General features: G+C 37.4%; 1 protein-coding gene across 1 annotated transcript; it reads right to left on the bottom strand.

The window, feature by feature from the left end:
• Positions 1-32,681: 32,681 nt before the first annotated feature.
• LOC127128003 (phosphoglucan phosphatase LSF1, chloroplastic) lies at positions 32,682-40,434 on the bottom strand. The gene is made up of 10 exons (XM_051057259.1): positions 39,890-40,434; positions 39,692-39,798; positions 37,836-38,298; positions 37,635-37,706; positions 36,969-37,090; positions 36,402-36,617; positions 34,325-34,430; positions 33,615-33,727; positions 33,188-33,332; positions 32,682-33,065 (listed from the first exon to the last, which is right to left on the bottom strand). The coding sequence occupies exons 1-10, from the start codon at positions 40,172-40,174 to the stop codon at positions 32,946-32,948; spliced, it is 1,749 nt and encodes a 582-aa protein (XP_050913216.1). The 5' UTR covers positions 40,175-40,434; the 3' UTR covers positions 32,682-32,945.
• Between the last annotated feature and the right edge of the window lie 31,655 nt (positions 40,435-72,089).

The raw sequence follows: 72,089 nt of genomic DNA, 5'->3' as shown, positions 1-72,089 counted from the left end.
AATCTCTTTTATTCATAAAATTTGGAAGGATTACACTAAGTACAATTTCAGAAACCAAATTATAAATACAAGAGAAAAGGAAACTAATCATCCTAAGGATCCCCTAACAATAGTGTCAGATGATCTGGCTTCAGGTGCGTACTTCCTTCAGATGCGTCGAATCTCGGACTCAAAAGATATCTTCATCTTACCATTCTCAAAGACAAGTTAATCAACAATCTTCTTCCAAGCACCGGAATACTGAGGCATACTAGAGGAAGATGGACCCTCTGGATATCTCTGTCTCTTCACTGCTCGGTCTTCAAGAAGTTCAATAAGCGCGTCTTTGTCCTTAGACTCAAGCTGCAACTCCTCATGCTTTCGGCTCAAAGCATGGAACCGCTCTTCCCATATATCTTTCTCTTTCTTCATCTTGGCAAGGGCGTCTTCCAACTCCTATACATCTTGGTTAGGGAGAGTTGATGGATCAACCACAACCATAGACATAGGTCTCTCACAAGCATATGACATCTTTAACTCCAAAGCTCTCTTCTTCACCCAAGTAGTGTAAGCTTTCAAAGCTACACATTTGCATGAACCAAGCTCGGATCTTCTTTTCCTATGCACATTATGCCAATCATGTATCATCTTCTGCTTCAAATGTTGGGGATCTTTACCCTCTTGATAGAAAATACCTTCTAACTGAGTGTTATTAGGTTTGTCTCTCAAGGGGAACCCAAGTTGACGACGAGCCAAAACAGGGTTGTAGTTGAATCCTCCTTGTGTACCAATGAGAGGCACATTAGAGAATTCACTACAACTATCAATAATATACAAGCTACTCATTGCAGAGTCATACCAAACAATATCATCATTAGTGAGGGACATAAGTCTCTGAGACCGCCGTAGACATTGTTTGTTCTCTACAAAAACAGGCGTTTGAGGCAAGTGTGAAATAAACCACTTGTACAGAAGAGGAACACATCACACAATAGTTCCACCACCTTTATAATTCCTTAAATGTAAAGAGAAGTACATATCACCCAACAGAGTAGGCACAGGATTCCCAACCAAGAAGATTCTAATGGCGTTAACATCAACAAAACCGTCAATGTTAGGGAACAAAGCCAAACCATAGATGAGTAACACAAAAATGGCTTCAAAAGCATCCACACTACCAGCTTGAGCAAAGACAGTAGCTTTCCCTACGAGAAACTCAAAAGTCAACCCAAACATTCCTCCTTTCTTCACCCAATAAGCCTCAATCTTAGACTTTTTCAGATGAAGAACTTCAGCTATAAGATGAGATCTGGGAATCTCCTTCAATCCACTAAAAGGCACCTTGTCAAAAACAGGTATTCCCAAGAGATGGGCATACTCCTCCAACGTAGGCATAAGCTGGTAATCGGGAAAAGTGAAGCAACGGTAGAGCGGGTCATAAAACTGAACCAACACACTCAAGAGTCCTTCAACTACATAAGTAGATAACACAGATGATAACTTCCTTAACTCTTTCAAATCGGGACATATGAAACTGTACTTCTTAGTGTTCCTTCGGCCATAATCCATGGTCTGAAAATATTTGCAAATAAAACCTCAATTCCTTGAAGTTATTTTCGTGTGATGAATGTTATGATGCGCATGATAGCATGAATGCAACAATCACAAATAAGGAATCAAGTCATTGTCAAGATCAATCATCCATTTTGGTGGATTATGGTTTTCATCTTATCAACACCTAAGTTCCATTGATATTGACAAGACTTGATTGGATCAACCAAGAATCAAAGGGTTTATTGTGAGTCACGAGCATGGAGTCAGGTTAAGAACCATTCCAAAGGAGTGTACTAAGGATAAAAACCTGTAGATCATGTTCTAAAAAGTTCCCAGAGTCTTAATTCCATCCATCGGATATTATAGGTTAGGATGAATGACTCATCAACCCATAATATTCTCAAGAGGAACTCGTCTAAGTGTAGTATTGTGTAACAACTGTTATCAAGTCTACACCTGAGCAGTCTCCACACTACGTCCTAAATAGGCCAAGTTGGGTTAAATGCTCTACGGTCCTCAGTTTCTCGGACCCCAAATCAGAGAAAGTAATGCCTAACCACAAATAACTTGTGTGACATCGATATCTCCAAAAGGGTCTCCACTAAGTAGATGGGTCTCAAGCTAACTTCTTAAGGGCTACTCCAAACAAGTCGAACATGACTATACCATCCTCCTATCTTAATTTCACTCAAGTTCGGGTTAGAACTTATCTCACCACTCAGAGATCACCAAGCACAACAAGCAGATTATATCACACAAGAAAAATATACAAACATCAAATATACAATTATATACATATAAAAGAGTAGGCTAAACCCAGTGAGGACTACTCCCCACCAGAGTCGCCACTTAATTTCTATAGCGGTAAATTCATAACCATTAAGCTATGGATAAACATAACATCAATAAAACCAGAGTCGCCACCGCACTTTTATTGTTTCCAAAGGAAAAGGAAAAAGTACGAACAAAACCCAAAGATAAGAAGTTTTCAAATCAAAACTAATAAAATGCTAGAGATTACAGGTAAGGGGGTTGGTTACACAGAGGGAAGGTGTTAGCACCCAAAGTGTCATAGGTACTCCTGGGGAGCCCTTTTTTATGTGTGTATGTGTTATGGTATAAAATATGTTTGCAATAAATAGAGTGTGGGGATGAGAAAATAATTCATTAATTATATTTTTGTGTTTGACAAGTCCTTCGGACTTGTGCCTATGTGCCAACATAAAAATGAGGGATCAAGACCTCATAGTTCGTGGTATCAATTTCAGAATGAGTGGATTGCTTTTAATAAAAAATTAAATTTAAAAGAGGAACAAATGGGCCTAAAGTTTGAATGAGTGTTAGTTATTTTTGTCTTTTGAAATGTTAAGTCAATATAGTTAAGTTCATTTACAAGTTTGATTAAGAAAAGAGTTTAAAAATGCAATGACATAAGGCCAAAGTTTCTAATTTGCAATAAAGTCTAAGTTTGAAGATTACAAGCAAAGAGGATTTTTAAAAAGAGGGAGAGATTTTGAAATTTAAGAAGTGAGAGGAGATGAAGAGACTAATCCTAAGCATAAAATTAAAAGTTAAGAGTTGAAAAGACCTGACCAATGGGATGCAATCCAACAGACAAGAATGTCATATAGAAAATCAACTTTCCTTTTGGACTTTGAATCAAGAAATATCAACAAGAAATTAGCAATCTAGATAGCAAGGAATAAAATAAAGATGGCCACATCCAAGCAAGCAACTTCACAGCTAACATTTTTCTAGGTCTTCTCATGTATCAGATGACATACTCCTTGATTAGCTCAGAATAAGGCATTAGACACGGCTTCAAAGTAACAGTTGCATCACCATGTAGTAGATGAATTCATGTGGATCCCAATACTTGCATCAGATGAAAGCTCAAATCATAATATCTTGATCTCAGAAATGTTGGCATAGGCCAAGTCCTTTTGCATAGGGAATGTTGCCTAATTCTAAGTCCAAAAGCTCATATCAAATCCAATAGTCCACACAAATATTTTTTAGGTTTTTTGTTGTTTATTAAGTATTTTAAGATCCTAATACCACAAACACAAACAAATATATACAATCACAATTTATGGCTCAAATGAGTAAAGTGAAAATGACATAAACATAAACAAGTTAAATGGTATGTAAATGACAAATGAAATGGTAAATGACTTGAATTTAAATTGCATAAAGTAAATGACTTGAAAATAAAAGCAAGAATAATAAAAGTTAGTCAAATTCATGTTAGAGATATGGTATAATGGACCATACTCCTAAAACATAGCACACACAAAAAGAAAAAAGATCAAAGGATGGACATATCTCATCCATACTTGTATTGGTTCATCTAACACAAAGTTATTGATGAACCAATTAGCCTTAGGATATTGAGACTTCATTGGTCAATGAAAATGATGGGAGAAAATGGGATTGAAGATGAAGAGAGATGGGAGATGAGAGAAACACAAATTGGTCATGGGAGGAATTTTATCAAATTAAAATCATTCATTCATTTTGGGAGATGAAATGTGCATTTCATCAATCCCCTAAATCCAATGATTTTAACTTAACAAAAGTCAAATCAACCTTGACCAAGGCCCAAACAAGTAGTTAAACATCACAAGTCAATAAAAATGGCTCAACATAATTTCTACACAATTAATCAATTAAACATCAAATTAAAAATGCATTTAAATTAAATTTAGTTTGGTCAAAACCTAAAACCTCTTCAAAACACCAAAATAATGGCCAAGAGATATATCCTAGGTTAATAAAGTTCAAAGGATCTTAGACAAAAAAATTCACAATTTTTGAAAAGTCAGAAGTATTTTTAAATAATTAAAAATATACACAAAGACAATTAATTCATGAAAAATATCAAAATTAATCCAAAAAATTATTTTAATTCATAAAATGAAAGAGGAAAATATTTAAATATTTTTTGGTGAAAGTCACATATTTTTTGGATTAAAAATGAAATTGATATAAATTAATTAAAATAAATGGATTAAACATAAAAAACTAAAAAACAAGGGACATCAGATCTCCCTCATTAATTGAGGTGGCAAATCTGATGGCCAAGAGTGTGCTTCCACCAAACTCTACAATCAATGCGTGCACACGCATGGTAATCACTTTGGGCGCGTGAGATTAGAACATGAGAACCAGATCAAATGGTCTGGATTGATCCATCGCATTACTGGAGCTCTAGCTCCGGTCATCTTCTCTGGTAATCACCATTCGTCTTGATCAAGCTCAACTCCATGAAAAATGAAAAGTGAATACCCTAATTTGAAGGAAAAATGCTCAGGAGCACAAATCTGGCCTCAGTTTTCCCCAATTCCATGTATATAAAAAGATACAGGGATTTGAATTTTGAGGATCATGAACTGAGTTGCTTCGATTTAACCTCAAAGTAACTCAATCTTCTTGCCTACATTGATAGGACTTCAGATAACCAAAAACTACAAAGAATGGTGAAGAATTGAGGGAGAATCGAAGAGATGAAGTTTCTGAAAATTCACCTTCAATGGAGCTTCAAACTTGCTTGATCTTGATTCTAATTGTGCTTGGTTTTGCTTCAGAAGCTTGTTGGAAGTGATTAGGATCAAGAAATGGCCTGGACTCTTGGAGTTTCAATCTCAAAATAGATGGAGATTTGAAACTCGATTTTCAAAAGAAAACCTTCATTATCCTTTAATGGAGAGGGTTTGGCTTGCAGATTCAAAGCTTGGGCATGAGGTCCTTAATTTTGAGCAATGGGAGTTGTATTTATAGCCAAAGAGGTTCATTTCCACACACTTCCAAAAATGGAAAATTTTGAGTAGTTCTCTTTGCATGCTTGCATGGGCGTGTGATAGGCCCATCAAGTGATGTATTCAGGTCCAAAAATGAGTGAGAATCATGTTGAAATCATGTCATATGGCCATGCATTCTTGTATGAAATGTGGAAGTGAAAATCATCCAAATGGTATCTCATATTGCACCCATGCGCAAGTCCTTCATTCTTTAGCCAAATGAGGTGATCTTGGACTTTTTTGGAAAGGTGATATCAAGGGGAACAACTTTCATGTTTAACACGTTTTCATTTGAAACTTGGATCATGATGAATTTTGAGGTGGAAGTTTGGGAAATCAAACATATTTAAAAAAATTCTAAGTCCCAAGTCAAATGTTCATTTTTTCCATCTTAAATAACTTTTTCTATGGACTTCAAATGAGAAACGTTCCTTAATCAAAGTTATATATCTTTCAAACCTATTCAATTTGGTCACAAATTTCCCCTCATTTGGATTTGTCATGAAGGAGTTATGCATTTTAAAAGTTGAGGAAAATCATTTGTTCAATGGTATTGGCCCAAAATAACCTATAATGTTTCCTCTTGGCACATGGATTTACAAGTTGAATTGGAACTTCCTCAAAAAACAAAAGTTGAAATAGACATCTTGAATTTGATCATATAATTTTAATGGATTTTGTAAGACCCCAATTTTGTCCCTAAGATCCCTTATGGCATCATAACAATGCACTTGCATTGCCTCAAGGATCATTAGCATCTTGGTTCCCTTTGCCTTTGGGTGGGACCTTTTATGAATGGTTTGAGATCACCAAGTATGCTTGAATTGTATATCATTGCTTTTTTTACTAACCAAAAGCACAAGAATATGTCACTAACATCTTTTATTTGTAGCTTAAGCAATCACCAGGTCAAGAGCTTCAAGGAGATCATTGGTACAAAGACATGGTCAAGAAGAGATGATAGCAAGCATGGTAATGGTTCCCAAAGCTCTCATCCATAAAATATGCCTCCCTAGCATCTCAATTCATCATTTTGATCAAAGCAAGTCAAAGGGTTTGAGGATTGTGCCCCAAGGAAATCCTAATTCATCTGTGCACCACAATGCCTTGCTCTTGAAGCAACCGCAGCCCATGATCAAATGAAATCAAGGGAAGTTATTTAATTCATAATTTCATGCATATTTGAACTTATTTGATTATCCTCAATCATCAATTCATCAAGGTATGAGTCATGGACTTGAGAAGTTGATCAGTCAATTCATCTGACTATTTTGAAATGCACTGAGACCTAACGTTTTATGTGTTGGTCAAATGGAGATAGTTCCAAAAGCAAAAATGTTCTTAAGGACAATATGAACAACTTTCATGTTCATCAAAAATTGATTTGAATCTTGGAAGGCCATCTCCCATTCCAATATATTATAGGTCATTTTGACTAAAACCCTAATTTTAGGGCAACTTCCCAAGGACATAACTCATTCATTTTTTATGATTTTGAGGTGGGATCAAATGCATTGGAAATCTTAAGATGTCTATTTCAAATGTTATGTTGAACAAAATTTCAAAATCTCAAAGGAAATACATGTGATAATGCAAGACATTATAGGTCCTTTTGGGCCAAATGCATTAAAAGGCAAAAAAGTCCAACTTCAAGTGCCCATAACTCTCTCATCAAAAATTCAAATGATGAAACATTTTAGTCCATTTTGATTGTCTTGAAAAGATATACAACTTTGATTTTAGAGATTTGTTCATTTGAGACTTGCACCTTCAAAACAGAAGGGCTTGAATATTGACCAAATATAGAAACTTTGCCTTGACATGTTTTGCACATTACACTTTAAACTCAAAATTCACTAATTTCCACACCTCAATTGGATTTTTGCCCAACATAACAATTGTTCCTTACATCAAAACCTTTCCAACCATTACTCACATGATCATGTTTGGACTTGGCAAGTGGTATTTTCGAAGAGGAAAAGCTTTTGGTTCAATTATGCATAACACTTCAAAATTCCATGCACAAGCATTTGCCATTCAAATTACACGTCCGTTTCACCTTGGTTTGATTTCAGATTGCATTTGGCTTTGGTTTTGGGCCTTGTGCATGATCATGTAAGCCCATGCAAGGATTGTCCAAATTCATGCACACGGCTTTGATCACATTCTCCTTGCCATTTCTTCTATAAATAGAGACCCTATTCCATTCAAAATACACACCTGATTCAACCTGAATTGCTGCAGAAATCAAAACCCAACCTCTCACCAAAGAAGCAATTTCATTTTCTTCAAATTTTTCAGATCCAAAATTCAACTACATCTGGTTGAATCTTTGGATCTAAAGCTTCTAGACCTCCATCATTTAGCTCATTGATCTTCTGTTTTGGCAAAGCAAGCAAGGAATCGAGCCTAAATCTCCAGAATTCAAGTTTGTTCACCAACTGGTATTTTCTTCGAAACTCATCATATATTGATCTATTTGCCTGGCCAAAGTGTTTTTTGAAGTCCTCACTTGAGAGGCAAGCTAGTGGTAGCTTCAATTTTGTTTTTCTTTGATCTGCATTTTCCATACCTGAATCTTCCACCTCAGATTTCTCAATTTATAGGAATCTTGAGTGTGATTCAAGGTTACAGGGGTGATCTACATCACCCCAACTTCATTTTGGTATAAGGATCGTGCAAATTGGTGGAGGTTTGAAAACTTGTAAATCTGACCGGAATTTGGAAGCTCACCGGAGAAGAAGGTGGCTCCGGTGGCCGCCAATTGCCAGTTTGAATCTGGACCGTTGGATCTCATTTCGAGATTCAATCTCAGCCTTTGTTTGTTATGATTTTTTTTAATTCTTTGTGTGACGCGGTTGACTAAGGTTCACCATGAGCGCGCGCTTCAGGACCGTGTGATGTGCCAGCTCAATTAATGAGCCATCATCCAACGCTTCTCATTTTTTCCAATTTTTAATTTCTGATTTTATTTTCTTTAATTCCCTATTATTTCAAAAATCAATATCTTCTTTATTTTTAATCCAAAAATTATGGGACCAATTGCATTAGTCTCCAAATAATTTCTAGTTTCTAGTTCTGATTTTTAATATTTTTTATTTCATCATTTGATATTTTTTGTGAATTTTCTCTTTTTTGGTTATTTTTAATTCATTTTAAATAGTTTTTGATATTCAAAAAATACAAAAAATATTTTCCTAACCTATTTGAATGATGATGGATCTATGAAAAATATTCTCATCAATTTTTTAATTGATTTGAGATTTATTTGAGATTTTAGTTCAATTAGGTTATTTTTATTCATTATTAATTGATTAAAAATAGTTTCTGACTTTTAAAAATGCTGAAATTTTTTGTCAAACTTTGTTTGACCTTGTTGAACTTGGGATAAATTACTTGGACCTTTCAAGGTTGATTTGAAGTGATTTTGAAGTTTGACCTTTCCATTATTTTTAATTCAGGTTTATTTTAATATTGAAAATGCCAAAAATATTTTGCTTATTGTTTGATCTCCATTCTCCATCTCCTTCTTATTCTTCTTCTTTCTTTTTTATCAATGAGTTGAAGGTTGATAAGTTAGCATTGATTAAGGAGACTTAATCTTCCTTGATTCAAATCTAATTCATCTTGATCAATTGATCAAGTGAATGGTTTTGCATTAAGGATAGGTTGTTTTCTAAATCATGCAAAAGGCTTAAACCAATACAAGATCAATTCTCTTTTTCCTTTTTGGCATGGCAAGTTGTTGGAACTTGGTTCACTAATCAAGACTTCTAACTTGTGTTGTTGCCTACATTATTATTGATCGGCCTCAGATAGTTGTGACTTCTACATAAGTCCAATTACGATTGCTTAACATAGCGCTAAATTTGCCTTATGGCACACTAACTACTAACACTAACTATTGACTATTAACATTTACTTCTTGCTCTTTAATTTTATGCAATTTACTATTCTTGCACATATTATCCATTTGCTTTTCCCTTTGCTCACTTGAGCACATGTTTATGTTAATGCCATTTGCCTTTTGCTCACTTGAGAACATAATTGTGTATATATTATTATGCTTGTGTTTTGTCTTGATTGTTGTGACTCAAATGCAAAGAAATGGACTTAGTTTCTAGGACTTTACCTATGCAAAGAATGGAGAATTGGACTTAGATTCTAGGACCTTCCTTATGCAAATTTGGAGTAAATGGACCTTAATGATGAAGATGGATTAGAAGGACCAAATCTCTAAACTTTCTCTTGTCCATTCTTGATTTACTTCATGGAGCTTTTGATGTGTTTGCTTTTGTGCTAGGGAATTCTATGAGAGCTCAAATTGGAATACCATTGCGATGCTCATCCAAAGTGAAAGACACAAGATACATTGAGGATCTCTTAGAAGACTTGTTTGATTGCTTATGCTTTGTGTGTTTGCTTATTCCAAAGGATGGGAGCTACTTGGATCATCAATATGATCTCAAGAGAGGGACTCCATTGTGGTTTTGTTTCCTTATCCCTCACCTTTTTGTTTTACTTAGGACTTAGCCCTTCTTCTTCTTCTCTCCACTCTAACCCAAGCCAAAACTCTTTGTGCAAACATTTAACCATTGTTTTCAAACATTAGAAACCTAAGCCTCATGCTTTTGATTTTCAAAACTTTCTTTTCATAACACTTATTTATAATTGAATCTTTAAGTCAACTTTGACCCTTTTTTGTATATACTTCTAATTGGTAAATATAACCCATTCAAATGTCTTTTTTGTGGTTCCAATGGCCACTCTCTTAATCAAATTTTACATAACCTTTAGCTATTAGGTTTGAGTTATCCTTGTGTTAGATGTAATACTCACCTATATCCTTAGTGATGGACAATGAGTCTTCCATGCTTATTATAGGGTTAACCCCTCACTAGCATGTTGAAGCTATCCTCACATGGTGGATTTGTGGTTTGGTTGAGTTTTCTCCCTTTGATAACAAAAGACCTTAAGGCTTTTGGACCAATGAATTCACCAACTTGTTTTGAGATTTTTACCCCGAACTACGAGGTTTTGATCCTAATCTTTCTATAAGATGGTACGTAGGCAATGGGTTTATCCATCCAAACACAAAATGTAAATAAACTTGTATATTCTCTTCTCATCTCTTCAATCATGTTTGCACAAACAAATTTTTCACAAAAAAAACAACAACATTTACAACAAGTGTGAAAAGGGCTCCCTAGGAGTACCTAGGATGTTTTGGGTGCCTAACACCTTCCCATTACATAACCAACCCCCTTACCCAGATCTCTGTATCTTTTACTAGTTTTTGTTAAAACTATTAGGTTCTTGTTCGCTTTCTAACCATTCCTTTGGATAAATAGAAGTGCGGTGGCGACTCGACTTGTATGATTTACCTTGGATTTAATCAATATCTCTAATGGCGTAGTCTTGTTGACTTGTGTGGAGTTATTCCTTAGCAAGTTGACTTGCAAGTCCATTCACTTGGTGGAGGTCATGTTGGGATCAATAATGTCACACAAGTAAGTTGTGGTTAGACATTACTCTTTCCAATATAGACCTTAGAAGCCAAGGACCTTAGTTTACCAAGCCCATCTTGGCCTATTCTTAGGATGTAGTGCGAAATTCGTACAAATGTAAGATTTGATACGATTGTTATGCGATACTACACTCATAAGAGTCTCTCTTGAGAATATTTTTGGAATACGAGTAGTCGTTTCTCCGATAATATCCTAAAGATGGGACGATGACTATGGGAACCTCTTGTAGAACATGTTTGACAGGTTTAAACCCTATTACACTCCCTTTGGTTGGTTCTTAGCCGAGACTCCATGCTCGTGACTCGCAACAAACCCTTGATTCATGGTTGATCCGTTCATGTATCCTTAATATCAATGGAACTTGGGTGTAGATAAGGTGAAAACCATAATCCACCAAAATGGATGATTGATATTAAGGATAATATGATCCATCCCATGACCTTTGTTTGGTGTGCTTTGCTTGATCCTTGAGTGTAATTGTTGCATTCATGCATTCATGCATTCATTTGCATCCATATCATCAATAATGAAGAAAATTTTCAAGGAACTTAAGGGGTTTATTTGCAAAATTTTCAGACATGGAAATACAAAGAAGTACAGTTTCAGACAACCAGATTTGAAAGAGTTAAGGAATCTGACATCTTATGTACTAGATCCCTTGGGATTCAAGGCTCGTTTTGGGAAGCTTCTTCCTCTTCTGACTACTCAGGTGGATGAAGGGTTGATGAGTGTATTGGTGCAGTTTTATGATCCCTTGTACCGTTGCTTCACTTTTTCGGATTTCCAGCTTTTGCCCACGCTTGAAGAGTATGCCTACTTTGTGGGTATACCTATTCTAGACCAGTTGTCGTTCAGTGGCTTGGAGAGTATTCCTACTTCTCAAGAGATAGCTGACATGTTGCACATAGATGAATCTCTGATTGGTGCTCATATGACTACCAAAGGTGGAGTTCAAGGTCTCCCTTCCGAGTTCCTCATTACTCAAGCTACTGTGTATGGGAAGGCCATGAGTGAGGACGCGTTTGAAGCCATATTTGTACTTCTCATCTATGGGTTAGTGTTGTTCCCCAACATCGACAAGTTTGTGGATGTGAACGCTATTAGGATTTTCTCTACTCTTAATCCCGTTCCGACTTTGTTGGGTGATACCTATTGCTCTTTGCATATGAGGAATGCAAAGGGTGGTGGTGCCATTGTGTGATGTTTTCCTCTGTTGTATAAGTGGTTTATTTCTAACTTACCGCAGACGGTCGCCTTCAAGGAGAACAAGGGATGTCTACGGTGGTCCACGAGACTCATGTCTCTCACCAATGATGATATCTCTTGGTACAACCGTGTGTATGATGGTGTGCAGATCATCGACTCCTGTAGTGAATTCTCCAATGTACCTCTTCTTGGTACATGTGGTGGGATTAACTACAACTCGGTTTTAGCACGTCGTCAGCTTGGGTTCCCCCTAAAGGATAAACCTAATAACATTCTGTTAGAGGGAGGAGGGTAAAGATCCCCAAAACTTGAAAGGTAGAACGGTCCGTGCTTGGCGCAAGATTCATAGGAAAGGAAGGAAAGAGTTGGGTCCTAAGAATTGTGTTGTTATGGAGCCTTACACTGCTTGGGTTAGGAAGAGAGCGTCTGAGTATCTCATGCCTTACGAGTATCCAAGACCTATACCTTTGGTTATGGCTGGGCCTTCAACCCTCCCTAATCAAGGAGTAGAGGAGTTGAGAGACGAAGACCGATCACGTGCTTGGATCCGTGAAAGGGAGGAGTTACTTCAGCGGATCAAGGAGAAGGATGCTTTGATAGAGTTCCTCGAACATAAGGTTATTGATGATCCTAATGATGCATGGACTTCTCTGCTTCCTCAGTCTTCCAAGTTTTGGAAGAGGAAGTACGACCGACTCGCCAAGGAGAAGGCGGATATGGAGGCAGCCTACGAGTGGGAGGTGAAAAGGCCTCGCGCATCCTATCTTCCTGTGTCCCGAGCTTTAGATGATTGTTTCTAGGGATCCATAGGATGATTATTTTCCTTTTTATCTTGTATATGATTGACAATGTTGTACTTCTTTTCCCAGATACTATTTGATGAGATATTTCCATATGTGATAAATGTTTAATATTTCCAAAATTTGCGAATAAAACCCTAAGAGTTCCTTTGAAATAAAAAACAAATCATATGCATGAGCATTGCATGCATCATGTGCATAAGCAGTTTTTGTTCCCGGCTTCTTGTCCTGTGGTCTAACTTTGTGTTCTTCATTTATTTTGAAGACAAGCTGACTCACTGGTACTACACCAGAGCCAACATTTTAAGACTGATGGGTCATCTGGAACAAGAGAACCGCGAGCTGAAAGAGGAAGTGGCCAGATTAAGTGCCCTGATAGAATCATTCATGGCTGCTCAAAGCCAGTCTTCTCCGCCACCTTCAACTCCTCCCCAGAGGACAGTCATCTCTGAGATTGTCTCCTCGACTGTGCCTGCAGCCAGTGCACATTTTGCTCCAACGGCCATGCCAGCCGGATTTCCATGGGGGATGCCTCCTAATTTCATGCCTGGGGGTCCTGCTCCCACCTTTGCTTCTATGTCGGCATCTAGCCCGGTCCTTGTTGTTCCTCCTCCTGTCGTGCACACTATGCCTAGGGTAGATGACACCATCTATCATTCTGAGCCATCTGAAGGCCCAGATGTCTACGAGAAGATGGATGCTATGAACGATCAATTTCTTGAGCTTCGCAAGGAATTGAAAACTCTTAGAGGAAAGGATTTTTTCGGCAAGTCTGCTGCCGAACTTTGCTTGGTCCTCAATGTGGAGATCCCTGTAAAATTCAAGGTCCCTGACTTTGAAAAATACAAGGGAAATACTTGTCCTCTCAGCCACCTGGTCATGTATGCCAGGAAGATGTCGACTCAGACCGACAATGACCAATTGCTCATCCACTACTTTCAGGACAGTCTGTCCGGTGCCGCTCTGCATTGGTACATGGGTTTAAACAGTGCGAACATCCGATCCTTCAACGACCTTGGCAAGGCCTTCGTCAAGCAGTACAAGTATAATATGGATATGGCTCCCGATAGGGATCGATTGAGGGCCATGTCCCAAAAGGACAAGGAAACATTTAAAGAGTACGCCCAGAGGTGGCGAGAGTTAGCAGCACAGATCGTGCCTCCGCTAGAAGAGAAAGAGATGACTAAGATCTTTTTGAAGACCTTGAGTTCTTTTTATTATGAGCGGATGATTGCTAGCGCTCCTTCTGACTTCACCGAGATGGTGAATATGGGGATGCGTCTAGAAGAAGGGGTTAGAGAAGGACGTCTAACCAAAGAAGAAGGTTCTTCTGCCAAACTTTATGGGTCGTTTGCGAAGAAGAAAGATGGAGAGGCACATGCTGTGACCTCCCATATGAAACCAAGAAGACCCTCTGTGAGGAGGAAGACCACGCGTCCCGCCGGTAACCAGCACCAGGTGGCTCACATAGCACCTGTCTTTAGAGACAATCAACAGTACCAGCAATATAACAATAATCAGCAACCACATCCGCAATATTAACATCAACAGCACTGTCCGCAACAGCAGGCCTACCAGCCTCGAAACAGTAATCAAACCAGCACGAGTTATGAGAGGAAAAGGGTCACCTTCGATCCTATTCCAATGACGTATGCAGAGTTATATCCCTCTTTGATAGAGAGGAAGTTGATTACTCCGAGAGACCCACCGGCTATACCTGCTAACCTCCAGTGGTAGTATAAGCCCGAATTACACTGTGTTTACCATTCTGGTGCTCCCGGCCACGACGTGGAGAATTGTTACCCTTTGAAGACCAAGGTTCAAGACCTTATGAGGTGTGGCATTCTATGTTTCAAGGACGTAGGTCCTAATGTAAAGAAGAATCCACTGCCCGAGCATGGGAAATCTGTCAACATGGTCCAGGGCTGCCCTGGCAAATACAAAGTCAAGTATGTCAGTCATATTCGACAATCGCTGGTCGAGATGCATCGTTTGCTATGTGATTATAGTCATTATGAGCATGACCACGATAGATGTCGAGTTTGTTCTGTCAATCAAAGAGGTTGTCGCCAGGTGCGCAAAGATGTTCAAGAAATGCTCGATGAAGGAGTTATTGAGATCCTTCAAAACAGAAATGTTGACGAAGATGCTGACGAGGTCAACGTAATTTCTCCAGTGTTTCGGATCCCCGAGCCCGTTATTATCAAGTATGATAGTAGCAAGCAGAAGGTTTCTCCTGCATTGACCATCAAGCCAGCCGAACCAGTACCATATTCTTCCGAAAAAGCAATTCCCTATCGCTATAACGTTGTCGCTGTAGAAAATGGGAAAGAGGTGTCCTTGCCATCTTCCTCTGTTGTTAACATTGCGGATGTTAGCGGTCTGACACGTAGCGGTCGTGTATTTTCAGCATCCTCAAAGCCCCAAGCTACTGCTGATTCTGTTGAACGCCCGATTGGGAATGCGGAGAGCACCCCGAATCCGGCACCTGTTGTTAAGCCCTCCTCCACATTGATAACTCCTGCTTCTGTTGGCCCAAGCGGCAATATGAAAGAAGACTGTGATGAGATGTTGAGGCTCATCAAAAGGAGCGAGTACAATGTTGTAGACCAGCTTCTACAAACGCCATCCAAAATATCGGTATTATCATTGCTTTTGAATTCAGAACCACACCGAGAGGCTCTGCAGAAGGTTTTGGATGTGATATGTAGATCATGATATCACAATAGAACAATTCGATAGTATTGTTGCAAACATTACTGCTTGTAACAACTTGAGTTTTTGTGACTCTGATCTCCCCGAGGAGGGAAGAGACCACAACTTGGCATTACACATATCTATGGGTTGCAAAGACGACGCCATGTCCAATGTGTTGGTGGACACTGGGTCATCACTAAACGTATTGCCAAAAACCACTCTCTCAAAACTGTCATATCAAGGGCCTCCCATGAGGCAGAGTGGAGTAGTTGTGAAGGCTTTCGATGGGTCTCGCAAAACTGTGATTGGGGAAGTTGATCTCCCAGTCAAGATCGGACCAAGTGATTTCCAGATTACCTTCCAGGTTATGGATATTCGCCCATCGTATAGTTGTCTCTTAGGCAGACCATGGATTCACGAGGCAGGCGTCGTGACATCCACCCTACACCAGAAACTGAAATTTGTAAAGAACAAGAAGCTGGTAGTGGTAGGGGGAGAAAAGGCTCTCCTGGTTAGCCATTTGTCTTCCTTCTCATATATAGATGCTGAGGATGAAGTTGGAACTCCTTTCCAAGCTTTATCTATTGCTGAGCCTGTCGAGAAGAGAACTCCTTCATTTGCTTCCTATAAAGATGCAAAGTTGGCCATTGAGTGTGGTGCAACTGCTGGTTTAGGGAAAATGATTGAGCTAGAAGACAACAAGTCTCAGGCTGGCATAGGTTTTTCGTTTGGGGTTTTCAACACACAAGGGTTATTCAAGAGTGGAGGGTTCATCCACACCAGTCAAGGCGAGGAGGCTGTTGCCATTTTGGAAGAAGATACAGAGGATTCTGGCAACTTCGTCATCCCTGGGGGAATCTGCAATAATTGGGTCGCTGTGGATATTCCAACAGTCATCCATAAGTTGAAGTAATGTTCATTGTGTTTAAAAACCCTCCTCCCATGCCAAAAGGAGGAGTGATGACATTGTTGGCGCATAAATACAATGATATTTTCATTCAATAAATTCATGTTAAATGTTTGTTTTTCCAATTATTTTCCCTTTTTGCTTTTTGCATGAAATTGGTGATCACATAAAACCTAAAAAAAAATATAGAATAAAATCAATTTTTTCATCTGCATAATGATTGCCTTGTTTGAATTCTAAAGCTTTTCATATCCAAAATCCTTATGCAGGTTAATCAAACCCATTGAACATAATGACCCAACACCATCTCTCAACTTTGAATTCCCTGTATTTGAGGCAGAAGAAGATGATGTTGAAGAGATTCCTGACGAGATTACCCGTCTACTTGAGCATGAAAAGAAGATCATTCAGCCGCATCTCGAGAATCTAGAAACAGTCAACTTAGGGTCTGAGGATTGTGTGCGAGAAGTGAAGATTGGGGCACTCTTGGAAGAATCTGTTAAGAAGGGGTTGATTGAATTGCTACGAGAATATGTTGACATCTTTGCATGGTCATATGAAGACATGCCAGGTCTAGATACTGATATTGTGCAACATTTATTACCCTTGAAGCCTGAGTGCGTGCGTATGAAGCAGAAGCTCAGAAGAACTCATCCTGATATGGCAGTGAAGATCAAAGAGGAGGTTCAGAAGCAAATTGATGCAGGGTTTCTGGTGACTTCTACATATCCTCAATGGGTGGCCAATATTATGCCCGTGCCTAAGAAAGACGGAAAAGTCCGGATGTGTGTCGACTATAGAGACTTGAATAAGGCTAGTCCGAAAGATGATTTCCCTCTACCACATATTGATATGTTGGTAGATAATACAGCTAAATTCAATGTCTTCTCATTTATGGACGAATTTTCCGGATATAATCAGATTAAGATGGCACCCGAGGATATGGAGAAGACAACATTCATCACACCTTGGGGAACATTCTGTTATCGAGTGATGCCCTTCGGTTTGAAGAACGTCGGAGCCACGTATCAACGCGATATGACCACCTTGTTTCATGATATGATGCATAAGGAGATCGAAGTATATGTTGATGATATGATCGCCAAGTCAAGAACGGAAGTTGAACATGTAGAGCACCTGTTGAAGCTTTTTCAGCGTTTGAGGAAGTATAAGCTTCGTCTGAATCCCAACAAGTGTACATTTGGAGTCCGTTCCGGCAAGTTATTGGGCTTTATTGCTAGTGAAAGGGGTATTGAGGTTGATCCTGCAAAGGTCAAAGCAATACAAGAGATGCCTGCGCCCAAAACTGAGAAGCAAGTCCGAGGTTTTCTTGGCCGCTTGAATTATATTTCCAGATTCATATCCCACATGACTGCCACATGTGCACCGATATTCAAGCTCCTCCGGAAAGATCAGTCCCATGATTGGACCGAGGATTTCCAGAAAGCTTTTGACAGTATTAAAGAATATTTGTCCGAGCCTCCGATCCTGTCTCCGCCCGTGGAAGGAAGACCTTTGATCATGTATCTGACTGTTCTTGAAGACTCAATGGATTGTGTCCTTGGTCGGCAGGACGAATCAGGGAAGAAGGAGTGTGATATCTACTACTTGAGCAAGAAGTTCACTGATTGTGAGTCTCGTTACTCGATGCTTGAGAAGACGTGTTGTGCTTTGGCTTGGGCTGCTAAGCGCTTACGCCAGTATATGATAAATCATACGACTTGGTTAATATCCATAATGGATCCAATCAAGTATATCTTCGAGAAGCCCTCTTTAACAGGGAGGATTGCCCGTTGGTAGATGTTGTTGTCTGAGTATGATATTGAATATCGAGCTCAGAAGGTTATTAAAGGTAGTATTTTGGCTGACCACTTGGCACATCAGCCGATCGAGGATTATCAGTCAGTTCAGTATGACTTCCCAGATGAGGAGATTCTGTATTTGAAGATGAAAGATTGCGACAAACCTACACTTGACGAAGGGCCAGAGCCTGGTTCCCGTTGGAGTATGGTGTTTGATGGCGCTGTAAATCAGTATGGAAATGGTATTGGGGCAGTGATTATTACTCCTCAGGGCACACATATTCCTTTTACATCAAGGCTAACTTTCAAATGCCAGAATAATATCGCTGAGTATGAGGCATGTGTTATGGGATTGGAGGAATGCATTGATCTAAGGATCAAGCATCTTGATGTATATGGTGATTCGGCCCTCGTTGTCAATCAGATTAAGGGTGAATGGGAAACGAATCAGCCTGGTCTTATTCCATATAGGGATTATGCGAGGAGGATTTCAATGTTCTTTACTGAGGTTGACTTCCATCATATTCCTCGAGATGAGAATCGGATGGCAGACGCTCTTGCTACACTTGCTTCGATGATTGTGGTTAAACTTTGGAATGAAGTTCCCAATATCACTGTGATGCGCTTGGACAGGCCAGCTCATGTATTTGCAGTAGAAGAAGCGAAAGATGATAAGCCATGGTATTATGACATCAAGTGTTTCCTTCAGAACCAGGTTTACCCGCCTGGGGCATCTGTGAAAGATAGGAAGACTTTGAGGAGATTATCAGGAAGTTTCTACCTCAATGGCAACGTGCTTTATAAGAGAAATTTTGACATGGTTCTGCTCAGATGTGTGGATAGACACGAAGCAGACCTGTTGATGATTGAGGTCCATGAAGGTTCATTTGGGACTCATTCCAATGGACATGCCATGGCTAGAAAGATGTTGAGAGCAGGCTACTATTGGTTGACAATGGAGTCTGACTGCTGCAAATATGTGAAGAAATGCCATAAGTGTCAGATTTATGCGGATAAGATCCATATTCCCCCGACACTTTTGAATGTGATCTCATCACCTTGGCCTTTCTCCATGTGGAGAATTGACATGATTGGCATGATAGAGCCGAAAGCGTCTAACGGACACAGATTTATTCTCGTAGCAATTGATTACTTCACCAAGTGGGTTGAAGAGGCATCGTATGCAAACGTGACCAGGCAGGTGGTCGTGAAGTTTATCAAGAATCAACTCATATGCCGTTATGGTGTTCCAGATAAGATCATTACTGATAATGGATCTAACTTGAACAACAAAATGATGAAAGAGCTGTGTAGTGAGTTCAAGATCACGCATCATAATTCTTCTCCTTATAGACCCAAGATGAATGGGGTTGTTGAAGCTGCTAATAAGAATATCAAGAAGATTATCCAGAAGATGGTTGTCACGTATAAGGATTGGCATGAGATGTTGCCATTTGCTTTACATGGATATCGTACGTCTGTCCGCACTTCAACAGGGGCAACCCCTTTCTCTCTTGTTTATGGCATGGAGGTTGTACTCCCAGTAGAGGTGGAGATCCCATCAATGAGAGTCTTGATGGAGACCAAGTTGACTGACGCTGAATGGGTTCAGAGTCGTTATGACCAGCTGAGTTTGATAGAAGAGAAGAGATTGACTGCCATGTGCCATGGTCAGTTATATCAACAAAGGATGAAGAAAGCTTTTGATAAGAAGGTCAAGCCTCGTGTGTTCCGATAAGGTGACCTTGTGCTCAAGAAAGTCTTGTCTTTCGCACCCGATTCCAGGGGCAAGTGGACTCCAAACTATGAAGGTCCATATGTTGTTAAGAGAGCCTTTTCAGGTGGTGCTTTGATACTAACAACTATGGATGGGGAGGATTTCACTCGTCCTGTGAATTCAGATGCAGTCAAGAAATACTTCGCCTAGAAATAAAAATAGAATAGCTCGCTAAGTTGAAAACCCGAAAGGGCGGTCCAGGCAAAAGATAGAGACATAAAAAAAAATGAATATAGGTATCCCGCTAGATTGAGTACCCTACCCTGGGGCAATCTAGGCAAAAAATAGGGATTTGGCAAGTAACTGCATCCTGACAAGATTTTGTCCTACAACTCTCACCCGTCGGAGATTCTTGCTCATTCGCCATCAACCGAAGCTTCAAATACATCGAATTCAGAATTGGTGAAGCAATGGTCATTATGTTCAATGTAGCCCTTTTCCAATATATATCACCAATTTCAAACTTGTAAGATCTATGGAATCTTGCCATTTGCAGATTACCATTCCATCAACTAAATTTGAGCCTTTTATCCAATTATTTGCACTCTTATTTATTTCTGTCCAACAAAGGTTTTACATGTTTTCATTGAAAAAGTATCATTGTTTTAAATAATCGAATTTTTCATAAATTTGTTTTTAAACAAAATGAACATTCACAATGACATAAGGATACTTAAGAGATCTTCAGTGCTCTCCCAAGGATCGTATGATCCCCAACAGGGTAAGACATTTGTTCATATTCCTGGCATGTTTGTATCCTCTTCCTACCGGAGCCTCTTGTGGTTTTTTTTCCGCCAAGCAGAGTGTGTGATAAGATATTCATCCATATTTCCTCCTCAGCAGATGTGACCTTTGGTAGTACGGTATTTGGTGGTTGTTCCCCAGATTTCCTTCACCTCCTCGGATTGGTTCCCCAATAGAGTTGCTTATGCGGCAGATTTTATCTATGCAAAAACTCCTTTCCCCAGCGGGAATGACTGATGATCATTCCCCTGCAGAGGTCTTTGTTTCCAGGTACCTCTGATCCCCGACAGATTGGATACTCTCCGGTGAACCTGGCTTTCTCTCTTGAGATGTAGTACCAGATGTTTGTGTGCTTATTCTTTGGAGCCGTTTGTGTTAGAAATGTCTGTTTGTCAGCATTCATCATACATAAATCATGCATGTGTGCATATGATTTTCAAACATTCGGATATTCACATTACATTCTTTGCCACATATCTATGTTTGTTATCCTCTGCTAGTTGGTAATACATTTCCCAAGCAGATGTCGGTGTCTGATCCCTCAATATAGAGTCAGCCCATTAAGCAGAAAGTGTTTATCTTTCTTTCCACATTCCCCACTGAGTTATATCCTCGTGGACGACGGTTGTTTTCGCTTCCTCCCAACACATATATTGGGATGGGTTCCCCTATTGAGTTATATCCTCACTAGGACGAGTCTTGATTCAGTGTGCCTCTTTGGTTTGATTCTAAATTGGCCTCTTGAGAACTGTTTCCTTTGATTCCCTGTGGTATAAATGAATAATTGCTCAGTAATCAGTAATCATTCATCTTATCCCCGGCGGAGTCTGTGGTTTTCTACCCTTATACCGGTAGTTGTAAACCATATTTTCTCCCCTTTGCAAAGTTAATCTTTTTGTTCATCCTAGTTGATGACGGTTACTCTTCCGTGGGTTTCTACCCAGTATCCGGTAGATGTAATCCCCTCCTTGACGGTTAATTATCCAATATTCGGTGTTGATTTTCCCCTTTTCTCTTGGATAATTGCTCTGATTAGGCAGTTTATCCCCGGCAAGTCATCTTTCATGTACCGGTTGCCGGTAACGTTTGTTGCTCTCCTTGATTGGTCATCATTTTATACCTAGTTTTGGTATCCCGATGCCTTTCTTTCTCGGTTGATCTATCCTTTATTAACCCAGTAGCCGGTTATGGATAATCTCTCATGCGAGTATATTATCTACGTTCTGACGGTAATAGATAATATATCTCATGCACTCTTTGGTCGAAGCCTTTTGTTCTTCCCCAGTTGAGTAAGATTCGTATCCCTGTTTTGGAATCGAATGTCCATCCCATAATCGAGTTTGCTTTTTGCCCTCTTTTCGGATGATGAGTGTTTTGGGAAGATTCCCCAATTCACGCTTTGGTTGGTCACCTATTATATGCCCAGTAACCGGCATCCCTGGTGTTCCTTCCTTTTGCTCCCTATTATGACTTTTTGTCCCCTGTGGAGTCAGATTTTCCTGAGTTGAGATATACCTTTTAGGTCTTCCTCAGATGATTTGGTCGATTGATATGTCTCACCCTTATACCGGTCTTAGATATTCATTCTTCCGGGGCATGTTGTTCTCTCACCCTCATACCGGTGTTCAGATCACACGTCTCTTTGAGCTTATTACCCAGTAAACGGTAATACCTCATCTCGTTGCTTCCCCAAGAGTTCTGTTGGGATCTTCCTCAGTTGAGTCCTTTGCGGACATCCCCACCCATTTCCGGATTTTTATCCGAAGTATCCGTTACGGATAATTTTTGCTGTGTTGGCATATTCCCCAACACATGCACTTTCGAGTCAGCTCGAGTCCTTCCATTGATTTATTTCATGGATTCTCTCTGTGTCTCTCAGCAAGTCTCAAGTTGTGACCTGCTCACGCATTTTCATCCCTTTATTCCCCAGTAGAGTCTCTGTCCCATAGAATGACTTACTCATATGGATTGTCGGTTTCTTCGGTTTTCTTTTCTTCTTTGTGGAAACATATCCCCACGGAGTATTACCATCTGCATACATCTGCATCATGAGGTCTCTTAGGGACCAAAATTCGTCTCTTTGTTATTATTTAAGCCCATTCTACCCCGTCGAGACGAAGACTTTAACCTTCACTTCTCCGGCTAGAATGACCTTAAATAGGGGCATCTGTAAGACCCCAATTTTGTCCCTAAGATCCCTCATGGCATCATAACATTGCACTTGCATTGCCTCAAGGATCATTAGCATCTTGGTTCCCTTTGCCTTTGGGTGGGACCTTTTGTGAGTGGTTTGAGATCACCAAGTATGCTTGAATTGTATTATCATTGCTTTTTTTTACTAACCAAAAGCAAAAGAATATGTCACTAACATCTTTTATTTGTAGCTTAAGCAATCACCAGGTCAAGAGCTTCAAGGAGATCATTGGTATAAAGACATGGTCAAGAAGAGATGATAGAAAGCATGGTAATGGTTCCCAAAGCTATCATCCATCAAATATGCCTCCCTAGCATCTCAATTCATCATTTTGATCAAAGCAAGTCAAAGGGTTTGAGGGGTGTGCCCCAAGGAAACCCTAATTCATCTGTGCACCATAATGCCTTGCTCTTGAAGCAACCTCAGCCCATGATCAAATGCAATCAAGGGAAGTTCTTTAATTCATCATTTCATGCATATTTGAACTTATTTGAGTATCCTCAATCATCAATTCATCAAGGTATGAGTCATGGACTTGAGAAGTTGATCAGTCAATTCATCTGACTATTTTAAAATGCACTGAGACCTAACGTTTTATGTGTTGGTCAAATGGAGATAGTTCCAAATGAAAAACTGTCCTTAAGGACAATATGAACAACTTTAATGTTCATCAAAAATTGATTTGAAGCTTGGAAGGCCATCTCCCATTCCAATATATTATAGGTCATTTTGACTGAAACCCTAATTTTAGGGCAACTTCCCAAGGACATAACTCATTCATTTTTTATGATTTTGAGGTGGGATCAAATGCATTGGAAAGCTTAAGATGTCTATTTAAAATGTTATGTTGAACAAAATTTCAAAATCTCAAAGGAAATACATGTGATAATGCAAGACATTATAGGTCCTTTTGGGCCAAATGCATTAAAAGGCAAAAAAGTCCAACTTCAAGTGTCCATAACTCTCTCATCAAAAATTCAAATGATGAAAAATTTAAGTCCATTTTGATTTTCTTGAAAAGATCTACAACTTTGATGTTGGAGATGTTTTCATTTGAGACTTGCACCATCAAAACAGAAGGGTTTGAACATTGGCCAAATTTAGAAACTTTGCCTTGACATGTTTTGCATATTACACTTTAAACTCAAAATTCACGAATTTCCACACCTCAATTGGATTTTTTCCCAACATAACAATTGTTCCTTACATCAAAACCTTTCCAATCATTACTCACATGATCATGTTTGGACTTGGTAAGTGGTATTTTCGAAGAGGAAAAGCTTTTGGTTCAATTATGCATAACACTTCAAAATTCCATGCACAAGCATTTGCCATTCAAATTACACGTCCATTTCACCTTGGTTTGATTTCAGATTGCATTTGGCTTTGGTTTTGGGCCTTGTGCATGATCATGCAAGCCCATGCAAGGATTGTCCAAATTCATGCACACGGCTTTGATCACATTCTCCTTGCCATTTCCTCTATAAATAGAGACCCTATTCCATTCAAAATACACATCTGATTCAACCTGAATTGCTGCAGAAATCAAAACCCAACCTCTCACCAAAGAAGCAATTTCATTTTCTTCAAATTTTTCAGATCCAAAATTCAACTACTTCTGGTTGAATCTTTGGATCTAAAGCTTCTAGACCTCCATCATTTAGCTCAATGATCTTCTGTTTTGGCAAAGCAAGCAAGGAATCGAGCCTAAATCTCCAGAATTCAAGTTTGTTCACCAACTGGTATTTTCTTCGAAACTCATCATATATTGATCTATTTGCTTGGCCAAAGTGTTTTTTGAAGTCCTCACTTGAGAGGCAAGCTAGTGGTAGCTTCAATTTTGTTTTTCTTTGATCTGCATTTCCCATACCTGAATCTTCCACCTCAGATTTCTCAATTTATAGGAATCTTGAGTGTGATTCAAGGTTACAGGGGTGATGAACATCACCCCAGCTTCATTTTGGTATAAGGATCGTGCAAATTGGTGGAGGTTTGAAAACCTGCAAATCTGACCGGAATTTGGAAGCTCACCGGAGAAGAAGGTGGCTCCGGTGGCCGCCAATTGCCAGTTTAAATCTGGACCGTTGGATCTCATTTCGAGATTCAATCTCAGCCTTTGTTTGTTATGATTTTTTTTAATTCTTTGTGTGACGCGGTTGACTAAGGTTCACCATGAGCGCGCGCTTCAGGACTGTGTGATGTGTCAGCTCAATTAATGAGGCATCATCCAACGCTTCTCCTTTTTTCCTATTTTTAATTTCTAATTTTATTTTCTTTAATTCCCTTTTATTTCAAAAATCAATATCTTCTTTATTTTTAATCCAAAAAATATGGGACCAATTGCATTAGTCTTCAAATAACTTCTAGTTTCTAGTTCTGATTTTTAATATTTTTTATTTCATCATTTGATATTTTTTGTGAATTTTCTCTTTTCTGGTTATTTTTAATTCATTTTAAATAGTTTTTGATATTCAAAAAATACAAAAAATATTTTCCTAACCTATTTGAATGATGATGGATCTATGAAAAATATTCTCATCAATTTTTTAATTGATTTGAGATTTATTTGAGATTTTAGTTCAATTAGGTTATTTTTATTCATTATTAATTGATTAAAAAAAAATTCTGACTTTTAAAAATGCTGAAATTTTTTGTCAAACTTTGTTTGACCTTGTTGAACTTGGGATAAATTACTGGGACCTTTCAAGGTTTATTTGAAGTGATTTTGAAGTTTGACCTTTTCATTATTTTTAATTCAGGTTTATTTAATATTGAAAATGCCAAAAATATTTTGCTTATTGTTTGATCTCCATTCTCCATCTCCTTCTTATTCTTCTTCTTTCTTTTTTATCAATGAGTTGAAGGTTGATAAGTTAGCATTGATTAAGGAGACTTAATCTTCCTTGATTCAAATCTAATTCATCTTGATCAATTGATCAAGTGAATGGTTTTGCATTAAGGATAGGTTGTTTTCTAAATCATGCAAAAGGCTTAAACCAATACAAGATCAATTCTCTTTTTCCTTTTTGGCATGGCAAGTTGTTGGAACTTGGTTCACTAATCAAGACTTCTAACTTGTGTTGTTGCCTACATTATTATTGACCGGCCTCAGATAGTTGTGACTTCTACATAAGTCCAATTACGATTGCTTAACATAGCGCTAAATTTGCCTTATGGCACACTAACTACTAACACTAACTATTGACTATTAACATTTACTTCTTGCTCTTTAATTTTATGCAATTTACTATTCTTGCACATATTATCCATTTGCTTTTCCCTTTGCTCACTTGAGCACATGTTTATGTTAATGCCATTTGCCTTTTGCTCACTTGAGCACATAATTGTGTATATATTATTATGCTTGTGTTTTGTCTTGATTGTTGTGAACCAAATGCAAAGAAATGGACTTAGTTTCTAGGACTTTCCCTATGCAAAGAATGGAGAATTGGACTTAGATTCTAGGACCTTCCTTATGCAAATTTGGAGTAAATGGACCTTAATGATGAAGATGGATTAGAAGGACCAAATCTCTAAACTCACTCTTGTCCATTCTTGATTTACTTCATGGAGCTTTTGATGTTTTTGCTTTTGTGCTAGGGAATTCTATGAGAGCTCAAATTGGAATACCATTGCCATGCTCATTCAAAGTGAAAGACACAAGATACATTGAGGATCTCTTAGAAGACTTGTTTGATTGCTTATGCTTTGTGTGTTTGCTTATTCCAAAGGATGGGAGCTACTTGGATCATCAATATGATCTCAAGAGAGGGACTCCATTGTGGTTTTGTTTCCTTATCCCTCACCTTTTTGTTTTACTTAGGACTTAGCCCTTCTTCTTCTTCTCTCCACTCTAACCCAAGCCAAAACTCTTTGTGCAAACATTTAACCATTATTTTCAAACATTAGAAACCTAAGCCTCATGCATTTGATTTTCAAAACTTTCTTTTCATAACACTTATTTAGAATTGAATCTTTAAGTCAACTTTGACCATTTTTTGTATATACTTCTAATTGGTAAATATAACCCATTCAAATGTCTTTTTTGTGGTTCCAATGGCCACTCTCTTAATCAAATTTTACATAACCTTTAGCTATTAGGTTTGAGTTATCCTTGTGGTAGATGTAATACTCACCTATATCCTTAGTGATGGACAATGAGTCTTCCATGCTTATTATAGGGTTAACCCCTCACTAGCATGTTGAAGCTATCCTCACATGGTGGATTTGTGGTTTGGTTGAGTTTTCTCCCTTTGATAACAAAAGACCTTAAGGCTTTTGGACCAATCAATTCACCAACTTGTTTTGAGATTTTTACCCCGAACTACGAGGTTTTGATCCTAATCTTTCTATAAGATGGTACGTAGGCAATGGGTTTATCCATCCAAACACAAAATGTAAATAAACTTGTATATTCTCTTCTCATCTCTTCAATCATGTTTGCACAAACAAATTTTTCACAAAAAAAATAACAACCTTTACAACAAGTGTGAAAAGGGCTCCCTGGGAGTACCTAGGATGTTTTGGGTGCCTAACACATTCCCATTACATAACCAACCCCCTTACCCAGATCTCTGTTTCTTTTACTAGTTTTTGTTAAAACTATTAGGTTCTTGTTCGCTTTCTAACCATTCCTTTGGATAAATAGAAGTGAGGTGGCGACTCGACTTGTATGATTTACCTTGGATTTAGTCAATATCTCTAATGGTAACGAATACCCCGCTACAGATTTCATATCATAAAAATTGAGCAAGTTATGGTCTTGGGAAGTTGACCTCCAAACTATGGTTCAAACAAAATGACGTATAATCTTTCATCATAAAAAATGACTTTCCAAGAAAAATAGCTCTTGACTTCAACATTAAAGTTGTTTGGAATGTCATTTTGAGTAACGTTTCTCTTGGAATCATTTTCATATGACAAATAATGTAAGAGATAGGGTCTAGGGAATCCTAGTTTTGACCAGTTGACTTTCTCTGGTCAACCTCCATGAACCATCTTGTTAGCTTGACATTCTCTTGACATTTGGGACTAATGGAGGATCATATATGTGTAGGATTGTGAAATATGAAGTATCCCTTTAAATATTTGATCAATTGTTGAAGGAACTTATTGAAGAAGTCACACAAGATACGCAGATGAATTAGGGTTTCCAAGTCAAACAAGCTTCAAAGTCTTGATGATTTATTGATAAAAATGATATGTGAAGATCATGGGGATCAATATATGATGCCTATAACCAATGTGAACCATTTCTTGATTGCACTCCTTGCATTGCGGGTCTTAAACCTTAGATATGAGCTTGATAGAGCATAGGTGAGCATGCACACTTCCTACAAAAGCAACAAAGTATACATTGACATATTTTTGGTATCTTGGTTAGTAAATAATGAAAAACAAAATATGATACAATCAAAATGTGCTTGGTGATCTCTCCCAATGCAAACCCAATGAAAGAGGGGTAAGGATGATGCCAAGGTGTGAACCCAATGCTAATGCATATGATGAGATAGCATGAGGGATCTTAGGTTCAAAATTGGGGTCTTACAATTAAGACTTTGGGATTAAAATTCTAAGTTAAATTCTATTCCTAAAGGAGCATGTGGTAATATGAGTAAAAATGTCCAAAATTACCCCTAAAGGGTAAAATGGTCTTTTGACAATTTTTATCGAATCTAAAATTCTAATTATGAAAATTTTAGTTGAACTCCTAATTGATCTAATCAACCTAAATTCTAATAATCAAAATTAATCAAAAACTTCTTTTGTATTTTTTTTCTTTTTGCGTTAATGCAAAAATGCAATATTCCCCTTTAAATTTAAATTTTGAAATATGATGGAGTAAAACTTTATAACTATGTAATGTAAAAAAAAATATTTTTCAAAAAAGTATATATTTGATAAATCATAAAAACTCAATCCATAAATGGGGCGCATGAATGCAAAGGCACTAGATAAAAATGTCATAAAACCTAAACTAAATTCAAAACCATGTTCATATGCAAATCCTATTAAAAGAGAAAAAAAAAAGTTAAAGGTAGTTAGTTTTAGAGAGCTTCATGACACACCTTGTATGTTTCTTACTGCACTATGCAAATTTTCAAAAATACTCCCTGTTTCTGGAGATACATCTTCATAAGCACTCCAACACACACTCAAGTGAGACCATTCAGAGTGACACCCTATTATTTTGTTTATTTTATTCCGGAGATGCATCTCCGAAACATTTTAAGAAATACCTTATATATTTACCAGTTCAGTAGAAATTTTGGAGATGCATCTCCAGAAATATCTCGTAGTTACATTTCCGTAAGCTAGAGAGATCAGTACCAGATCCGAAAACAATAAAAAAATTCAAATTGAAATTAAGATTCATAAAAGAAAATTAGGATTAGATAGATGAGTTCAACATAAAATGCAACATTACACTTCAATATACAGGTGGACGTTTGCACGTCTTCAGAATATCTTCGACCGATCTTAAAATCATCGCTTCCAACTCGAGCAAAACTTTTATCTTGAAATAGAAAAACGTATTCCACATAGCCCTTACATCCGCTTGCGTCTTGAGCTCAAATTTTCTAAATTCAATCTTCCCTCTGTTGTCAATCGACAGTGAAAGATACTCGAGTTTCACAATCTTCCGATTGTCTCCGTAAGGTAGGAGATAATGAATTTCGTCTTTGATATCATCGAGGGAGGTGAATTCGTTGAGCTTGAACGTGCGTCTGGGAGCTCCGTTGTAGAATGAGACATTTGCGACATACCAGTTAATATTTAGTGACGATATTTGAGACATTTTTAGTTTGTGTGTAATATAACATAAGAGCACCTTAATTTATAGAAGACATAGATCAATATGGACCACTCAATGAGTGACATGTTGATTCTGAAGATATATCTCTAGAACCTATTTTTTCATTTACAAAAAGTTCAAATGTTGTTATAGGGAAGATCAAAAACGCATTAAGACAAAATATGAACAAAGGGTAAATATATAACACTTCATTTATATTGCGACACAATTACATACACATATTTGTTCAATAAAACAAGAAATTAAAATGGATCGAAACATATGTCACCGGCTAAATCTATTGGTGGTACCCCCTTGGACTTTTGTGCGTTTGATTCTCTTTCAATGTTGCTCAATTTCTCGAACTCCTGCATCCTTTCTATAAAATGATGCGGTCAAGTCTCGACTTTTGTTGTTGAATTAGTCGTCCACTCCGATAAAGTAAGTGGTATAAGGCATTCTGTTTCAAGTAAACTTGAACAAAATGATTTGCCAACATCTACCGCCTTCACCACAACACCTTGAACATTTGGAGAAACAACCATACCTTGTACATTCGGAGAAACAACTTGTTTTGAGAAAACATCAAGGTGCACCATATCTAATGAAAACAACTAAAACCATAATAGAACATAAGCACTACTACTACTGCAGAATGACTTCAAAAATGAACACAAACAAAGTCCGAAGATGTATCCCAGACAAGTTCATATACGTTACGGAGATACATTTTCGGACATGACGTAATCTTTTTCAGTAAAAATGGAAGATTAATGTGAGCAATGCAGGTGGAAAAGAAGAATCTTTACCTGAAATTCTATCTTCTTTTGCTCCTATGATGTGATGAACCAAAAGGATGGAGATTTGAAGTGAAAATGGATTGAGAATGAAGGATTTTTAAGATGAAGGAGTTTGGTTGAAAATCAACTATGTCAACAATGACTGTGTGATCATGCAGTTGGTTCTTTTATCATATATTTTCGGAGATGCGGCTCCGAAATATCTGACATGTAAAGGTGATGTAAATTTCAAAATGTCGCCCATAATTTCGGAGATGCATCTCCGGAATATCCACTGAACTGTTAAATAATTAAGGTTTTTCTTAAAATATTCCAGAGATGTATCTCCGGAATAAAAATTACCCAACATATATGGCTCCTCTCACAAAGACCTTACTTGAGTGTGCAAGAGGTGCGTTCAGAGATGCATAATTAGAAATGGGGAGCATTTATGAAAATTGGCATGGTGTAGTAGTAGATCTAGGGTGCTTTAAAAAATTCTCTAATTTTATGCATGGTCATGGCCCTGGACCAAATGGCTTAATCTAGATGGAAATATGAATGCATATGAGATTTCTATAAATTATCAAGCAATGTAATGTGTAAATTATGTTAAAAGTAATTAGATGATATGACAAAATTGGGGTATGACATTAACAATAGAGCTTGATGTTCAATGAAGCTTAATGACCAAATTAAATTGATGTATGATGTAATTTTATGTTGGATCGAATGAAAACCAAAATTTGACGGAAAAGTTGTGGCATTAGATATCATAATTAACAATTTTGTTAGCAAGTAAATTTGCATTTTTAGATTACAAGTAAACAAGTTTGACTAAATGATTTTGCAAGTCTGTTACAAAATAAACAAGTTTGACGGAACACTTTTGCATCACTAGTTTGATAGAACAATTTTTCATCACGAGCAAGATAAACATCAAGTTACATAAAGTGCATGACAACCACATAAAACTTGACAGATTTGTTCCAATTTTAGCAAGTATGTTCCAATTTTAAAGTGACTGATAAATAAGTAAAGGCACTGATAAATAATTTTAGGTCTATTCCAATTTTAGCAGGTCCGTTCCAATTTTAGCAGGTCTGTTCCAATTTTAAAGTGTCTGATAAGCAAGTTTAACATATGTATTTACCTTAAAGTTTAAAATGACCGATAATATGCACAATACGTATCAATATTTCACTACAATAAATTCCAAAATATGCAGACATCATGCATTACAATAAGAGGTAAAATAATCACCATTGTGCATTACATAGCAAACATTAATGAAATTCTTAAATAAACACACATTGTGCATTACATTGCAAACATGAATGAAATTCTTAAATAAACACACATCGTGCATTACATTATATATATATTAATGAACTTCCAAAATAAGCATACACCGAGAAACTGCATTACAAAATTATTTGATAAGTGCATACATTAGTTAAGCAATTTGACAATGCATTACATTACAGACTTTAGTGAAGTTCCAAAATTGTACATTAACAGAATGTGTTACAAAATTATTTGATAAGTGCATTACATAACATTCCATACAAGTGAAGTTCCAATATGGTTTAGGTCAAATATAAGGTATACATAATACACTATCTTTTCAAAATTACACTTTACTCGTTTTGAATTTTGTAACGTTGATGCACTAATCTTGTAATTGAACGTTGATGCGTTAATCTTATAAGTCCACCCCGTATCAAAGATCCATACCGCCGCATCGAGAGTTCATCATCACAAATCAATCATATTTCTGACTTAAGCCCATAACAACATACATAGATAATCATTCAAAAGTAATAATTTAACTTACATAAAATTACCCCAGAATTTCTTTAAATTATGTGGAATAGATTAGTCCTTTAAAAAAATTCTATAATAACTTAGTCATTTGGGTTGATTTCTACTATCTTTTCCCCACATTTTTAACATTTAGAAATTTTAAAAAATTGTGACAGTTATATTTTTGTTACACTTCATCATTTTCATAACTTAAAAGACCAAATTATTAAAAAAAACTTTAAAAACCTCAAATTTAATTTTACCTTTAACTTATTAAAAGAAACATATATTAATATAAATTACATATTGTAATACAATAATAAATCATATTCAAAATTTATTACTAAAGAAGTATACTGTAGCAATATGTTTATTTATAGTACAATTATTTGCAAATAAAGTCAATGTAGTAATGTATATTATAACACATTATTACATAGATAAGTTTAACACTAGAGTTAATTAATAATACATATCATGATAACTCTTTGCCACATTCCTCTTCATAACTGAACAAATTGTGCAGCCTCAACTTTCTGTATACAACACGAATACTGTACATTATATTACGTGCAACTATTTGGGAGCTAATCTGAGAGGGCAGATAGAGAAAGCAATACAACGAGCAGCTTTTGCCAACATAAACCGCTCTTTCTCATTCAAAGGCCTTTCCATCACCTTTACAACGTTGGCATCCTGGAACAAAAATAATCAAACAATTAAGTGAATTGGCATTAAACATGCTGTAAGAAAAAAGAAACAGATATATTGAACTATAGGTAAAAATATCAAAATGCAAATACTGATAATGAACATACTTTTTGCTGGTGCTGAACAGAAGGACGAACACTGGCAGTTTCACCGATTATAATTATATTGTTAACATTTCCGCTTTCATCCCTTTCAGCCGGTGAAGATGTTGAATGCTTCCATTGTCCATTAACAATAAACTTGTAGTAATACCTGAAGGCAAAGGGTGATGTCACATTCATGTGATGCAAAAATCTTGAACAAGATGAAGAAATGAAGGTATTTTGTTGTTTGGATTTTTCTCAACAGAGTCAACTATATGCTTCTGACACAAGTAAAATAGAAAGGAAAAAAAAACATAAATAAATGACTGTTAAGCATAAGAATTGGCTCAATAACTTTTAGCCAGATTAGGTCCTCAAGCTGAGATCTGAGATGAAAATATAATAGACTTTCAATTCATATAAAGAATTATGGCAAAAGTAGCACGCATACTTTCCTTGTGGAAGTTTAACTTCTACTTCATGTCTTGATCCACCCCGATGCTTTGCCTTAAGGGGTTCTTTCCAATTTACGGTAAAGTCTCCAACCAAATTTACATCCTCTCCCTGAAACAATACAAGTTTTTATCTTAGTACCATATACATATAAAAGATCAAAAGTAGAAGACGGGACAAAATTAAAGACGTATTCATGATTAATAATCGAAATTTTTACAGGAGCTTCCCAACAGTGAGCACTACTAAAAAACACAGTGCAACAGCCCGCTGTTGACTACAGGTATCGTACTTGTATATATTGAAGATATTGCTATCTTAGCTAATAAAAAAATACTACATGAAAGATAAGAAACTAAATTGAGGTGAAAGGCCTTCGAAGGTGGATTTGTTTTTAAATAGGAAGGTGGAATTTAGCTGTCTAGATATAAAAGACAAATGCAGTTTCCTGCGAGTTACATTATGGACAAAAATGTATCAGACTACCTTAAAATTAAGTATGAAACTATTCAAAGCTGTTTTATACTAAAATTAATCGTTAGAATTGTTCATTGATACAACATAACAAGACAAAACATATTAAAATAGATGAACATTTCTGAGATATGGATGATGGACTGCCTACCATACAAGTGTTCCTAATCCTCTTGAGAATTATTTTTGAAAAGCCAGAAACTGCAACGGAACTATAATTGACTGGTTTGTTACCTCATGACCATTCCACACAAATGTGACAGCGTGTGTGGGAGGACCATTATGTTCGCCCCTTTCAACCATAGCTATAAGATCCCATGTTGCCCATGCAATTGCCGGCCTGCATTACATGTTTATGAAGTGCTTTTTTATGTAAAGAAAAAATTAAGAATGTAAAGACGACACCTAAATAGATATGACAGGAGGTAACAAAGGAAAGACATGAGCAATACTTTAGATGACATAATAATTTTGATGGAATTGTGGGTTAAGTCATAATAAGCACAAATTAGATGACACTCTTGATTGATTCAATGCAGGACAAATGACAAAAGGATACACTCAAACTATGGCGCCGATAATGAGGAAAGATGAACATTGTCTTTATTGTACTCTCTCTTGCAGCCCACTATGGATGAAAACTATATCAGTTTGATGTCAAAACTGTTTTCTTGCAGGTGTAGATGGATTTTTCCCGATGACTTGGTCCCACATGTGAGTGTAAATTGACGAAGATTTTATATTGGTTAAAGCTTACAACAGTCACCTAGAGCATGGCTTGGAAGATTCACAAAAGCAATGGTGTGTCTCAGCTACAAGCAAAGCCAAGAATATCAAACACATTTTTTCAAACTTTCACTGGAAGGAAAACTAACATTACTTTTTGTTTATCATGATATTACAAAAGATAATTTGGTTGAGGGACAATTGCTCAAGGAAGAATTATCTGCAAGATTTCAGAGAATGAACCTTGGGAAACAAAGCATTTTCATTTCTTAAAGGAAGTATCTGCTTGATCTTGTGCAGGAAACAAGAAAACAGGAATGTAAATTTGGAGGTGCTTCCATTAAGCAAAATCATAGAATGATCGCAAAGGGGGGCAGATCATGTTCTACAATGTCTCAAACTACTCTAAAAAGATTCTTGTTCAAAAGAGGTGAAAGATTGATTATGGAGACTTATATTGATGCAGATTATACAGGCTCGGTGAGTGATAAAAGATCCACTTGAGGCTATTGCATTTTCCTGTGTGGAAACCTTGTTACTTGGAGGAGTAAGAAGCAAAGTCTATTAGCTCGATCAAGTACTGAGTCAGAATTTAGAGTTATGGCACAGAGAATGTGTGAGCTATTATGGATGAAGTTATGTTTGACAACTTAAGATAAAGTATGAAGGCCCTATGAAGTTATTATGATGATAGATCAGCTCTAAGTATTGCCCAAACTTTTTAAGTTGGGCAAGACAGCACGTTGAAATAGACTGACACTTCATCAAGGAAAAATTGACTCGCAGATAGGAAACATGTAACAACCACCCACATCCTTGTAAGGGCATCAACTGCATTTTCATTTCTTAAAGGAAGTATCTGCTTGATCTTTTGCAGGAAACAAGAAAACATGAATGTAAATTTGGAGGTGCTTCCATTAAGCAAAATCATAGAATGATCGCAAAGGGGGGCAGATCATGTTCTACAATGTCTCAAACTACTCTAAAAAGATTCTTGTTCAAAAGAGGTGAAAGATTGATTATGGAGACTTATATTGATGCAGATTATACAGGCTCGGTGAGTGATAAAAGATCCACTTGAGGCTATTGCATTTTCCTGTGTGGAAACCTTGTTACTTGGAGGAGTAAGAAGCAAAGTCTATTAGCTCGATCAAGTACTGAGTCAGAATTTAGAGCTATGGCACAGAGAATGTGTGAGCTATTATGGATGAAGTTGTGTTTGACAACTTAAGATAAAGTATGAAGGCCCTATGAAGTTATTATGATGATAGATCAGCTCTAAGTATTGCCCAAACTTTTTCAGTTGGGCAAGACAGCCCGTTGAAATAGACCGACACTTCATCAAGGAAAAATTGACTCGCAGATAGGAAACATGTAACAACCACCCACATCCTTGTAAGGGCATCAACTGCACACACTCACCTCGAAAGAAAAAGAGCTTGTATAGATCCTATATTTTCAAACAGCATGGGAAAGTGAATCAATATACAGGACTATATAGCGCGCTCTCATGCCATTTTGACCAGAAAATTTAACTTTCAGTCAACATGTGGTACAAAAGTGTTTACAGTTTCGCAATAATAACCTGTCAGGCCTGCAGGTGTGCATCCCAGTGACCCAAGTATAGGCTGCATGAAGGGAAACGTCTGTCATCCAATGTAGGTATGCAATCACACAAGCAGGAGACCGGTCAAATCCAGAAGTGCAGGTAACAAAAACACGAAGATTCTTTCTTAGCAACCGTAATAAAAGCCCGACACAAAATGGGAGTTTTTTTCTCATGTCATAAGAATCTCCGTCCCTGAAAATATAAGAAAGGAAAACTGAAATCAAAGTTTAAGAGGAAGCAAAATCAGGACAGTCAGAAGTTCTGATGCCAACTTCTACAAGGCAGTGTTTATTTTCACTTCAAAAAAGACCACCAAATAAAAGTGTTGAATCATAATCAAGACATATTCAACATTAGGAAATTTATCACATAAAGTGAATCAAAAAAACACTTATCAGACTAGCATTAGCACAGAAAAGGTTGAAAATTCAGAAGAAGAAAAATATCAGATGAACATATCGCAAAAGTAAACAAAATATCTTAATGGATTCTTCTTTTTAAATAAAAAATCAGAAAACTGACATGCTTCAAACCCTAGATTACCGTATAGGATAGTTGATAATGAGAATATTATTCCTTTGACAAGAGTCATTGATTGATTTTACATTGATTCCCCAATTTTCAGCTTCAGTTCCACTTTGAAAGTTCAGAACAGCAGTAACTCCCTGTACCATAAATTTCCAACTATAACAGAAAGGTGTGATTCTTAAAACGCTTTATATAGAAAGAAAAACATCATAAAAATTACCGTAGTTAAAAAGAAACCAATTTTTGTGGAATTTAGGGACAATACTGACACTGTTCCCTTAGGACTGTTCCTTTAGGAGCTATACATATATCTGCTCACTAACCACTAAAAGATGTGATACATTTCAGATTAAAAAATCTTCATGTTACAGCATGATGCATGACAGCTTTGACTTTAAAACACCTTGGCTAAATGCTGTGTATTTCAACAATGTGATGGACTTTAAAAGTATAGATGTCAACTAAAGTTAGTTTCCTAGTGCACTGCTGGCATAAACTAAATAGCAATTAGTGACTACAGTATTATTGATTCAACAACTGAGAAGAAACAAATATATGTTTGTCCTCTGAAACATTCAAGTTTTGTAACTGAAGCTGGTATTAAGTTATTCATTTGCAATAGTCACTGTCAATGCATAAAACTGCTATTTGGCTTGATTGGAATGAAGTCAACACGGTTACCTCAACTTTTGACAAGGCTTCCACATCATCGTCTGTTTGTATGCAGGATCCCACATATATTTGCTCAGTAATCTAAGAATTTACAAGATAGCAATATTTTATTAAAATTGCAGAAATATTCTAATCAACAGAACAAACCGTACAGAAAAAGTAACAAACAAATTGAGTGTATCACATTATAAAATACAATAAACTGCATACCTTACTATATCGCATACCGAGACAGTGATTATAGTACATCTCATCCTTGGAACGGTCTAGAGCCTTAATATATTCCTCGAGTGGAAAACTTCCGTGAGCCCAATCTCCATCTCCACATGCTTCTTCAGTGAAAACACAAGCAAGTTGTATTGTTTGTTCAGTAAAGGAGTTTCTTTCACCGTGGGTGATAGCATGTTGATTTTGATTGCCCAATAACTTGCTTCCACTTGAATTAAGAAACTTTGAGTTGAACATCGAAAATCCAGAACTCCCACAGCTCTCACCAGATGGTTGTAAATTTGATGCTAATAGTGTCTTGTTCCATGTGACAATAGGAACTCGACCTCTATTATACACTATTTCAAGATCATTCGTCTTATTATGCAGTAGTTGAATGGGAAATGTAGATGCTGGCCTCTCAAGAACCAAGCTGAAAGAACTTGTTTGCTCATTTAGCACTTTCCTGAGGAAACCAAAAGACTGAAAAAAATGAAGAAAAAAAACTGATGAACAGAATAGATTATGATGATGATGGGATAGTAACTGTGCATCTTTCTAAATTATCTTACAACTAAGGGCCTATTTGTAGTATACAACAAAAGGTAGAGAAGCTGCTGCAAACCAAAAACGCTGCAAACAATCACAAGAAAAATGTAGACAGGAAGAAGATAGAAAAGGGATGAATATCATTGATAATGAAAAAGTTTTAAAAAAATGAAGAGGGATAAATATTATTGTGAAGGAGAAAGGAAACAAACACCAAATTCTGGGCAAAATGACAACGGGTAGAAAGTCGAAGTATGGTGATGAAAAGACCAGTTCTTGGTCGCTTGGGATTACAACTCGTTGTTGGAATCGTTGAATCAGGAATTGCACGCGACAGCAACAAGGATACAAGTCACATGAAGTTCACCATACTCCCATAGACATAAAAACAGTGATTCCTCTAGACAACACACCACAATCATAATTACTAGTCGCATATGAAGCCCATATACTTCAAAAATGGAGAAGTATCAATTTTGGACATGTATCCAATAGTATTGATAGGCGTCTAATACTTTGTGATACATACTTATAAAGTATTCAATAATTTTTTAATTCATTTTGGAAATATTTTCAATACTTCTCAGATACATCTTTTATACTTCTCAGATACATCTTCTATCCTTCTTACCAACTAAAGACACATTTTCACAGTTGTCTTCCGGATACCAGACATTTTCCATATATCGTGCTAACTATACACACAAAATTGCATGTTTTTTGTGACACATTCAAAGTAGAAATAACACATACTACTAATATAGGTGGAAATACATGTAGCTATGTCTATGCATTGACTACCAATATGTTTATGTATTTATGAGCAATTAGTTCTACAACCTTTGTAAGCATTATGGATTATATCTTCAGTTTAAATAATTCTTAATAATCTGAAAAAAACACTCTTTATATTGTCATTGTAAGAACATTTTGCATACACATCTTCAATGAAAATAATTTTCACACTTTCAAGTAATCATAACCGTCCACTTATAAAAACTACAAATCAATGATTCAGCAAGTACAAATTAACGGCTTATATATGTTTTAACCCCTATAATTAATTATCTCAAATTTTGTCTTTAGTGTCCTATACAAAATTGCATGATTTCTTTTCTAAGCTGACAATAACCACCCGAAACACACGACAATAACCACTAGAAACACACACAACCGTGAGAGTCAGGGTTCGAACTCTGATGTTGGCCTTCAATCAATGAGCTAGGATTTGCATACCAAATTGCATGATTTAAGTCCCTAATTAATAATTTAAAAACACATTCAACTCAAAATTAAATCAGAACACATACTGTGCATCTCCAACGTCTTTAATCTCGACAAGACTATTCTGAGAGGAATCACCAGCTTTCTTCAAAGTATCACCCACCATAATTATTCTAGACTTCTCCGCATTACCCTACAATAACAACAACACAAATCACAAACCCTAAAATAAAAATTGTTATTGATTAAGCACTTCAAGCAATGAGGTTACTTTACTTAATTACCCCTTTAGCAAGAGAGTGAACGATTATTTTTCCATTGGAGGTAAGACCGAATCGGATACCTAACGGCTTGTCAAGAGTGACGAGATACTCATTGAGGTTCATTTTGAATGTGGAGTTACTAGACATTGCGAAAACCCTATGGTTTTTTAGGGTTTTGAGATTGAAGCGAAGAAGGTGGTGGTGGTTGTAGAAGATGGAGAGGGAAGTGGGAGAGAAGGAAGAAATGTTGGTGGTGAGTAGTGGAGATGGAGGAAGTGGATGGGGGTTGAATTGGAGAGAAGACATGGTTGTGGTGGAGTTGTGGAAGAGAAGAGAATGGTGAATTTTGCTGTTTATGGTTATGATTAGGCTTGTTTTGGGTTTGGAGGAAGTGAAGGATGTGAGGTTAGTAGGGGTGGGGTATGTTATGATTTTGGAGAATCTAGAAGTTTTGAGGAAGAGAAGGCACGGGGTTGGAGAAAGAGATTGGAGTCAACATCGTAAGGTTTCTTTTTTTGTCGACAGATTTCCATGTGATTTCTACTTTCTACAGTACTTTCTAAGAGTATAACAGATCTCTTATTGTATTGATAATTGATTAAATACGTCCAACAAATGCATATCTCCTTAAAATTGTTGGTGTTATCATCTATGAAACTAAGCTTAGAACATTCATACACTCTCCCTAATTTGAATTTTTTTTTTACTGTCTTGTGTCCTATTTCTGAAATTATATTTTCAATCTACCCCATTTTAAAAATAAATTTTTAGAGTGTTTTATCTTTTAGTATTTATTCGTTCAATTGATGGACGAGTTCGTGAAAGATGTTTATCTTTTAGTATTTATTCGTCCAATGGATGGACGAGTTCGTGAAAGATGTTTCTGGGTAGTAGAGACTCGGCCAATGGATAATAATATTATTTTTCTTTTTAGAGATTGTTTTTCCGTGTGTGGACTCGGCCAATGGATGACCGAGTTGATGAAATCTTTTTTTTATTATTTTAATAGATTTAATTAATTAATATTGCTTTTAAATAATATTGATATCACTCATGACATTCATTGACCGAGGAAATGTTTTGTGATTGTAGAGTCTCGATCAATGAATGGTCGAGTATTCACGTCTTAATTTTCTATAAATAGCTTGAATTGCATAAATGTAATTCAGGTCACATAGCAGATTGTTTTGGTAAGAATGTTTGTTTGGTGTCATGTGTTTTATGGACAAGACAAAAAAATATGTGTTTGTCTAGATCTGTAATGGAATTTCAGAACACTGATTGCAGCCATCCACATTGGTTTTCGACAATTGGATGGGCGTCGTATGAAGGTGGGAAAAGTAGAGTATCGTTGTCCATACATAACGTTGACTAATGCAAGCCCCGAGGGTACGTACATGTATTACCTGGATCGTATAGAAAATGATGTAGATGTTCAGTGTATGTTTTCAGCACATAGTGGTGAAGTTAACAGAGGAGTTGAAGGTCCACTTGTGTTGGTTGTTGTTGATTAGTTAGTTAATAAGCTCTATGAATTTAAGTTGTTGTGATTGTACTTTGTAACCGGAAGCCTTTAATATTAAATGTATTCCATAATGTTTGTTTCTAAAAGACATTATAAATACACAAGGGTTGATAACATAAGACGTGCATAATAGTTGATAATAAAAAAACAGCATAATCATCTAGAGGGTCCTGCAATATTTGGACATTTCCTACGCATGTGTCCTATTTCACGGCAAATCTCACGCCTTCTCTTTTCCTTTTCAACATTGTCCATTTCGGTTCTAATCTCGGTGCTGGTTGGGCGCCCTTTCTTCCTCCTTCTCATAGAGTCGTCGTAGCAAAGAGTAAATCCTTCATATCATGGTCAATTCTCCTCATGGGGAAGTCCTAGGAAACTCTCCCTGTAGACCTTGAAGACGTTAAGAATTTTGAACACGTCTGGTATGTGAATGGAGTAGTCCTGGCGTATACTCGAACATGCTGCGATTACATGGGAGCAAGAAGTGAAATGCCTAAAATTTCCACAATCGCAATGATGTTTCCTGATATCAACGTTGAAAGTATCGGTTAGTCGACCATCATTCTAATTAATCTTTTCATGGACCATGAAATAGAATCTCTCGCGATCAAATTGCATGACGTTATGTGTGTTAGCTTTACTGACTTCTTCAACCATTCCCTTGTTGCAATTATCAGTGAAAACTTGGCTAGAGGCCAACATTTTTGTCCATTTATGACCTCTTTTACCAAAGAGTGATCCTAATCGATAGTACGTAGACTTGACCAATGCAGTGATTGGAAGGTTTCAGGTTTCTTTGAGTACCAAGTTCATTACTTCTTCCAGATTAGTTGTCTCAGTGTTGCCCTCCGTCATATCCCCTTGGCCACTTCTCCCGAGGGATGTTGTCTATCCATGATAAAGCGTCATTGTTTGTTCTTCGGATTTCCCCGCGATAATAGTTAAATGTCGCCTCTGTCCAAGCATAACCCATGTTAACAACTTTTTTGTGCAGTTCCTTGTCTTTAATCTCACGCATGATGTTTTGTGCAATGTGTCTAATGCAATAGACGTGTGAGAGATGGAAGATCTTGCCATCCATTTTCAAGATTGTTATATGCACTCTTTATTTATTCATGTATGTCTGATATAAGACACAAATTTGCTTGTGGAGTAACGTGTATTCTCAAATTCCTAAGAAAGAAACTCCAAGCATACTTTGTCTCACCTTTAACTAATGCGAAAGCTATTGGGAAAATGTTCTTGTTCCCATCTTGTGCCACAGCCATCAACATAGTGTCGCATCACGCGAAAAACCGGCGGGAAAAGAAGAAACAACAGAGCCGCCACCGTGCGTTATTTATCCCAAAAGAGGGAAAGGAAACGCTCAGAGTAAACCTAGGAAAGAACATGGTCTCGCGACCAAAGAGGATGGGTTCGGGAGTCGGTTATGCGAAGGGAAGGTATTAGCACCCCTACGCATCCGTAGTACTCTACGGGATCCACGCACAAAAGGAAGGAAAATGGTTGCTGAAAACACTGCTCACACACACACACTGGCTGAAAGAGACAAAAGAAACTGACTGAAACTGACTCGGCAGGATATCGCATCCTGGGCCTACTTAGTCTATCAGGCATAGACATCAGAGTCGAAGTAGTTCGGATCGAGGAAAACAACACATGCTCGCTAGGATATCGCATCCTATGCATACGTATCTTCTCGGACGAGAGAAGAATCAGAGCATTCGTAGCTCGGCTGACACGCACACAAACGAACAAACACAGGCAAACGTGGAGCCCGACCGCCAATCACTGGACTTATATCGGCATCCGAACCAAAACACACACACACTGGAACCCAAATGCCACTCGATGGACTTACATCAGCTTCCAAGCACACAACAACACAACAAGTTAATAGGGAGTCGGGGACTCGAGCCTATAACTGTCAAACAACACACACAAAAGAAAAGAAAAGGCGCCCGGAGAGATCAGCTCAATCTCCTGCCTACATACTTCATCTGGTATGAAGATCAGGGCGATGTAGTTCCCCTACGCAGGGAAAAAGGACTAGCCTAACCAGATAACAGAGGGAGACACAACACTAGGGAGACTACGACTCGAGCCTAGATGTTGTCATGCAAAGTCGACCCTAAGTTAAGGTTTCTAGCTAACTGGCACACGGGCCAACCTATCCTAGACATGACTTACACAGGAAGCAAGCCACACACACACCAAACTTGCACAGGAAGCAAGGGGGGTCTCGATTGCAACTAGGGCAAGAGAAAGGGGAGGTCTCAATCGCAACGCGGGCGAGAGAAAAGAATTAGTGTTAGTGGTTAGTCAAACTCGACAAGACATCGCATCTCGTGCCTACGTATCTCATCTGAACATGAGAATCAGAGTTGCCGTAGTTCGGCTACGGAGGGACAAAGGTCTCGATTGCAACTAGGGCAAGAGAAAGGGAAAGTCTCGATCGCAACGAGGGCGAGAGAAAGGAAAAGGCTCGATCGCAACGAGGGCGAGAGAAAGGATCGCAACGAGGGCGAAAGCAAACAAGGATTAGTCTAAACTAAACCTAACTTGCACAGTAAGCAAGTCAAACAAACATACAAGCACAGATAGCACACACTATACACAAGCAAGTGGCTCAAACAAGGGTTAGGTTTTAGTCGAGGGGTCATATCAACCTCAACAAACAAACCTCTGGAACTGGGTGAATGTGCTCTTAACCTTGACATTGAGAGCCAAGGTGAAGCAGATGAAAGGAGATGAGGGGTGTGCCTCATTGCTCTTATCCCTGACCAGGGAGAGCATTTGACAAGAATGTGTGGGTTCAGAAAGTGGGAACCCTTCTACACATTTGATACTGACTCAACTGTGCAATTGCACAAGATCTTGGGTTTTTATCTGTAATGCATCAACACAGTGGTGTGAGCAAAACAGAAGACACACTGAATAGCAGGGGATAGGTTGCTTATCCCTTGGTTCTGCCAATTGCCTTTTCACTTAGGAGGTCTTTGACTCTGTACAAGGACAAATTAAACATACACAAACATTGCCTCTTAAGGAGGACTTCAGACAGTTGCCTGGCCAAGTAACAGGCCAGGTCTTCCAGACTACATGAGGAAAAGGAATTATACCTCAAGCAAGTTGCTATTTAAAGCAAAGCAAAGCAAAAAGTTCACAAGGAACTAAGCAACTAAAGGTACCTGAAATGGTCAAACAGATCAGTACACAGTTCACAAGTTAAAGCAAAAGGAAATAGGAATCATCAGTCAAATCAGATAATCAAATGTGCAAAGCACAAGACTCAAGTCATATGAGTCATATCACCTACAAAACAAAGAGGTTAACACATGATATATAATCAAGCTCAATCAAATTTGTATGATCTCTTTGAGGCATTTGGTGTTCAACCTGAAAACACAAGCTCAAAAGTGAGTACCAGGACCACTAGGGCAAGCCTAGGGTCAAAAGAGAATGAAAAAGTCAAAACAGCAAATGAAAGTCAACCAAAATCAAGTTCAAACATTTAAGAAGCAAGCTCAATTGGTCTCAAGTTTATATCATGCATCATCATCAACTCACAAGCAAAAGAAGTCAAAGCATGGCAAGGGAGGGCTCAAAGAAATCAACAGAATGACTTGCATCAAAAGTCAACTCAAACATTTTCAAAAATCACCAAATAAATCATGATCAATCCTAACACCTAGCATGGTAAGCATGTAAAATTTCATCACATTTGGACAAGTGGAAGGCAGTCAATGAAAATCATAAAGTCAAAGCAATTTTGAACATGCTCAATGAAGTCAACAGCAAGACTTAGCTCAAAACCAAACATATTCAATTCCAAAAATCACCAAATAATTCATGCTCAATCAAAGTCCATAACATGACATGCATATAAAATTTCAGCTCAATTGGATCATGGGAAGGTGGTCAATTAAAATCAGAAAGTCAAAACCAATTCAAACAAGCACAAAGAAGTCAAACAAACATGTATCAACTTCAAAAAATCATAACTAAATGAAAACAGATGAGAAATGAATGGGATTAACACCAATGCAAAGCTTAAGATGTCTATTATGCACATGTGAAATTTCATGATCATCCAATAAGATATGAGAATTTCCCAAATGGAATGGCAAGATGTGTCACACAAAGTCAACATTTGACTAGGCAGGGAAGAAAAATCTCAAACAAATAGGAAATGGCATATTTAAATCCAAGAAAATTCACACATAAACTAGACATATGATAGAAGGATCATGCAAAAATTTACATTAATTGGAGGTCAGGAAACATGTCAACAAAAATCATGAAATTGCATATCATTGGTGTGACACAAATTGTCACACCCTACTTCAAAAAATCACAACTCTCAAACCACATAGGATAAAATCATGATCTTTACATCAAAATAAACATGGATGAGTGTAGATTAAGCACAAAAAATTTCAGATCAAATGGATAAAGCATCACAATTTCACAATTGAATTGGCAAGAGGTACAAAATTTGGTCACATTCTACAAACCTTAAGGCCATTTGAAATTCAATGATCAAAAAATTCTGGAAAAATAATGATAAAAAACTAGGGATCATGATGAAGATGATGCAAAAATTCCCACTAAATTTGGATTTGAAATGAATGAAATATGAATTTTGCAAGTTTGATAATCAAAGTGAAATAAAATATGAAATAAATGAATTAATTTGGAAATATTGAAACGAGAATGGCAAAGCTGTAATATTGGAACTCATTTAACGATGCGCTGCCGTTTTGGCCATGAGAATGAAATAATTCTATTGGCTAGTATGGGTGAACAGCAACATGAGTACGTGAATTCTGGGCAAGTCAACGATAACCTAGGGTTTAGCACAGTAACACCATCTCTAACACTTCAAATTCGATTCAGCAAATTTTTTCCAGAAATTTAAATTAAACATACCAACATGATCGGCAAGCACCAAACAACATGATTCCATCATCCATTTTAACAAAATCAACTTTAAACAGTATGAATCGAGCAAGAAATCATTTCATATTCCAACTTGAAAACAACATAACTCAAGTAATAACCAACCAAATCAAGTGATTCGAGTTTCAGAATGACCAGCAAGAAGAGATTTACACAAGGCATAGCATCATTTTAAGAAACTAGAGATTCGATTGCTTACTTGTTTTTGAAGAAAGTTGGGATTCAGTGGTTGTTTTGATGTTTGCTGGTGGAACAGATGAACCAAGGTCCTCCAAATGATGATTGGTGAAGATAGTTTAGCTCAAAGAAGCTTGACAAAGTCCAAATCGAGATCTGCCATGGCTGAACCTTGATGAAGCAGAGTTGGAGATTGTTGTTACAGTCAAGAAAAACCACTTGCAAAGGCTGCCAAATAGTTGGAAAATGATGGAACAAACCAAAAGGAATCGTGTGCTTTGAAGGTTTCTTGCAGATTTTGAAAAATGAAGAAAATCGATTTGAGAGAGAGTGAGTAATTTCTGAGTGTTTTGGCAGCTGCTAGGGTTGCTCAAATGACAGAAAATATCATATATATCATCTGTTTAGGCCTTGCTAATCATGTGCTAACCAAGTTTATGTTAAATGAAGCCAATTGCACAATTGCTAATTTTGACCAAATGGATATGGAGGTATGTAATCTGGCCGAGTTTGGGCCCTTGGCAAGTCAAAAATAATGTTATGAACCAATTCCAAATGGCCAATTGGATGGAAATCACTTAAATCAAAACTTCAAAAATGCACCTCACTTGAAAATTAAGCATGCTAGGTCCAAAAGTGCCATTTTGATCCATAGATTTTTGGTACATGAAATTTACATTTTTGGAAAGAGGAGATTAAATGTGGTTTGTAGGAAAAAACCCCACCAAAATTGGCCAAATGGTTTGAGAGATATGGCCTTTTGAAGTTCAAGATTTTGTGAAAATGATTTGATCATATCTTGACAACCATGCATGGGAATTGAGAGTTCTTGGACTTTTTGGAAATTGGAGAACAAGATCTTCAACTTTCATGTTGGACAAAAATTCATTTGAAGCTTGTATCATGATGTAAGTTTGGGATCAAGAAGTTTCCATTTTTGGCAGTTAAAATTACAGGTCCAGTTTCTATTTTTGGAAATTTTCTGATTGGCTTCAAATTCTTCAATGATGTTGATTGCCATGATATATGAGGCCCATTGGGACATGAATAAGCTCTCTCAAACCAAATCCATCCATCAAAACCATAAAATCAACCACAGTTGACCAAGTTTGACTTTTCTAGGGTTTCTGACTGACTGTGCATGAACTGATGACTTCTGAACATCTAACCCTTGACTTAAACACCTCAAATGGACCTCCAAGTCATGTGAACATGTTGGACCAACCCTAGGGCCTTGGCTCAATGAAAATTGCACTTGTTTGCTTGGTTGACTGACCTCCTGATCAGTTTGACCTAATTTCTTGATTTGCTTGCACTTGAGGCAACTGGGACAATGCAATGCTATGCAAATGGACCATGATATGCTATGACCTAATATGAGAATGTATGTACAATGATAGGTGCAAATTTGAGGTGCTACACATAGTCCCTCTATACTTGTCATACAACCATGTTCCATCAACATGCATAATAGGTTTACAATAGGTAGAACCACGTATACATGGTCGAAACGCCCAAAATAGACGAGGAAAGATCCTTTTGTCACCCAATTGGGATCCATCGTATGCAATCATAAGTAAGGATTGTAATTCTATAATAGTACCTGAAATATATGTTTTCATTACCAGTATCCACTATGGCATATCGTTGTAAGATGTCTCCCAATTTCCATATAGCGATTCAATTGCCTTACACTTTGCAATCCATGCCTTTTTGTACGATATTACGTACCTATATTTTTTTGTAACATGAGATATGATCACCTTCACCTTAAGAGAAACGTCGCGATTAACAAGCTCCATTATGCTCTTACTCGTCATTTCTAAATTGAGTTTTCTATGGTCTTGTGACATAGAAGTGGTTGTGCATGTATGAGGCCCACCAAGATTACCAATCTTCCACTTTGAAAATGAAAATATCTGTGAAAATATTTGGATTTTGAATAAATGGACATTTGTATTTCTAAATGAGAATCCCTCATTAATATATGTGAAAATAGTTTTGTTATAATGAATGGATACTACTAAGTTTCTCTGAGCCATTTGGATATTAGAAATGAATGAAAGTGAGTTGGAATGTTGACTGAGAATACTACTAAATACCTATTTTATAGACAAAAAAACGATTTCCAATGGATGGAACAAGACAAAACATCAAAACTAAGCTCGCCCAATGGTTGGACGAGGCATAAAACTATTGGTGTAAGCCCTAGAGGCCAATGCTTTTGGTAATTGTATCGAATTATTTATTAATAATAAAAGGCTTTTTATTTATTATGTTTGTTTAGTAAAGTCCTTAGAATAGCTAGTCCGTTTAATGTATCAAGTGTGACTTAATCATGAGATCACATTAAACATAAGGACATTATTCTTAAAGTATTCGTAGTCGAGCTTTATTGTGAAGTGGGATAACATTAAAGCATTAAGACTATTATGTATATAGACTGATGATCACATCTCATGGATCATGGATAAGGAGTTATCAAGTCTTAAACATAGGTATGAATATTAAGAGTAATATTTATACTGGATTGACCCGCTATGAGAATACTATATAGAATATTATGCAAAGTGTCATAAGTTATTCTCATGGTGATAATGGTGTATACCACCCTTCGGCCTGAAACCACTATGGACCCTAGATGTAGAGTCGAGTGCCTTATTACTGATCAAACGTTGTCCGTAACTAGATGACCATAAAGACAGTTGATGGTTACTCCACGAGCATGCTAAGGGACATGAGTGACCTAGATGGAATTTTACCATCCTGCGTAACAGGATAAATGTCTATGGACCCAATATTTAACTGGACAAGGATGACACGGTCTATGCCTTATGTTCAATATAGACATAAGGGTAAAAGGGTAATTGTACACATAAGTATTATCAAAAAAGGATTTGTCATATCACATGACATTTTCGTGTCTCAGGTAGCAGTGATGTGTTGCTAGATACCGTTCACTGTTTATTATGTTAAATACGTGATTTAATATAATTGTCAATGCCGCGAAAACCTACAGGGTCACACACAAAAGGACGGATTGATGAGAGGTGGAGTAACTAAGGAACACCGTAAGGTACGGTGCACTTAAGTGAATTGTAGAATATCGTAAGGTACGGTGTACTTAAGTAGAATACGAAATATGGTAAGGTACCACGCGCTTAAGTGATTTTGGCATATTATAAGATATGGGCTACATACACTTAAGTGGTCTTTTTTAGCTTGCAGACCACACAAGTGGTTCTATAAAAAGAACCCTTGTGCAGAAGCATTTATGCAATTTCAATTTCGTTTCTCTCTCTCTCTCTCTCACTCAAAGCCTTCATTCGTAGCAGCTAGCACTGAGATTGAAGGAATCCGTTCGTGTGGACTGAGTAGAGGCGTTGTCATTGTTCAACATTCGTGATCGATCTGTAGATCTGCATCAAAGGTTACAATCGCCACAAGAGGTAACGATTCTATCACTGATCATGCCCATTCGTAAGGATCACTAAATGAGAAATTTTTTTAAATTTCGTTGCGTTTTGGATCGCTATTCTCCTTCAGTGGTATCAGAGCCACTTACAAAACCATGCATCTGATAGCTGTTTATTTTCTGTATTTTATGTATTAATACGATTAAAAAACATAATGAATTAAAGAATAAACGAGTAATTAAATTTGGCATCATGTGTGTACGACTTGGATGATTGATGTTGACTATGCTGCGGAATCCAACGTTAGTATGGTGAAGCAGTGATACATCGATCGTCCATAGGTTACGCAATTGAGATCGATCAAGTTATATATATGATATAAGTAATCCTAATGCAAAATACGGTATATATGATATACTATTTCTGTTTCGTTCATTCAAACACTTAATGGTTGTTTTCCTTTGAACGATCAATGGTCATTTGCTTCTTGATCCGACATTTGTATGGTGAAGCAATGGCGTGTTGATCAATCATATTGAATTAACAATCGAGGTGTGTTTGACGGTCTGAAATTGGTGCATTAGGGTTAATGACGACATAAGGGTTGTGTTGTCAAAGAGTTATGCGATTAGGGTTGTGATTGCGCAAGAGTTGTGCTTTAAAGTATCAAGTGTTGATGCGAAAAACGACGTTGATTTCAAATGAATTGTTCATTAAAATTTTGAGTCGGGGTGCTACCCTTGCAACCCCGCAGGGGGTGCTTCCCCCTTGACCCCCGTCCGCTGACCGGGCAACGGAACCCCCGGCTAACTCTGCGTAGTGTGATCCGTCGCCGAAATTTAATTTGGTTTTAATTAATTAACAAAATTTAAATTAATAATAATAATGTGTTTATTATTATTGTCTTGTGGTGATTGATTATGGCCTTAGTTTTCCTTTATTTTGTTTTGGGATTTTTAAAATATGACTTGCGTGGCGTGCCTCTCTTTTAATCTCTTATGTAACTTCTTTTCTAATCTCGCTCCCTCGTATGTAAAACGAGTTTCTTTTATGTAATGTAATGTTATGAATAAAGAGAATAATTCAATATCAAAGGAGGACAACCTTGAAGATCTTGCTTGGAGAAGCTTAGATCGGTATTAGGTTAACTTAGGTTCTCTCATTGGCTTGGGAGAACAATTGCACTAGGGGTTATAACTATTTCATTATGTATGTTGATGCATGTGAATGTATGTTGATGCATGTGAGAGACGATTTATATGATAAATAAGTCAGTGAGATCAAAATAATTGCAAATTCCCTCAAATTAAATATTAAGTTTATGCTTTCCAAGTTTTAGCACTCATCAAGACTAGTATCGAATAATGTAGGTTTCGCCTACGTGAGGTGCATGTTCTATATTAGTAAGGTGCAATGGGATAATTGTAATATCCAATTGCTAAAACAATGGGTCAAACTTAACTAAACAAATTATAATAAGATTATATATGTTTAGAAGCAAGAGTTGGAAATGATCCATGTGATGGATTGGAATAAGGAGTTATTCACCCAACTAAAATATTCGAGAGTTGTATTAGATATAATTGGAAGGAGTTTTGACCTAAATAACCTAGTTTTGTGTAATCCGCCTACGCGGACTTAAAACAAAGTGAAATGTGGATCTCGACCCACTAGAAAATCTTCCAACGGGATTTTCCGAATAAAATGGTGAGGGTCATTTGTTTTGAGTAAAATAGTGGAAGCATATTTAATTAAAGGCATAATTAAATATGTTATTGATACTTATATTTTCATTATTTTCATGTAGATTACCATGACAACAAACACCTCTAACAATATTTTGCGATCAATCCTTGACAAGGAAAAATTGTCTGGGACAAATTTCCCGGATTGACACCGAAATCTGAGGATTGTCCTCAAACATGATAGAAAGTTGTATGTCTTGGAGAAACCTGTTCCTGAAGAGGAACCTCCTAGTTTTGCACCTAAGGCAGAAAGAGATGCTTATAAGAAGCATGTCAATGATGCCAATGAAACTGCTTGCCTCATGCTAGCTACCATGAACTTAGAGTTTCAAAAGCAACATGAGAATATGGCAATGTTCGATATGATCGAACACCTGAAGATGCTCTATCAAGAGCAAGCAAGGCATGAAAGGTTTGAAGTTTCAAAAGCCCCTTTTCAAGGAAAGTTAGCCGACGGAGCCCATGTAGGTCTCCATGTGCTCAAGATGATTGGGTATGTGGAGAACCTTGAGAGGTTGGGTTTTCCCCCTTGGAAAGGAACTTGCGACTTATTTGATCTTGCAATCGTTGCCAGATAGATTCAGTCAATTTGTCCTTAATTTCAATATGAATGATATGGACAAATCTCTTCCTGAACTGCTAGCCATGTTAAGAACTACTGAGCAGAATCTGAAGTCAAAAGGGAAGTTTATTCTGATGATCGGAAATGGAAAGAGACAGAACAAAAGACCCACCAAGCAGGGTGATAAAGGGAAAGGCAAGGAAGTTGCCAAATCCAAACCCATTATTGCTGCTTTGAAGCCTAGTGGAGTCATAGTAAAGGAAGGCACGTGCTTCCATTGCGGTAAGACCGGACATTGGAAGAGAAACTGCCCAAAGTACCTGGAAGATAAGAAGAATGGAGTAGAGATTTCAACTTCAGGTATTTTTGTTATTGAAATTAATTTATCTACTTCTGCATCATGGGTATTAGATACTGGATGCGGTTCTCACATTTGTACCAATGTGCAGGGGCTAAAAAGGAGTAGAGATTTAGCAAAAGGTGAAGTTGACCTACGAGTTGGCAATGGAGCAAAGGTTACTGCTTTAGCCGTAGGAACTTATGTATTGGCTTTACCTAGTAGTTTAATAATTCAGTTAGAGAACTGTTATTATGTACCTGCAATTAGCAGGAATATTATTTCCGTTTCTTGTTTGGACAAGTTTGGTTTTTCATTTATAATAAAGAACAATTATTGCTCAATTTATTTGAATGATATATTCTAGACTACTGCACAAATGAACAATGGACTATATGTCCTTGATCTTGAAATGTCTATTTATAACATTAATACTAAAAGGATGAAACCTAATGAGTTAAATCCAACTTACCTTTGGCATTGTCGATTATGCCACATAAATGAGAAACGCATTTCCAAACTCCATAAAGATGGACTCTTGGACTCTTTTGATTATGAATCATATGAGACATGCAGATCTGTAAGACCCCAATTTGGACCCTAAGATCCCTCATGCAATTCCATCATAAGCATTAGCATTGGGATCATGTCTTGACATCCTCCTTACCCCTCTTTCATTGGGTTTTGTTTTGGGAGAGATCACCAAGCACTTTGTGATTATATCATACTTGTATATTATCATTTTACTAACTAAAATACCAAAAATATGTCTTTGTGTTTGCCTAACTCTTTTGTAGGTAGGGCATTAATCTCATTTGATTCATCAAGTTCACATCTAGGGTTTGAGACCCTCATGAACAAAGAGCACGACCAAGAATTGATTCAAGAATGGTTATGAACATCATATATGAGTCCCAATGATCTCTACATGTTATATTGATCAAGTTTCCTTCAAGAGTTTGAGGGTGATTTGCCTTGGAAACCCTAGTTTGACTAGGTATCTTGAGTAACTTCTCCAACAAGCTATCTCACCAATTGATCAAATTTCTCAAGGGAAACTTCAAAATTCATCATCTTATGCATATATTATCTACCATGAGCCAAGAAAGTCAAGAGAATTGGAAGTTAGCAAGTTGGTTGATGGTGGTTGGCCAAATGAATTCATCTTATCAAAACTGGGTCTCCATAGACCCTATCTCCTACAATTTTAACCATATGAAAATGATTCCAACAGAAAACTTACTCTAAATTACATTACAAACAACTTTCATGTTTAGACCTAGATCTAGTTTTGCTTGTAAAATCATTTTCTATGTTGAAACATTATAGGTCATTTTGTCTAAACCCTAATTTTAAAGTCAACTTCCCAAGGAAATAACTTGCTCAATTTTTATGAGATGAAATATTTCCAAGTTTCACAATCAAATTCAATGTGTCTACTTCAACTTTGATGTTTGGAGTGGGACCTAATTCAACTTTTTTGAGCATGTGATATGAGACTACATTATAGGTCACTTTTGACCTATACCATTGATCAAGTGATTTTTCCAAACTTCAAAAATGCATAACTCTATCATTTAAAATCCAAATGACATGAAATTGGTTACCATTTTGAATTTATTTGAGAGAGCTACAACTTTTCTGAAGACATGTTTCTAATTTGAAGCTCATAGAAAAAGTTAAGCAAGGTGGAACATTGAGACATATGGCTTGACACTTAGAAAAATTTTGATATGTCAAAAATTTCCAAACTTCCGCCTCAAATTTTTCCAAGTTCCAAGCTCCAAATGAAAAAGTGTTGAACATGAAAGTTATTCCTCTTGATCTCACCTTTTCGAAGAGCTCAAACTCATTCATTTTGGACAAGAAATGCATAGGTTGCGCATGGCTTAAACAGGGTGACATCACTTGACAAGGATCAAGCTTCAAACATCAATGTGCATTTGCCTTGAAATCCAAGCTTACTTCAAAGCATTTGATCTTCAATTATGGACCTCAAACAATCATTTTATGGGCCTATGCGCGTCCATGCACCATTGCATCACCATTTGCCAAAATTGGAAAGTGAATGTGAGTGTGCAATTATCAACCCTTTCAGCTATAAATAGAGCTTCAATTGCTCAGAAATAAACTCACAATCGCGCCAGCTTTAATCCCCTATTTCAAACCCTCAATTCTCAAAGGATAAGCCTGAAAAACTATCTTGAATTTGAGCTTGAATCCCCACTGTTTTGGAATTCAATTCTCCAGGAATCCATAGCTTTTTAACCATTCAATCCTTCTCCTGCAAGCAAGTGGAGTGAGTCCAAGCACAAGCAAGATCAAGATCAACTAACTTCAGACCTTCATTGAAGGTATTTCCCAGAAATTTTAAACTCTTTGATTCTCTCAAATTCTTGCTCAATTCTATTGATTCTTTAGTTGTCTGAAGTCCTACCAATGTAGGCAAGAAGATTGAGTTGCTTTGAGGTCAAATCGAAGCAACTCAGTTCATGTACCTCAAATTTCAATTCCATGTATCTCTCAATATACTTGGAATTGGAGTGAATGGAGGTCAGATTCGAGCTCAGTGCCATTTTTTCTTCAAGATCATGTCCTTGTTTTTCATTATGGTGATGGTTCATGGTGGACCAGTCCGGTGAGGTCCACCGGAGAAGATGACCGGAGCTCTGGCTCCGGCGATGAGTTGGCTAGCATCTGAACCACAGTCTCCCCTCTTTCATGGTATTGTGTGGAAACTTGGCCTTCTTTCCTTCTTTTGGAAGATGTTTTGGTTCAAGGATCCATGCTTGTGATAAGTGGGTTGAGTGTTCTCCAAAGAATGTCTTGAAAAGCAAAAGCAAAGCAAAACTAACCTCTAATCTACTAACTATTGACTTTTAATTTCAAGCTTTTACTTTAATGCAATTTACTTTTTTGCACTTTATTTCATTTTGCCATTGTACATATCATTCTAATTGTTTATGATAATGTAATTTTCACTTTGTCCATTTGGACCATATGTCATACCCCAATTTTGTCTGGTCCTTGGTGACATCAAGTCTTCAATGACATTTTTCATCTGTTAAGATCCTTAAGAAAATATGTGATGCAATTGTTTTTACTGAAGCATGGGATGGTATGTACATTTTTGGATAACAAAGCCCATTGTGATTTACCCATGATATCTCTTTGTTTCAAAGGCCCATTTGCATAAACGTGTCCATAATTTAAAATGTGGTTTGAATCTTTTTACATTACTAATCCAAAATCCATTTGATTGTTGGTAAGATATTAAGAGCCATGGATATTTTTATGATCACTCAACCCATTTGCACGTCTCAAATACATATGTCAAATCTCTAAACCATTCATAAAAAAATCCTTAAACTAAGCTTGCATCTATTCCAAGTGAGTATGTTGGTTTAAGATTAAGATACTACATGCACGAGTATTTAATTGTTTTTAAGTTTGAAAGTGCAACATTTTTGTGACATGTTTTATCTTAGGCCTTTTTGGCACATTTTATTTTCGATAATATTAATGTGTTTAAAATCAATCAAATTAAAAGTCCATTAAATTGCATTGTTGAGCCCAATCCATTTTCAAGTTGATTATAGTAAATTTTCTTTTGATTAATACCATTAGACTGTTAAGGCAAGGATTAGATTTTTTAAAAAAGAAACTAATTGCACAAATGATGTTCCAAGTGATATTCCAAATCATATTTCAATTAAGTCCAAATGTTACAAGTTACTCTAATAGAGCTTAAATTAAAATTATAAAAATCTCGCAGATATTCCAAATAAATTACAAATAATAAAAAAAAAGGGCCAATGTATAGTCCAAAGGGTTACACGGTTAACCCAAATTTCCAAAACCCAAAATTACAATCAATTCCAAGTTTACATAATTACCCCACAAGAGCTTAAAATTAAATTATGCAGATGTTACAAATACTCTAAAAAGGGTTACACAATTGAAAGAGTCACATGATAATCCAAATTCCAAATAATCCAAGAATCCAAAAGAGCACTTGTTAATTTGCATGTAACAAAAGGTCCAAAAGTTTCTGAATAAAATTGAACAAAGTGGTATATCCAACAGGTTGAAGCAATTTCGAGGACTTTTTCAAAAAGCACTTTTAGGAGTTTCATCCCCCAATCCCAAACTGACGCCGCCCCATTTCTAATCAACATCAAAACCTGCAAAACCAATTCACAATTTAAAAACAACTTATCAAATAAGCACTCTAAAAACTGGGAAATAAATGATGGAATAAGCAGATTAACTCTTTACACAATAAATCAAGAAGAACATTCAAGGTCACATTTGTAGCGGGGTATTCGTTACCATTGGAGATATTGACTAAATCCAAGGTAAATCATACAAGTCGAGTCGCCACCGCACTTCTATTTATCCAAAGGAATGGTTAGAAAGCGAACAAAAACCTAATAGTTTTAACAAAAACTAGTAAAAGAAACAGAGATCTGGGTAAGGGGGTTGGTTATGCACTGGGAAGGTGTTAGGCACCCAAAACATCCTAGGTACTCCTAGGGAGCCCTTTTCATACTTGTTGCAAGGTTGTTGTTTTGTGAAATTTTTTATTTGTGCAAACATGATTGAAGAGATGAGAAGAGAATATACAAGTTATTTACATTTTGTGTTTGGATGGATAAACCCATTGCTTACGTACCCTCTTATAAAAAGATTAGGATCAAAACCTCGTAGTTCGGGGTAGAAATCTCAAAACAAATGAGTGGATTGATTCGTCCAAAAGCCTTAAGGTCTTTTGTCATCAAAGGGAGAAAACTCAACCTAAACCACAAATCCACCATGTGAGGATAACTTCAACATGCTAGTGAGGGGTTAACCATATAATAAGCATGGAAGGATCATTGTCCATCACTAAGGACAAAGGTGAGTATTGTAACACCCTTCTAAAATACCCCAAATATTTAATTAAAATAATAAAATATCAATCAGAGTAATTATGCCCTGAAGGATGTCACACAATCATTTCACACCAATCATCAAAATATCCTGTCATGCTCATTTGTTTTATCAAAATAAGACACTTTTGCATAATTCGCAGCGGATACAAAATAACAACATTCAAATCATGTACTACATTACATGTAAAGTTGTTCAACAACCCAAAAGAAAACATAGTAAAACATCCCGTCCCGATGTTACATCTACCAGAGCATGACCCACTAAGGACTACACTAGACTCCCAGGACTAGCTTCTATTCAATCACTGCTCGTTACCTGAAAACATAGTTGTAAGGGTGAGTCCTTCAATCGATATAATAAGCATTATGAAATATCATGTAATGCTAAGTAATATAACACATATCATCACCCTAATCAGATTACACATATTCAACAACGGCAATATTAATTCATAATCGTCATCATCATCATACTCAACTCAAAACAACCATAAAAACACACGTATAATATTGGAATACATCCATTCATATTATACGCCATACATACATATATTATGCAATGAGACTCCATACATGCGGTACCGACTACTCGTGAACATATAGTTCAACCTCACCGACCAAATCCAGGTACGGCTACCAAGCTCACTAGTCCCACTCATTTGAGACCTAGTGACTCACATCACTAATTCCTCACCATGGGAATTAGCTACCACCCCAAGGGCTATGCTATGCACGCTAAATCACCTAGCATGCAAACATCAACACAATCCACAATAACTCATCACTAATTCCTCACCATGGGAATTAGCTACCACCATAAAGGCCACAACATGCATGCTAATCACCTAGCAATGCTAAATCATCAACCACAATTTAAGAATAGACATATGCTCACACTCTAAGCCATAAAACAGTCTATTCACAAATGCACACATAACTGATACATTCACAGGATCATGCATACCATCACACATCATCAGTATTTTATCACATAAGCATATCAGACCATGCCAAAGAACAACCACAGTATTAGCACACTCTACTAATACCTATACTACTCAAAACAACGGGAAATGATCCCTAATATATCATACATCAGCTGAATTACGTTACTCAGCTGAACAGTTAAAAACTGCCCAACAACAGCTCAGGAAAATCACAATCCTGCCCATACGCGTATTGCCTAGTCCCATACGCGTATGGCCCATCTCCTGACCAAATCCCATACGCGTAACACCATCTCATACGCGTATGCTACGCGTATCACTTCCCCATACGCGTACCAACAGAGACCAAACTACGTTCAAAACATCATCTTCCTCATCCATACGCGTATTGCCTAGTGCCATACACATACCAGACCATCTCATACGCGTATTGCCTAGTGCCATACGCGTATGACCAGAAACCAGAATTCCAGATCTGCAATGGCTTTCTCTGCTACGAGATCTATCCAATTCAACCTTCCACAGTCCAATTTTTCACATTATTCGTTCATATCCTCTAACACAATTCATACTCTATTCAATTTCACCAATTCTAACATTTTTACATCTAATTCATACGAATTCCTTTCAATCATAACCCAATTTTTCGTTCATCCAATATTTCACAATTTTCATCATGCATTATTCAAATCAAGGACGAATCAATAGTCTATCACTACCCATTACATGTTATCCCATAATACCCGTTAATCGATGATAAACCCCCCTTACCTGAGTTAATCCGGCGAATCTTTAAGCTTCAAGCTCTTCCTCCCTTCAACCCTTGTTCTCTGGCTCTCTTTGCCCTTTTCCACTTTCTGTCTCTTTTCCCTTTTCACGTGAAAATGAACCTTTTTACTGATTTCTACTTTTATTCCAATAATAATAAAATAATCCAATAATAATAATCCCAATAATATTCCAATAATTATTATTCCAATAATAATAATAATTCAAATTATTTAATTAAATTAATAAATATATTATTAACTCAATTTAAATAATTATCTTATTTTATCGGGGTGTTACAACTCTCCCCCACTAAAAGAGTTTTCGTCCTCGAAAACATACCTCAAGTGAATAACTCAGGATAAGACTCCTTCATCTGACTCTCAAGTTCCCAAGTTACATTGCCACCTGTTGGTCCTCCCCAAGCTACCTTTACCAAAGCAATCTCTTTACCCCTCAGCTGCTTCAACTCTCGATCCTCGATCCTCATAGGTGATGTTTCAACAGTCAGGTTATCTCTCACCTGTACATCATCTATTTGGACTACATGCGACGGACCATGAATGTACCTCCTCAACTGAGACACATGAAAAACCTCATGCAAATTCGCAAGTGACGGCGGTAAAGCGATACGATAGGCTATTTCCCCTATCCTCTCCAAAATCTGATAAGGACCAATAAATCGAGGTGTCAACTTCTTCGACTTCAAAGCTCGACCAACCCCAGTTATCGGAGTAACACGAAGAAACACATGATCTCCCTCTTGGAACTCAAGTGACTTCCTCCTCTTGTCGTGATAACTCTTCTGACGACTCTGAGCAATTCTCATCTTCTCCTGAATCATCTTAATCTTTTCCGTAGTTTGTTGAACAATCTCCGGTCCAACCACCGCACTCTCACCGGACTCATACCAACATAAAGGCGTCCGACATCTCCTACCATACAAAGCTTCAAACGGTGCCATACCAATGCTCGAATGAAAACTATTGTTGTAGGTGAACTCAATCAAAGGTAAATAACAATCCCAAGCACCTCCTTTTTCCAAAACACAAGCTCTCAAAAGATCCTCTAGTGACTGAATCGTCCTCTCAGTCTGACCATCAGTCTGCGGATGATATGCAGAACTCAATCTCAGCTTAGTTCCCAAAGCCTTCTGCAAACCTTCCCAGAACTTCGATGTAAATCTAGGATCTCTATCCGAAACAATACTCGACGGAATACCATGTAAACTTACAATCTTCTCAATATACAACTCAGCTAATCTCTCTAACGGATAATCCATTCTGATCGGAATGAAATGAGCCGATTTCGTCAATCTGTCAACAATCACCCAAATGGCTTCAAAATTCTTACTTGTCCTCGGTAAACCAGAAACAAAATCCATACTGATACTATCCCACTTCCACTCTGGAATCGCCAACGGTTGCATTAGCCCAGACGGCTTCTGATGCTCAATCTTTGACTTCTGACAAGTCAAACAAGAATAAACAAAACTCGCAATTTCTCTTTTCATTCCCGGCCACCAAAATAACTTTTTCAAATCATGATACATCTTCGTAGCTCCAGGATGAATACTCAGGCCACTACGATGTCCTTCCTCAAGGATACTCTTCTTAAGTTCGGTAACATCCGGAATACACACCCGATTACCAAATTTCAAAACACCATTCTCATCAACTCTGAATTCACCACCTTGACCTTGATTCACTAGAGTCAACTTATCAACCAAAAGCACATCGGATTTCTGACCCTCTCTAATCTCATCCAGAATACCACTCGTTAACTTCAACATTCCCAATTTAATACTATTGTGAGTACTCTCACACACCAAACTCAAGTCCCTAAACTGCTCAATTAAATCCAATTCCTTAACCATTAACATAGACATATGCAATGATTTCCGACTCAATGCATCAGCCACCACGTTTGCTTTACCCGGATGGTAATTCAAACCAAAGTCATAATCCTTCAGAAACTCTAACCATCTTCTCTGTCTCATATTCAGCTCTTTCTGATCAAACAAATACTTTAAACTTTTATGGTCACTGAAAACCTCAAATCTTGACCCGTACAAGTAATGCCTCCACAACTTCAGAACAAATACCACGGCTGCCAACTCTAAATCGTGCGTCGGATAGTTCCTCTCATGAACCCTCAGTTGTCTCGAAGCATAAGCTATAACCTGCTTATTCTGCATCAACACACCACCCAAACCCAACAATGAAGCATCACAGAAAACCTCAAATGGTTCCGACGGACTCGGTAATATCAGAATAGGAGCAGTAGTCAACCTTCTCTTTAACTCTTGGAAACCTTCTTCACATTTTGAGTTCCAAACAAAAGCTTGCCCCTTTCTAGTCAATATCGTCAACGGTAACGCCAACTTAGAAAATCCCTCAATGAACTTCCTATAATAACCTGCAAGTCCAAGAAAACTCCTTATCTCAGAAACTGACTTCGGAGCTTCCCACTTAGATACCGCTTCTATCTTAGAAGGATCAACAGCAACACCATCTCTTGAAATCACATGACCAAGAAAACTAACCTCTTCTAACCAAAATTCACACTTGGACAATTTAGCAAATAACTTCTTTTCTCGTAGAACTCCTAAAACCACTCTCAAATGCTCAGCATGCTCTTCTTCAGATTTCGAATACACCAAAATATCGTCAATAAACACCACAACAAACTGATCTAGGTACGGATGGAAAATCCTATTCATATACTCCATAAATACTCCAGGCGCATTAGTCACACCAAAAGGCATTACAGAATACTCATAATGTCCATACCTTGTTCTGAAAGCAGTCTTCTGAATATCCTCAATTTTCACACGTATCTGATGATACCCCGATCTCAAATCTATTTTGCTGAACACACTCGCACCAACCAACTGATCCATCAAATCATCAATCCTCGGCAAAGGATATCGATTCTTGATCGTCACTTTATTCAGTTGCCTGTAGTCCACACACAACCTCATAGTACCTTCTTTCTTCTTAACCAATAACACTGGTGCACCCCACGGTGACACACTCGGACGAATAAATTTCTTATCCAACAAATCTTCTAACTGACTCTTCAATTCAGCTAACTGAACAGCAGACATACGGTACGGAGCCATCGATATCGGTCTAGTACCAGGTACCAAATCAATCGAGAACTCAACTTCACGCTCCGGCGGTAATTCATTCACTTCTTCCGGAAACACATCAGGGAAATCACACACCACAGCTAGATCGTAAATCACCAGTTTATCTTTAGCCTCCAAAGTCGCTAACAGCATAAACAACTCTGCCCCATCTGCTACCGCCTCATTCACCTGCTTCGCTGATAGAAACAAACTCTTTCCTTCCTCAATCTCAGGAAAAATCACAGTCTTATCAAAACAGTTGATATAAACTCGGTTAGACACCAACCAGTTCATACCCAAGATAACATCGATCTGCACTAGTGGAAGACACACTAGGTCCACCCCAAAGTCTCTACCAAAAATACTCAAAGGACATTTTAAACAAACTGAAGTAGTAGTCACTGAACCCTTCGCAGGAGTATCAATCACCATACTTCCAAGCATCTCAGATATCTCTAACTTAAGTTTCACAGCACAATCCAAAGATATAAAGGAATGAGTCGCACCTGTGTCAATAATAGCTACAAGAGGAAAGCAATTAATATAACACGTACCTCGGATCAACCGATCATCTGCAGCAGTCTCAGAACCCGATAAAGCAAAAACCTTGCCTCCCGACTGGTTCTCTTTCTTCGGCTTAGGACACTGTGGGCTGATATGACCCACCTCTCCACAGTTGAAACAAGTCATAGCCTTCAACCGGCACTCTGCAGCCAAGTGACCACCTTTTCCACACTTGAAACACTTCTTCTCAGCACTGGTACACTCATGGAAACGATGTCCAGCCTGACCACATCTGTAACACTTAGCAGGGGCACTAGAGTCTCCCCCACTAGGCCTCTTCATCCCACTCTGTCTCTGGAAACCTTTGCCAGCTGCATACGGTTTCCCACGATCATTCTGATTCTTGCCTTTCCTATCAACCCTTTGCTGATAGCTCTCTGCTCTGGCTTTGGTATCCTGTTCAAAAATCCTGCAACAGTCAACCAAATCAGAAAACACTCTAATCCGCTGATATCCAATAGCCTGCTTGATCTCGGGACACAACCCGTTCTCAAACTTCACACATTTTGAAAATTCTCCAGCAGCCTCATTATAGGGAGTATAATACTTTGACAACTCTGTGAACTTAGCAGCATACTCAGTAACAGACCTGTTACCCTGTTTCAATTCCAAGAATTCTATCTCCTTCTTTCCTCTAACATCCTCTGGAAAGTACTTCCTCAGAAATCTCTCTCTGAACACTGCCCAAGTGATCTCAGCATTCCCAGCAGATTCCAACTCAGTGCGGGTAGCAACCCACCAATCATCTGCTTCTTCTGACAGCATATGCGTACCGAACCTGACCTTCTGGTTATCGGCACACTCAGTCACTCGGAAGATTCTCTCGATCTCCTTCAACCACTTCTGAGCGCCATCTGGATCGTATGCTCCCTTGAACATTGGAGGATTGTTCTTCTGGAACTCACTCAGTTGACGAGCAGCTCCCATTCCCACAACATTCGGATTTCCTCCAAGTACTCCAGCTAGCATACCCAGAGCCTCAGCAATTGCAGCATCATCTCTACCTCTTCCAGCCATCTCTATTCTGAAAACCCAACAAGCTAAAACAGTAAGTACTGATAGGGTTACACAACACCTATTCCGTACAGGGGAAACAGAATAATTACGACTCGACTCGACCAACCAGGCTCTGATACCACTAATGTAACACCCTTCTAAAATACCCCAAATATTTAATTAAAATAATAAAATATCAATCAGAGTAATTATGCCCTGAAGGATGTCACACAATCATTTCACACCAATCATCAAAATATCCTGTCATGCTCATTTGTTTAATCAAAATAAGACACTTTTGCATAATTCGCAGCGGATACAAAATAACAACATTCAAATCATGTACTACATTACATGTAAAGTTGTTCAACAACCCAAAAGAAAACATAGTAAAACATCCCGTCCCGATGTTACATCTACCAGAGCATGACCCACTAAGGACTACACTAGACTCCCAGGACTAGCTTCTATTCAATCACTGCTCGTTACTTGAAAACATAGTTGTAAGGGTGAGTCCTTCAATCGATATAATAAGCATTATGAAATATCATGTAATGCTAAGTAATATAACACATATCATCACCCTAATCAGATTACACATATTCAACAACGGCAATATTAATTCATAATCGTCATCATCATCATACTCAACTCAAAACAACCATAAAAACACACGTATAATATTGGAATACATCCATTCATATTATACGCCATACATACATATATTATGCAATGAGACTCCATACATGCGGTACCGACTACTCGTGAACATATAGTTCAACCTCACCGACCAAATCCAGGTACGGCTACCAAGCTCACTAGTCCCACTCATTTGAGACCTAGTGACTCACATCACTAATTCCTCACCATGGGAATTAGCTACCACCCCAAGGGCTATGCTATGCACGCTAAATCACCTAGCATGCAAACATCAACACAATCCACAATAACTCATCACTAATTCCTCACCATGGGAATTAGCTACCACCATAAAGGCCACAACATGCATGCTAATCACCTAGCAATGCTAAATCATCAACCACAATTTAAGAATAGACATATGCTCACACTCTAAGCCATAAAACAGTCTATTCACAAATGCACACATAACTGATACATTCACAGGATCATGCATACCATCACACATCATCAGTATTTTATCACATAAGCATATCAGACCATGCCAAAGAACAACCACAGTATTAGCACACTCTACTAATACCTATACTACTCAAAACAACGGGAAATGATCCCTAATATATCATACATCAGCTGAATTACGTTACTCAGCTGAACAGTTAAAAACTGCCCAACAACAGCTCAGGAAAATCACAATCCTGCCCATACGCGTATTGCCTAGTCCCATACGCGTATGGCCCATCTCCTGACCAAATCCCATACGCGTAACACCATCTCATACGCGTATGCTACGCGTATCACTTCCCCATACGCGTACCAACAGAGACCAAACTACGTTCAAAACATCATCTTCCTCATCCATACGCGTATTGCCTAGTGCCATACACATACCAGACCATCTCATATGCGTATTGCCTAGTGCCATACGCGTATGACCAGAAACCAGAATTCCAGATCTGCAATGGCTTTCTCTGCTACGAGATCTATCCAATTCAACCTTCCACAGTCCAATTTTTCACATTATTCGTTCATATCCTCTAACACAATTCATACTCTATTCAATTTCACCAATTCTAACATTTTTACATCTAATTCATACGAATTCCTTTCAATCATAACCCAATTTTTCGTTCATCCAATATTTCACAATTTTCATCATGCATTATTCAAATCAGGGACAAATCAATAGTCTATCACTACCCATTACATGTTATCCCATAATACCCGTTAATCGATGATAAACCCCCCTTACCTGAGTTAATCCGGCGAATCTTTAAGCTTCAAGCTCTTCCTCCCTTCAACCCTTGTTCTCTGGCTCTCTTTGCCCTTTTCCACTTTCTGTCTCTTTTCCCTTTTCACGTGAAAATGAACCTTTTTACTGATTTCTACTTTTATTCCAATAATAATAAAATAATCCAATAATAATAATCCCAATAATATTCCAATAATTATTATTCCAATAATAATAATAATTCAAATTATTTAATTAAATTAATAAATATATTATTAACTCAATTTAAATAATTATCTTATTTTATTGGGGTGTTACAAGTATTACATCTACCACAAAGATAACTCAAACCTAATAGCTAAAGGTTATGAAAATTTTGATTAAGAAAGTGGCCATTGAAACCACAAAAGGGAAATTTGAATGGGTTATATTTACCAATTAGAAGTATATACAAAAGTAGTCAAAGTTGACTTAAAGATTCAATTCAAAATGAGTATTATGAAAAGAAAGTTTGAAAATCAAAAGCATAAGGCTTAGGCTTCTAATGTTGAAAACAAAGGTTAAATGTTTGCACAAAAAGGGTTTTGGCTTGGGTTAGGGTGGAGAAATGAAGAAGAAGGGCTAAGTCCTAAGGAAAACAAAAAGATGAGGGATAAGAAATGAAACCACACCAGGAGTTCCTCTCTTGAGATCATATTGATGATCCAAGTGGCTCCCATCCTTTGGAATAAGCAAGCACAAAGTATAAGCAATTAAACAAGTCTCATAAGAGATCCTCAATGTATCTTGTATCTTCCACTTGGATGAACATGGTAATGATCCTTCAATTAAGCTCAAATGGAAACTCCTAGTTCAAGAGCACACACATCAAAAGTTCCATGGGGTAAAACACTCTCCTAACTAGAGACCAAGGAAAACAACAAACTAATAGGGAGATTAAGACTCGATCCTAATAGTTATCATGCAATCAACATCCCTAAGTTGAGGTCTCTAACAAGAACTTAACTCACAAGTAAACAAACATCACACATTATATCCATACAAGAGGCTCAAACAATGGGTGGGCTTTAGTCAAGAGGGGTCATGTCAACCTCGACAAACAAGCCAAACTGTAAAGGGTAATCTGTAGCTCTTAACCACTAACATTGAACGTTAGGGTGAAGCTGATCAAAGTGTAAATGAGGATGAGACCTCATGCTCTTAACCCTGGCCAGGGTGATCTCATGACAAAGAAAACATGGGGATCTAGAAAATGGGATCCTTTTCCACTTGACAGACTCTGGACAAAGATCTGGGGCACATGTTCAGAAGCATCAGCATGTAGTGCGAGCATAAAGAACGACACACTGAATAACGGGGGATTGGCTACTAATCCCTTTTATCCGTCAATTGCCTCTCCTCTTGGAGGTCTTATCAAATATCACATGCCTCTTCTTGGAGGTCTTTGAGCATAATTTTAAACAAACACAAACAGTGCCTCTGAAGGAGGACTTGCCAGCAAAATGCCTGCCAAAAAGGTGACAAGACTTCAGACTACATGAAGTAAGAAGCTAACTACCTGAGTGGTGTATCAACCACAATCCAAAGCTTAAGCAAGAGCTAAAGCAAGCAAGCAACTAAGGTACATGTACAAAGACTAAACAGTTAGTACTTCAGTCATAAAACCAGAAAACAAGCAGTGAAACCCTCTAACAGTTACACAATTCAGTGCAAAAGTGCCCTTGCACTCAAATGAGCTCATGAGTTCACCACATCAATTAAACCCTACAAAACAAACATAGGTTAGAACTCAAATGCATTTGCATCTCACAAGTGAGAACAAATCCAACCATCCATGAAGAATATCCAAACCTGAAACAACAAGCAAAGTTAGTTCATGTACAAAACCCTAGTACAAAGACAAGATTCAAAACCTAACCAAATGACCAAAACAGAACCCAATCTTCTACACGTTACACCTTCAAACACTCCATTCAATGTCCTCAAAAGGACCAGCATCAAATCAATAACCAAGTGCCTCAATTTGTATATGCCATGCAATGACCAAAAATATGCACAAAATGAACTTCCAACTTAGAAAATTCATACCAAATCAGAAATGCATGCAATGACTTTGAGATTTTTTGTACAAGTTCCTTATGCCATGAATACTCAACATGCAAAAAATCAAATCCAGAATGATGCAAATGCTATGTGAACAAAAATGCACCAATTCAATGTCAAAAATGTGACACAAATTGTCACACTTTTCTCTATGTGTCAAAAATGATGATAATATGTGAGAAAAAATCCAAACCAGTGACCAATAATTCATGTCATGTATGAATGTCAAGCATGCAAAAAATTGGATCAAATGGCTCAACAATGAGGATTTCACAATGTGTTGAATACACTATATCAATTTGGCACCACATGGATTCAAAAATTCACACATAAAAATCCAGACATCAACAATTCTTGAAACCAGCATCATAAAATAGTAGACATCCATACAAAACCATGAAAAAAAATTGGGACTCATTTGGATCATTTTTGCATTTTTTATGAATTAATCAAAACAAGGAAAATAATTGAAATATGAAATATAAAATGGAGGGAAACGAATTAATTCAAATCAAATTAGAAAAAACAACAACCGCACGATTTGGCGCGCTCCTCAATCCAACGCTCCACATTCAAATCCATGAAACGCATCGTTTCATTAAACGACTCAGCACGCACAGTTAGCGTTCAAGCATGCGTGGCTTTGGTCAAGGCGTTCTCCACCAATCGCTCGTCCACGCAAGAGCACACATGGCGCTCAGTCAGCACAAACCCTAAGATTACACAGACGCCGGAGCTACAACTCCGGTCGTCTTCTCCGGCAAGCCCTACGGTGGCGCCGTCGTGAAAATTTCCAGAACTTCACCAAAGTTATACCGTTCCACTCAGTTTTCAACGTAGATTCCAAATATGCTATTGGATCATCCTAATTCTACCTGGATTTTGCAAATCGAAGGGAAACATTTTCTAGATCCAAACTTCCAGTCAACATATCATGCTCAATTCTCAGTCAATTTCAATTCTAGACATATGTACGTGCTCTACTCAACACGATCTATAAATCTATGATCTAAAAACAGCAAAAGGAGATGATGAAAATTGAGTCACCTTGAAGTGAAGCTTTCTGAAAACGTGTTCTCTCAAGTCCTACTGCTCCAACTCACTTCCTCTGCACTTCTTTTGAAGCTTTAAGCAAGAATCAACGGTTGAAACCTCTTGAATAATCCTCAATTTCCAAATCCGATCCACATGAGGAAGCACTTGAACTGCTCGAATTCTTGATGAATTGCTCCAAACAGATGATGAATCTTGCTTAGTGAAGCACCAGGAACAAGAATATGCAATAATATTTGAGAGTTATGTGGAGAAAAATGCAAATCGAAGAGAGAGAATTTTGAGAGAGTTCTTCAATTTCAGATCCGAAATGGTGGTTTTTCTCTGTTATGATTAGGGTTTCAGTATTTATATCTCATGCTAATCACAATGCTAATCATATTTTCCATTGGTTAATCATGATTAATGAGATATGAATCAATTTGCAAAAATGAAAAATGAGCTCACATGCCCATAGTACACGTGATCAGCTCCATGTTAAGCTCTCAATCCACTTAAGAACATCCAAGGGTCATGATTTGAGGATTTGTTTGCTTGCATCTCAAGCCAAAAATGAATGGTGAATATTTTCTTCAATTTGCACATGTGTGAAATAATGACGATACACACTTTTCCCATGCATGTCAAAGCTCATTTTGAGATGTCTTGAACATGAGAAGCATTTTGCCAAAAGAATGAACCAATTTGGAGCATTGTATCAAAAGTTATGCCATTTTGAATTTCCATGCACACTTTGTGATCAAATGACCATAACTCCTCAACCATTCATCATATGGACATGAATTAGGACTTTTTGGAAAGGGGAGACAAAAATATACAACTTTCATGTTCACCAAAAATCCATTTGAAACTTCTTTGACATTGACAAGTCAAGTTGAAAGTGGACCAAAAACTTGCCAAATTTGGAAACTTTGAATTATAGGTCATTTTCCATTTTTAGTACCTTTTTCCATGACCTTTGAATCTTCAATATGGATGTTTAGGATGATGAATAGATCCCATTTGAACATGATTGAGGTGTCTCAACTCATTTCCCCACCTCATAGCCCTCAGTTGACTGCACAGTTGACTTTTGGTCCTCAGATGACCTTGAAATGTCTTGATTAACTTGAACCTCTACCACTTGGTGAAATTGCTTCAAAATGAAACCCTAGCTCATGTAAGCTCCTTATAATAATCATGTGATCCTCATCCCAAGAAAATACCTCATCTCTTGCACAAAGGATCTTTTTGAAGCTCTTGACCTGGTGATTGCTTAAGCTACAACAAAAGATGTTAGTGACATATTTTTGTGCTTTTGGTTAGTAAATAAAACAAGAAAAGCAATGATATACAATTCAAGCATGCTTGGTGATCTCAAACCACTCACAAGAGATCCCTGCCCAAAGGGAAAGGGAGCCAAGATGCTCAATAATCCTTGAGGCTATGCAATGCAATGTTATGATGCCATGAGGGATCTTAGGGACAAAATTGGGGTCTTACAGATGCCCCTATTTAAGGTCATTCTAGCCGGAGAAGTGAAGGTTAAAATCTTCGTCTCGATGAGGTAGAATGGGCATAAATAATAACAAAGAGACAAATTTTGGTCCCTAAGAGACCTCATAATGCAAATGTATGTATGCAAAACAAACAACTCTGTGGGGATATGTTGTAAGAACAAAAATAGTTCTACAATAGATTCCATGATTTTGATGATAACAAAGGATGAAACCAAAAGTGGTACCCTAACGAAAAGTTTCTAAGTGTGCAGGGTTCTAAAGAAAGAAGAAATAAATCTGATGATGTCATCAGATGCAAAACAAGATCAGATGCAAAATCTCAAGTATCAGAAGCATCTAAAGAGGAATCTCATTCAAGAAGCTCTAAACTCTGGACAAAACTGCAAGTATCAGAAGCATCTGAACATGAAGTAAAGTCTAGAAGCTCTGACTCTGAACAAATGTCTTCTGCAAACTCTGAAGTTATCAGCGCCATCTGAACATTCAAGAAATAACATCAGAAGCCAATTTCTCCAGATACACAAAGACTCTAATCAGAATTGTTAATCATGATGAAGTAACGTTTAAGCCAAGTTAAAGTTCTGCAAATGGATTTCCTCAATTAGAAAGAGACGTTAATCTCCACTTCCAAGAGAAAAGATACTAATTGTGGTAAGTAGTCACTTCTAAGTGAAAAAGTCTACTGCAGAAGCTATTAATGGAATGGCGTAATTACATCTCAATATCCAATAGATTCAACGCTACTTCAACTCTACTTCAACTCCTATAAATAGAGAAGAAATCTCATTCAGTAAACACGAAGAAATCACTAGCCAAAACTATACTGAAATCATATCACGCTCAAGAAAAACATCTTTGTTCTTCAAAGATTTTCACTAAGCTGTTGCTTATCAAGTGAAAAATTTGTTCTTAAGTTTGTAATATTTGCTTTCTTAGAAGCACTCTAGATTACACATCTTGTATCTTATTTTTATTTGATTTCCTCAAGTGACTCTTTGTAGTCTGTAGACTTGAGAGGACTAAGAGATTTTCTTCTCTCTTAGGGGTTGTTTGTAATCTTTCAAGATTAGTGGATTAAGTCCTTGTTGAAGGCGAAATCACCTTGGCCGGGTGGACTGGAGTAGCTTTGTGTTATAAGCGAACCAGTATAAAATCATTGTGTGATTTCATTTTGCAAAAGCGCTTATTTTTTCAAACAATTCAAACCCCCCTTTCTTGTTTTTCTCACCTTCAATTGGTATCAGAGCTCCGGCTCTGTTATTGATTTTCAAATCAAACACTTAACCGTGTAGAGAGATCCAGTGCGAGAAAAACAAATGGCCCACTCAAATGAGAAAGATTCTTACAATGCCAAGCCTCCTGTTTTTGATGGAGAAAAGTTTGATTACTGGAAAGATAGAATCGAAAGTTTCTTTCTTGGTTATGATGCTGACCTCTGGGACATTGTCACAGATGGATACAAACCTCCAACCTTAAATGGAGCTGAAGTTCCCAGAAGCAAAATGTCAGAAGATCAGAAACGTGAGTTCAAAAATCATCACAAGGCCAGAACAATACTTCTAAATGCCATATCATACAACGAATATGAGAAGATCACCAACAGAGAGACAGCCAAAGATATACTTGACTC

Source organism: Lathyrus oleraceus, chromosome 3, assembly GCF_024323335.1.
Source record: "Lathyrus oleraceus cultivar Zhongwan6 chromosome 3, CAAS_Psat_ZW6_1.0, whole genome shotgun sequence".
NCBI classification, from domain to species: domain Eukaryota; kingdom Viridiplantae; phylum Streptophyta; class Magnoliopsida; order Fabales; family Fabaceae; genus Lathyrus; species Lathyrus oleraceus.
Note: the sequence above shows the minus strand (reverse complement) of the source record. Positions and strands in the feature narration are given on the sequence as shown.

Bases quoted from the DNA above. Each gene is read 5' to 3' on its own strand.
- LOC127128003 (XM_051057259.1), bottom strand. From the start codon at position 40,174: ATGTCTTCTCTCCAATTCAACCCCCATCCACTTCCTCCATCTCCACTA. The intron at 37,707-37,835 runs GTATGCAGTTTA...GTAAATTCTTAG, and splicing joins TCGGTATGCGATATAGTAAG to ATTACTGAGCAAATATATGT. The intron at 36,618-36,968 runs GTAATCTAGGGT...TTATATTTTCAG, and splicing joins ATTATCAACTATCCTATACG to GGACGGAGATTCTTATGACA.